The sequence below is a fragment of the Chenopodium album genome, chromosome 9 (genome assembly GCF_948465745.1).
Source record: "Chenopodium album chromosome 9, dcCheAlbu1.1, whole genome shotgun sequence".
Lineage (NCBI taxonomy): Eukaryota > Viridiplantae > Streptophyta > Magnoliopsida > Caryophyllales > Amaranthaceae > Chenopodium > Chenopodium album.
In genome coordinates this window covers 65035571-65096518 of record NC_137842.1, presented here as the reverse complement: position 1 = coordinate 65096518, position 60948 = coordinate 65035571, and the positions used below count along the sequence as shown (strand labels likewise).

The 60948-nt window shown below is 35.8% G+C and overlaps 4 protein-coding genes and 3 pseudogenes across 4 annotated transcripts; 5 read left to right on the top strand and 2 right to left on the bottom strand.

Moving 5' to 3' along the window:
• The first annotated feature begins 303 nt into the window (after positions 1-303).
• On the top strand, positions 304-1254 carry LOC145557972 (2-hydroxyisoflavanone dehydratase pseudogene; annotated as a pseudogene).
• Positions 1255-5146: 3892 nt separating this feature from the next.
• LOC145557971 (2-hydroxyisoflavanone dehydratase pseudogene) lies at positions 5147-6118 on the top strand (annotated as a pseudogene).
• A 9310-nt stretch (positions 6119-15428) lies between these two features.
• On the top strand, positions 15429-16736 carry LOC145558784 (putative carboxylesterase 2 pseudogene; annotated as a pseudogene).
• A 138-nt stretch (positions 16737-16874) lies between these two features.
• On the bottom strand, positions 16875-22487 carry LOC145558783 (sister chromatid cohesion 1 protein 3-like). The gene is made up of 14 exons (XM_081620118.1): positions 22244-22487; positions 21534-21798; positions 21394-21440; positions 21255-21304; positions 20984-21045; positions 20538-20878; positions 20335-20455; positions 20115-20254; positions 19583-20022; positions 18090-18129; positions 17950-17995; positions 17729-17861; positions 17244-17392; positions 16875-17017 (listed from the first exon to the last, which is right to left on the bottom strand). The coding sequence occupies exons 1-13, from the start codon at positions 22365-22367 to the stop codon at positions 17294-17296; spliced, it is 1908 nt and encodes a 635-aa protein (XP_081476244.1). The 5' UTR covers positions 22368-22487; the 3' UTR covers positions 16875-17017; positions 17244-17293.
• Positions 22488-29374: 6887 nt separating this feature from the next.
• LOC145558782 (presequence protease 1, chloroplastic/mitochondrial-like) lies at positions 29375-39418 on the top strand. The gene is made up of 19 exons (XM_081620116.1): positions 29375-29923; positions 30002-30185; positions 31059-31233; positions 31315-31447; positions 31598-31668; positions 33617-33700; positions 33833-33923; positions 34040-34560; positions 34684-34848; positions 34960-35178; positions 35275-35402; positions 35574-35763; positions 36747-36830; positions 36930-37027; positions 37178-37439; positions 37561-37723; positions 37811-37991; positions 38613-38684; positions 38977-39418. The coding sequence occupies exons 1-19, from the start codon at positions 29641-29643 to the stop codon at positions 39116-39118; spliced, it is 3246 nt and encodes a 1081-aa protein (XP_081476242.1). The 5' UTR covers positions 29375-29640; the 3' UTR covers positions 39119-39418.
• A 1181-nt stretch (positions 39419-40599) lies between these two features.
• Positions 40600-42613, top strand: LOC145560174 (B3 domain-containing protein At3g19184-like). The gene is made up of 6 exons (XM_081621437.1): positions 40600-40759; positions 40855-40950; positions 41056-41087; positions 41265-41433; positions 41874-42080; positions 42517-42613. Exons 1-6 carry the CDS (start codon positions 40619-40621, stop codon positions 42568-42570), a joined length of 699 nt encoding a protein of 232 aa, XP_081477563.1. The 5' UTR covers positions 40600-40618; the 3' UTR covers positions 42571-42613.
• Positions 42614-43643: 1030 nt separating this feature from the next.
• Positions 43644-58577, bottom strand: LOC145558781 (uncharacterized). The gene is made up of 18 exons (XM_081620115.1): positions 58422-58577; positions 57309-57482; positions 56972-57153; positions 55828-55933; positions 54414-54490; positions 52795-52882; positions 52490-52679; positions 52013-52139; positions 50795-50875; positions 49383-49484; positions 49186-49281; positions 48980-49054; positions 48397-48516; positions 47373-47501; positions 45422-45499; positions 45145-45231; positions 44785-44871; positions 43644-44328 (listed from the first exon to the last, which is right to left on the bottom strand). The coding sequence occupies exons 1-18, from the start codon at positions 58474-58476 to the stop codon at positions 44278-44280; spliced, it is 1905 nt and encodes a 634-aa protein (XP_081476241.1). The 5' UTR covers positions 58477-58577; the 3' UTR covers positions 43644-44277.
• Positions 58578-60948: the final 2371 nt, after the last annotated feature.

Here is a 60948-nt window from a genome sequence, read left to right as displayed (position 1 = left end):
ATTTTATTTTATTTTATTTTTTGAAACAATGTCCAAAAAAAATTATTAGTTAATTCTCAAACATAATTTCCAAAAATGACGGGAAGGGTAAAAAAAAAACAATGGTAGCAATTATTAAACCGTTACTAAAATCTCTCTCTAATTATTAAACAATATTTTAATGAATGGCCTAGAGAAAATTTTGGTGAAAAATAAGTTTTCAATGCATATAAATTTATCATCAAAGAACAAAGAAATAAAAAATGCATGTAGTAGCTTACACAATATAGACACAAACAACAATAAATATCGCTTAAATTAAGTATGGAATGCGATATTGAAGAAACTGCTCGTGATTTTTTCCCATTTTTTAGGGTTTGTAAAGATGGTCACATTGATAGGTACATCCTTACAACCCAAGTCCCCGCGGGTGTTGACCCATTTACCGGGGTTCATACCAAAGACATTGTAATATCAAAAGACCCGAAAATATCGGGCCGGATGTTCCTCCCTAGGTTGGATGATACGGATAGCGAAGATGATAGTCCAAAGAATAGGAGTCTACCAAAGGATAGGAGTCTACCATTGCTTGTTCATTACCATGGTGGAGGCTTTTGTACCGGGTCAGCCTTTGGTCCAATAATTAAGCAATTCTTGAGTAACTTAGTTTCTATGACCCAAGTGGTTGCTATTACTATAGACTATAGGTTGGCACCCGAGAACCCGTTACCCATTGCATATGAAGATAGTTGGGACGCATTCAAATGGATTGCGTCCCATGTAAATAGGAACGGGCCTGAGCCTTGGTTAAATGATTATGTGAAATTTAATCGAGTTATTTTGGCCGGAGAAAGTACTGGCGCTAATCTTGCCCATGATGTTGCAATTAGAGGTAGTGTTGAACCCTTAGAGGGGTTAAAACTTGAAAGTCTATTAGCCATTCACCCGTATTTCTGCACAAAACAACAACGTGAACCTGTAGTTAATTATATATATCCGTCGAGGGATGAGGAACCAAGGTTGAACCCTAATACAGATCCAAGATTATACAAGTTGGCGTGTGATAAGGTACTAATTTGTGTCGCGGAAAAGGATAGGTACAAAGAAAGGGGATTTGATTACTATGATACCTTAGAAACAAGATGGGAAGGCAAGGTTGAACTTGTGGAGACATTGGGGGAAGGCCATTGCTTTCATTTGCTTGATGCTGGCTCCCCAAATATTGACCCTTTGATGGCTAAGCTTGTTTCTTTTATAAATGAGGATTCTTATTAGATGATTTATTACTTCCTTATTTATATTTGTAAATATATATATATGTATATCATACGTCTTAAATTCCTTTTTGTTCTTTTAAGTTCTTCCTACAATTTTGAGTTTTTTCTCGCAAAAAAATTTCAAAGCGGAAGAACAAAAAAAGATTGAGGAATGGACACTGTACGTATCTCATCTATACCTTTTTTGAATTGAATATCCCAATAAAATGTCCAATTTTTCTTATAGTAGTGGCTTGTGATCGATTTTACCATTATATATATGAGTATGATAATCAGCATATTATAATAGTTTTCTATCATAAAAAATATGTTGTGATTTCTACAAATTAATTAAAGACATCAATCATTTCTGTTTGTATGAAAAAAAAATTAAAATATCCTTGTTGACTTCGATCTAAATTTCGAGTAATATTTTCTCCATGTGTTTTATATGGGTATTTTACTATAGATTTCTAAACTTATACAAGTATCATTTTAGCGAATGCATTTTATAATAACACTTATTTACAACCATTAAGACTTATATAACATTACTCTTAATTTATTAGACTAATTATGAATTGGTTTTTTAATCGTCGTATAGTATATTCTTCTTTAGAACAAATAAATAACTAATATACCTTTGATTTGTGGTCTTGCTTTTTTTTTTTTTTTTTTTGAAGACAATTTGTGTTCTTACTTATATAAAAGAAAATATGGCAAATAGATACAAATTATTTTACTAGATGATGATCTTTGATTCAAATAGTTAAATTTCGAGGGCCAATAATCTCTTGCAGACAAAAGATAGATAATTAAATTGCACATCTAGCTAATAGAAGTTGAGGAAACTTTTAACGATATTATATTGTTATATTGCCATAATAAAAAGGGTAAAGGGTCAAAAAATAATTATAATTCTATGCATAGTATAGTATTTACAAAGTATTAATAAATAAATAACCTAAAAATTGAAACCCTGGAAAGAATATAGGAAGAGGAGATCGTCGGATCGGAGATTTAGAGTTATCTGTTTAATTATTTTGAGTTGTATTTGATTAAATTAATTGTTCTAGACAATAAAAATTTCAGATTGTCAACTTATATTTCTAGGAAAAAAAAATTATATGGTTTTTATCATAGCTTTTTTGGTGCAGCAGGCCACACGGTATGGCCTGCTGCCAAGTCAGTAAAAATAACGGATTACGGAGTATGACGCGTGCATAACGGGGTTACTATTCAAGCGCATAACGAGGTTATTGGTTTGTCAGGGTTACTTGTATTTTTCAGGGGTTACTTGTATTTTTTTTTTTTCAGGAGTTACTTGTATTTTTTTTTTTCAGGGGTTACTTTTTTTTTTTTTTCAGGAGTTAGTTGTATTTTTTTTCCTCCAAAGGTTACTTGTATGGATTACTTATTTAAGGGTTACTTGTATGGATTACTTATTTAAGGGTTACTTGTATTTTTTTTTTTTCAGGGGTTACTTGTATGGATTAATTCAAGGGTTACTTGTATGAGTTACTTATTCAAGGGTTACTTATATGAGTTACTTCAAAGGTTACTTGTATGAATTATTTATTCTATGGTTACTTACTTACTTGTATGAATTACTTATTCAATGGTTACTTGTTACTTGTATGAATTACTTATTCAATGGTTACTTGTTACTTATTCAAGGGTTGCTTGTAGGCCCCATACCAAACCAGTAACACCCTACAATTAACCCTTGACCAAAACCGGTAACACCCTACAAGTAACCCATGACCAAACCAGTAACACCCTACAAGTAACCCCCGACCAAAACCAGTAACACCCTACAAGTAACCCCCGACCAAAACCAGTAACACCCTACAAGTAACCCCCGACTAAACCAGTAACACCCTACAAGTAACCCCCGACCAAAACCAGTGACACTCTACAAGTAACCCCCGACCAAACCAGTAACACCCTACAAGTAACCCCCGACCAAAACCAGTAACACCTTACAAGTAACCCCCCACCAAACCAGTAACACCCTACAAATAACCCCCGACCAAAACCAGTAACACCCTACAAGTAACCCCTGACCAAAACCAGTAACACCCTACATGTAACCCATGACCAAACCAGTAACACCCTACAAGTAACCCCTGAACAAACTAGTAATACCCTACAATTTTTGACGTAGAATGTTCGATCTAAGATTCCACAAAGAAAACGAGCTGAAATTCCTTTGGTTCTCATCGATTTCACTACTTCAAATGTTGTTGATGAACTTAAGGATAATTAATCACAATTTTTTCACAACAATTTACACCCAATTTCTACAATTTCGGGCTTTAATTGTAGCAGTTTAGCAAAGAGGAGAGAGAAAATGGGTAGAGTAGAGATATAGTTGTTGGTGATGTGTGGTTTGACTTAAAGAAGAAGCTAAGAAAAGAAGAAAGAGAAAATGGGTGGAGTAGAGATATCCTTGTTGGTGATGTGTGGTTTGGCTTAGAGAAAAAGCTAAGAAAAAAAGGAGATAGAAGAGTTGTGGTATTTAAAAAAAAAATAAAAAATAAAAATTGTGGTTGCCACACCATGTGGCCAGCCACATACAAAAATTTGTGGGTTTTTATTGTATTTTGTAATCTCGTGATAGTTAAGATTTACCAAAATCACAATAATAAGCAAGGAAATATGTTAAAACTTATGAAATTATAACTTTGACGTAATTAAAAATAGTTAGAAATAAAGGTGATTTTGAGAATATGGAAACGTTAATTGAGAGTGTATAAAACATTTTTCTGGACCTTAGGGTTCGTTTGGCATTGCTGTGGTTTTCTGTTTTTTGGTTTTTTGTTTTTTAAAAGTATAGGATATAGTCCCATAATGAATAAAAAATTATTTAAACATATTAAAATTATAATAATTTTGAAAACTGACAACAGAAAAGTGGAAACACCTTTTTCTTGTTTCTTGTTTTTGATTTTAAAAAAAACAGGAAACTGAAAACCAAAAATGATGCCAAACAAGCCCTTAATTATTACCTTAAGTTTTTTTTTTTTTTTTTTTTGTAGAGTTAGCCCTTAACATGATATCAGAGCCAGCGTGATACAAAGATCACAAGTTCAAATCTCATACACCGTACCCCCCACTTTCAAGTGGAATATTTCGCGGTAGGTGTAGCAAGGGCCTATGATGCATTCACATTTCAAACCCAACAAACTCTTGTGTGAAAGGACATAATAGAGTATAAAATTTATTCTTAGGCCTTAACCATTACCTTTATATTTTGATTGAGTTAGTCCTCTAACAATAACCAAAATTTGTTAAGACCTTATATATTTTTTTTGACGGCTGTTAAGACCTTATATAAATAAAACTTAATTTTTCTTAATTGTTGTTGTATAATTGTAGATACTTTTTCTACTTTTGACTTCTACTCATTTTGTTGTAAATTTTCCAATTAACATCACTAAGTTGTAACTATGCTAATAATTTCTAAAATTGATCATTAAAGGATCATAGAATATTAGAATTGAATTTGTTTTTCATACCTATTTTCTCTGTTTAATTGAAGGGTAAAAAGGAGAATCTTAAAGTTTAAAACCAACTTGAGAGTCCATGCAATAATAACATAGAAACATATTGCACATCTAAATTTATTAGTTACTTGTATTTGTTACCTACCAAACAAAATTTCCAAGAATAGCGATTAGAAAATGACAATAATAAAGTTGTCAAAAAGAAAAAAGAAAATGACAATGACAGTAAAGAAAGAGAGGGAAAAGAAATGAATAAGACCATCTAAAAACGAATGGCCTAGAGAAAATGTTGGTGAAGATTAGGTGTAATTATAAAATTATACAAAATATACATATTAAGATTTTCTCATCCAACTTAAGAAATTTAAAATAAAAGGGTGATAAAGTAGTAAATTACACAAAATGGCCACCAATATCAAGAGGGAATTAAGTGTGGAATTAGATTTAGAAGAATTTACTCTAGATTTTTTCCCTTTTTTTAGAGTTTGTAAAGATGGTCACGTTGATAGGTACATCCTCACAGTTGAAGAAAAGCCAGGTATTGATCCGATTACCGGAGTTCAAACCAAAGACATAGTAATATCAAATGATCCTGAAATAACGGGTCGAATATTTCTCCCTAAAATGGATGAAACCGGTGATGATACGGGTGACCCGAAAAGCAAGAAGGGTTTACAATTGTTTGTTCATTTTCATGGAGGGAGTTTTTGTACCGGATCAGCCTTTAGCCCAATTACCAAGGAATTCTTGACCCATTTCGTTTATAGAGCCCAAGTGGTTGCCATAACAGTGAACTTTAGGCTAGCCCCCGAGTACCCCTTACCCATTGCATACGACGATTGTTGGGCCGCATTTAAATGGATAGCGTCGCATACAAATGGGAATGGGTCGGAGCCTTGGCTAAATGATTATGTGGATTTTAATCGGGTGTTCGTGGGTGGGGAAAGTAGTGGAGCTAACCTTGCCCATGATGTGGCAATTAGGGCTAGTGTTGAACCCATTGGTGATGGATTAAAACTAGTTGGGTTACTAGCCATTCAACCTTATTTCGCCACAAGAGAAATCACAAGATTAATCCAATATTTGTATCCGTCGAGTAGAGAATTGATTAATGAACCAAAGTTGAATCTAAATATTGATCCAAGATTGTGCAAGTTGGCGTGTGATAAGGTATTGATTTGTGTTGCGGAAAATGATAAGTTCAAGGAAAGAGGATTAACATATTATTACAGCTTAAAATCAAGGTGGGAAGGGAATGTTGAATTAGTGGAGACATTGGGGGAAGGCCACTGCTTTCATTTGCTAAATACTAAATCTCCCAATATAGAACATTTGATGGCTAAACTTGTTTCTTTTGTTAGAAAGGATGATTAGATTAGATTAGATTAGATTAGATTAATAATTACCTCTTCATTTGTTTTATTATATATAATAAGCACTCCATAATACTATAACGTATTTTATTACTCGTAGTATGTATATGTATACTATTTTAAAATGTTCAAAAAACTGCCTGCAATTTTTATTATAGCATGGGAAATTAGGTATGTTCCTGTTTTCATCATTATCCTTTTGTTTCCTTTTGTTTTACACACTTATCTTACATTCACAAAGCCACAGAAAGTGAGTGTGTGTGTGTGTTTTTTTTTTAAAAAAGTTCTTTTACAAAAAATGGGTGTATGTATGAAAAAGGTGCATTAAAATACGAATTGAGTAAAAAAAAATATTAGGATTGAAAAGTAAGGTGGTAAAAAATAATATTCCCTTCGTCCTTTTATTAAAGTCCCATTTCTAACATTTATTAATCACATAATAATGAAAAATAGGACTCCAATAAAAGAACAGAGGAATTACTTGTATTTAAAATAGAATAAAGTTTAATTTGGACAATGTTTAAAAAAATTAAAAAGAATAATTTCACTCTTGGACACCAAATTAAACCTCATTAAATGAAAACCGTATGTATTAACATCTTAGCTAGAAATAAATCATGTTTAATTTATATATATATATATATATATATATATATATATATATATATATATATATATATATATATATATATATATATATATATATATATATATATATATATATTAAAAAATACTCCATAACAAGTAAGCATCTAATTTTAAAAAAAAATAAATCAAAGTATGTTATGTTAATGGAGAGTTCATCAACCTACCCAATGCTGGGATGGTTCAAATGGGGTAATTCTACGCTTTGTTGACGTTGAAAAGTACCATAAAACAAAAGAGTAAATTAAACAACAACATAAAAATCTTGAACGTCTATTTTTTTTTTTCCCTTAATGCCTAACATTAATCCATGAAGTAATAAATACTCCGTAGATTGCTAAAAAAAATTCTCTATTAATAAGTGTATATCTCAGGTGAGGTATTAAATATCAACTAGTCTTCTGATCCGTGGAATGCACGGTTTATTTATAGGAATACTATACAAATAATTATTTTTTAATATATTTATACTGGCAAATGAATAGTTTATAGAGGAGATCGAAGAAGAGGTAAAAATTGAATGCAATTGTAGTAGAAACTAAACTGAAGGAAAGTGAACCAAACAACATTCAATAATTTATACATGTATAGAATTAAAGTTTTTTTTTTCATATGAGAAAAGGGAATAAAAAAAAATATTAAATGAAGTGACATGTGGCATTGGAGAAAAAAAAAACGAAATGTACATGTAGGCATGTGGCATTATAGGGATGATGGTTTTTGTTTTTAAATACTAATAAAGTATAGATTCGTCTATTTTTGTGTTATGCATGGGTTATCTAATTATCTTTATAGTAGAGATCTTGCTAACAAGTGTCTCATAGTCGTCACATAACTACTTACGCACTCCGTTTCACACCGATCTTCCCACTTTAACGATACACATTTGTCAACGCATTATTTTGACCATAAAGGCTTAAACTACTCATTGAGAATTTGAGACCGAATACATTAAGAGCAAACATGACTATGTTATGTTTTACATAGTATATAAGTATTAAGATTAATTTTGAAGACTTTCTCATCTTATAATATCAATATTTCACATAGGAAGATTTTATTTTAATGGAGGGACTAAATTATGCATGTCAAAATCACGCGTTAATTAGTGTAATCAATGTTTTTTTAAAATTTAATACCTCCATTTTATAGTCATATTAGGTTAGTGCTCATGCGATGCACAAATTTAACCAAAAAAAATATTGCGCAATAATAATTGTAGACATTGTCATTTTTTGGATGGATTTAGTTGGAAGAAAATTGGCAATATATATAATTTTTAATGATATTTAATGTATGGTAAAGAATAAGGTATAAAGACTAGGAAATTTTGTTTTTTACCACCTTACAAAAGCACTAAAATCTCTTTTACCACCTCCCAAAAAAAAAGTATTACTTTACCACCTTATAAAAAAAATAAATATAGGTTTTACCACCTCCACCTGACTCCGGTGACGGAAAGTTGCTGTGGGTCCCACCATTTCTCATTTCCCTCCACATTTATGACAAAAAATACGATTTCCCTCTCTTTCTTCCTTTTCTCACCTTCCCCTCTGAATTATCATCAATTCTCACCTCTCTCCATCAATTTCTCATCAATTTCTCCCTTACATTCAACCTTGTCACTCTCTCTCCTCTCATTTTCTGATATTTGTCAAAAAGCAAACCCTAAGTCGCACAGTTCTTCCCTCAGCAAGAGTAGTTGGGACCACAATAGCGAAGCTACTGAGCGAGGTATCTGTCATCTTCAACGCGTAAAGGTCCAAAAGCTTGAGTCTTTGCTGACAAAGAATCTCGAATTCTGACGAAAGAGGTATTTTTTAGCTCCTTACTGTACTTTGTGTGGGTAATTGGGAGTAATTTGGGGTAAAATTTGCTGTTTTTGGGAATATGTGAATTAAACAATTATAAACCCTAATTATGCGAATCTTTGACTTGGTTGAACTGTGTTATTGTTAATTAATTAGTTGATTAGGGTTTTATTTATATTTTAATTGTTAATTAAGTGCAAAGTGTAGCCTAATTGGTCTTGCATGTTGTAATTTGTGAGTAGTTGTAAACTGGATTGAATGATTAATTGTTCAATTAAATACTGAGATTGTGCATTGTTGTGTTTGTTTTGTTGTTGTTGGACCTGTTACAGCTAGGATGGATAAAGTGAACCTTAAAATGACATTGGGGGGTGCATTTATACCCTCATTAGTTGGTAAAAATAGAAGGGTGTTAAATTGGGATGGTGGTTGGGTTTATGTGAGGAAAAATGTTCCTGTTTCTAGCATAGATGTACACTACTTGAGGGAGTCAGCTATACATGGTTTTGTGTATGCTACTGTTAGGGTGCCTAAGGGATTTAGTTGTTGGTATAAACAGAAAGGGAAGTCTTGGGTAACTGGTAAAAGGGAGTTGAATAGTGATGATGAGGTAAAGGGGTTCCTTGAGACAGTGAATAAAGATGGGGAAATAGAGATGTATGTGACTAGCCATGAGCAAATTCAAGCAACTGATAAAACACCATTTAATCTTATAGATGGTAATGAGTTGACTTCAAAAGAGAGGAGCAGACTTAAAAAGAAATTTGGTGGGCCTAGAATACTTAAGACAGGCCCAAAGGATACTAGCTTAGAAGTAAGGAGAAGCCCAAGGTTAAAAGGGATTGAGATTCATGACAAAGAAGCTGAGGACAGGGGTGAAAGAGTGCATGCAGCTACAGATAGAGTGACAGCAAAAGATAAGGGAAAGGGAAAGTTAGGTGAGGGAGCTTCTGGGAAGTTTACTGCAGCTGAAAAGGGTAAGGGAAAGGTTCTTGAGGGAGCTATTGGTGCTAGATCTGGGGGTGAAGAACCTAGGAAGCAAGGTGCAGGCAAGAAGAAGCAAGGAGCAGGGAAGAAGTTGGTGTTTGAAGATGAGTACAGTGATAGGGAGGGAGGAACTGAGTCTTCTGATTCTGAGCACAGTGATCTAGGACTGGACTGGGAGGAGGGAGAAGAGGATGTGTATGATGATGAATCTGATGAAGAGTGGTTGAGGCAAAACTTAGATCTGCTTAGAAGTGAGGTGAAGGGCAGCTTGGAAGGTGTAGGTGAAGATCCAGAGGAGCCTAAGGATCCTAGGGTTGACATTGATAGACATCTGAACTCACTTGACATCAGGGTTGAAGAAGAAGCTGATGATGAATCTGAGGAACTTAGGAGCTTAGATGGTGAGTCTGATGATGACAATGGTGGTTGTACTTGGTTTAATGCTGAAACAGATTTCTCCAAGCCTATCCAATTTGAAGTGGGTTTAAAGTTCAGCAATGTTCAAGTGGTGAGGAAAGCTTTGAGGCAACATGCAATTGAGAATAGGTATGAGTACTACCTATTACATAATGACAGCAAAAGGATAACAGCTTACTGTAGAAGAAGGTGTAGTTGTCAGTACAACAAGAAAAGTTGTAGATTGGTTCAGTGTACTTGTGTGAAAGGGAGGAAGTGCAGATTCAAGTTCTATGCTTCCAGGTTACTGAAATCAGATGCTTTCCAGATTAAGTCTTTAGTGTTGAAGCATAGGTGTGTAAGGACAAAGATGAACAAGAAGGTGACAGCTGAATTTCTGGCAGACAGGTACTTAGAGGAATTTAGGAGTAACCCAGGGTGGAAGTTAAGACAGATTCAAGAGAGGGCATTGAATGATTTGGGGATTAAAGTTGGGTATTACAAAGCCTGGTTGGCAAGAAGCAGGGCCAAATTGGTTATTTATGGGAGTGCAGCTGAGCAATATGCTAGGGTATGGGACTATGGGAAAGCTATCCTAAAGTACAACCCAGGCAGCAGTTGCAATGTGGTTGTGGATACAATGGATCAGATACAGAGGCCAATCTTCATGAGAATGTACATTTGCCTTGCTCCACTGAGTTTTGGGTTTGTCTCTGGTTGCAGACCCATTATTGGGGTAGATGGTTGCCACCTTAAAGGAGCATATCCTGGGCAAATCTTGGTGGCTGTAAGTAAAGATGGAAATAACAACATATTTCCAATAGCCTGGGCAACATGTGAGATTGAAAATAAGGAGACATGGGTTTGGTTTCTTCAAAGTCTGATGGAGTCACTAGGGTGCTTTGACAAAGGACATGGCTTGACTTTCATGTCTGATAGGCAGAAAGTAAGTGCCTTGACTCTGTTTTTTTTTAATTTTTTTTTATACATGTATATGGTTTAACTTTTGTGTATGTTGTCATATGCTAGGGATTGATTGAAGCATTTGCTGAAGTTGTCCCAAAGGCAGAGCTGAGGTTCTGTGTCAGACACATTTGGGCAAATTTCAAATTGCAATTTCATGGGGCCACTTTCAAGGAGCTTTTTTGGGCAGCAGCTAGGGCAAGCACAGTGGTATATACAAGAACTTTGACTTTATCTTTGCATTTGTTTTGAATATTTTGTGTATAATTGTGTTTGCATGTGATATCTTGTGTGTGAATGTATAATTTGGATTGTTGAATTTGGGATAGCTGTATATCCTTTGTTTGGCATTGCTGTACAAACTGAGTAATTTTTGTATGCTGTGTGTCTTTGTGTGTGTGTGTGTGTTAGTTTGAATTTGAGGTGGCTATGGAGTCAATTCAGTTCCTCAATGACGAAGCATATGAGTACCTTGCAAACATCCCCCCCCACCACTGGTCTAGGCATGCTTTCTCAACTACATGCAAGTCTAACATGTTGTTAAACAACATGTGTGAGACTTTTAATGCTGTGATTAGGGAAGCTAGGGATAAGCCCATTCTTACCCAAATGGAATGGTTAAGAAGGTACATGATGAAGAGAAGTAATGATAAGTGGGAGGCTGCCTCTAGCTGGGAGGGTTTATTAACACCATATGTCAACAAGTTGTTTGATGGCATTGAGAAGTATGCTAGGGCATGTACTGTTGTGGCTTCTAGGGGAGAGACCTATGAGGTTCAATACAAAGATGACCAGTGCATTGTTGACTTGTCAAATAGGACCTGCACTTGCTATAGATGGGAGTTGACAGGGATACCCTGTACCCATGCTTATGCTTGCATTTTAGACAAGAGGGAGGACCCTGAGTTGTATGTGCATCCACACTATTATAGGGTCACTTACCTAGATGCATATGAGTCTCCTATAGCTGCAATGCCTGGTTCAAAGCATTGGGAAAGGGTCCAGCTTAGAGAGCCTTTGCCACCTGTGATAAAGGTTCAGCCAGGCAGACCAAAAGGGAAAAAAAGGAAGCTTGAACAAGGTGAAGGGTCTGATGCTGCTACTTCTCAGGGGAAAAAACAAAAGATCAAAAAGCAATGTAGCAACTGTGGTGGGTTTGGACATTATGCCAAGACCTGTAAGCAAGGTCCTGCACCAGAAAAACCACAGCAGCCTGCACAAAATCCCAAAGGGGGAAGGCCACAGCTGCAGACAGCTTGGATGAAAGAGCAAAGGAAGAAAAGTGAGGCTAAAGCTGCAAAACAGGTATATACATGAAATGTTGCATTCATTGTATGTGTTTTAGGTTGATGACTTATGTTTTTTTTTTTTTTTTTTTTTTTTTTGAAATGCAGGCTGCATTGACAATGCCAAAACCACAGGCTACTACTGCAGCAACATCTTCCCAGCCTACAGCAACTGCCCCTGCATCATCAGCACCCTATCAATCTCTGAGTCAACCCACTCCTAGAGGCAGAAAAAAGAGCTCAACTCAACCCCAACCAAATGAGTCTTCATCTCAGCCAGCCCAAGCAACACAACCAAGGCCCAAGCTGCCAGTTACCAGAAGCAGGACAAAGAATTTGAACAGCTTGTAATAGTTTAGAGAATCTGTACTTCATGAACAACTTAGTTTTTTAAGTAATTTCATGTGTGTAGTTGGACAACTTAGTTTTTTAAGGTCAACATATGTAGTGCTCTTTTGCTGCAACACTTTCTCAACATTTTGTATGCATATGTAAATATGCCTTTTGCTACTACAATGAATGGGAATGACTAAATTAAGCACTACAAGTTAGAGCAACCTTTTCAAAATATTTCATTTCATTTCATTACGCAAAATATTCAAATACATAACATGATACCTTAACAAAAGCCATAAAACATTGCCTAAATTGACTAATGTCCACACTAATCCTAAGTTCTAGCAAAATACAAGGACATAACCAAACCTAGGAAACAAAACACAACAACACCCATAAACATAGTCAAATTCTTTGATGATCCATCATTTCCTTGACTCTCCATGCTCATCTTCTTCCTGTCAGAATTCAGTGCCTTACACTTGATCTTCAAGGAATCAATTTCATTCAACAAGCATCTCCTCTGCCCACTCACATCATCTACTTCCCTCTTCAAGTCATTTATCTCACCCTTCATCAATTTCTTGTCAAGTATTAAGTTGTTAATCACCTCTGTTTGCCATGGTGTTCCATCTGGCTGATCCACCCACTCAAAGGCTTTACAACCCCTTGTCTCTGTCACAGGGTCATAGAACTTGCACGACCTGAACTTGCGTCCCGGATTCTCCCTAGTCCAGGAAGTAAGCCTCGCCATGGGTACTCCGCATTGACATTTTTTTTCTTTTGATGGTGAATAGCTTACGGAAGACATTTCCTTCAACAATTGGCAAGCACCATCATCAACATTACTCCCAGTTGAACAAAATTACCATTGCCATACCCTAATTATAATAATCAATTCAAATTTAAAAAACCCCAATTCAATTGAAACTAACAAAAACCCTAATGTTAAAAGTACGAAATTGGGGTTCAATTCTTAAGTCATATCCACAATTACAATCAAACATCACATTTGCGACATAATTCAGACAACAATTTGCAAAAATTTGCTACAAAATCATCTAATTCGAGATTTAATTGAACATCGTACCTCCTTCCAATTTCTGTCTCAGTGAACTTTGTTAATTCAGCACAAATATCAAACAAGTCGATGCTGGGAATGCTAGGGCACACTTAAATTGAGTTTTTTGGAACCAAATCGAAAAAAAAAACAAAAATCTGTTGATTTTTTGGAACAAATTGGTTAAAAGGGGTATTTATAACGGAAAATCGAGGAACAAAGGGGTAAATTTCAAAAAGTAGCCGTTAGAATGGGACCCACATCAACTTTCCGTCACCGGAGTCAGGTGGAGGTGGTAAAACCTATATTTATTTTTTTTATAAGGTGGTAAAGTAATACTTTTTTTTTGGGAGGTGGTAAAAGAGATTTTAGTGCTTTTGTAAGGTGGTAAAAAACAAAATTTCCTAAAGACTAATCACTAATGAATACTCAAAATTCAGGTGAACTTTTTAATACGGAGTATTAAATTTATCAAAAAATCTTGTCAATTTATTATTATGAAATACGATTCTATTGTTTAACAGCTTCTTTTCTAATTTTCACTAATTCAGACCACAAAAATATTGGAAACAACATTACTTGAAAAACGTAAATGTCTAGATGAGTGATACTATAACAACTTTAGTACACCAAAAGGTGACCTTATTTCATTAACCAACTGCAGCAAACAACCTTGAGTAGGCTATCAATATTGGTGTGATTGTACCAAGGGTCCACATTATGCAAGAAATTAGGTCATATCAGAAAGTTGGCGTGAAAAGAATTGTCTATGAAACAGGAAAAAAAATTTATTGCTACAAGCCTACTAGGTTAATACTATACTTCTTCCGTTTCTTTTTAGTTGACACGTTTCTTTAGTCACGTTTGTCAATGCACTTATTCAATCATTAATATCTTTAATTATTGATAAGCAAAATTTTTAAAAGTTGATATTTTGAAAGTATATAACGTTACGAATCTAATAAGATCCCACACGACTATATTTTTCATTACGTATAATTGTATAAAGCACAAAATACGGTCAAATGGAGGTGGATGAATGGTGCTAATGTCAAAACGTGTCAACTAAAAAGAAACGGAGGTAGTACATAACTAGAAAGATTTCGATCAGATTTCAACCCTTATAGCCTTACGGGTAGGGATGGCAACGGGTCGGACTCGGAGCGGATTATGCTAAATCCGACTCCAACCGGACATGAAGTTGGAGGCTATATCCGAATCCGACATCCGACTTCAATATCCGACCTCCGACTCCGAGTTTTTTTTTCGTTGTTCAATATAGTTTGAGAAATTGGGCTATTTGGGCCTTTAAAACCCACACCCAATGTCACCATGACCCACACAAAAATCCATTATCTATTGGAGACGGAGTCGGATAATCCATCAAAGTCGAACATTTGTCGGAGTCAGATTTTTTCTTGGATTTTTTGTAGGATCCGACTTCGACCCTCCTCCGACTCGGAGTCAGATTATTTTAACGGAGTCGAACTCGAATTACTTTTTTTCTCGGACTCAGAGCTGATTTTTTTACCTCGGATCGGGACGGAGTAGGATTGGATCCGAACAGGATTGCCATCCCTACTTACGGGTTTTTTTTATCCGATATTTACGAGTCATGTACTTGAAAAATAAAGGGGAAAGATAAGAGAAACTCCACCTCCTCAAACATCCTCATCTTTCAAATGAGTCACATTTTACTTGATATAGGAAAGAAAATAAAAATGATAGAAAATCCTGAAATTCTGGTTTCTGTTAAAAAAATCCAGGAAATTCTTGCTCAAGTTAACACCACACGTTGAATATAAAAGAGGACAAAGGCAATCAAATTATTGACACTCCAAAATAAGCAGTTAAAACAACCATTTAAAAAATATAGGATAGGAAAAAAAAATGGAAGAAGCAATGAAAGCAATGGCTACTGTAAATGTACAAGATGTAACCCATGATCTTCGTCCATTTCTAGTGGTCTACAAAGATGGAAGGGTGCAGAGGTTCACTGGCACCCAACATGTTCCGGCCTCGACCGACACGGTCACGGGGGTGGAGTCCCTAGACGTGGCTGTGCTCCCGGAGGAAGAAGGCGGTGTATCCGTGCGGCTATACAAGCCTGCAGGAGGAGACGTTGGACGGCTACCCGTGTTGATTTACATTCATGGAGGAGGATTTTGTATTGAATCAGCTGCATCACCTATGTACCATAATTATCTGAATGGCTTATGTTCTAAGGCCAATGTGTTGATTGTGTCTGTTGATTATAGGTTGGCTCCTGAGCACCCTCTTCCTGCTGCCTACGATGATTCGTGGGTGGCGATTAATTGGGTTGGTAAGGGAGATGGGCAGGATGTTCACCCTTGGATTAAGGATCGCGCTGATCTGTCTCGAGTTTTCTTGGCAGGGGACAGTGCTGGTGCTAATATAGCACATCATATGGTCAAGCGCCTAGGAAAAGAAAAGATTGAGAACTTGGGGTTGAAAGGTGTTATACTAGTCCACCCATATTTCTGGGGTAAGGATAAAATTGGGTCTGAGCTTCAGAAGATCAAGGCTTCTGGAGGGAACCTGGCAGATGAGCTGTGGGGATTTGTATGCCCTGGAACGAGTGGGTTGGATGATCCGCTTATAAACCCGGCCACAGACCCGGAGTTGGCGGATTTGGCTGTAGAGAAGGTGATGGTGTGCGTGGCGGAGTTGGATACACTGAGGGACAGGGGTTTCCAGTACAAGGAGGTCCTGCTGAAGAGTGGCTGCAAGGCTAATGTTGAAGTGGTGGAGACATTAGGTGAGAGCCATGTGTTCCATTTGCTCACCCCTGGCTCACCCAATGCTGCCCCTTTTATGGACCAGGTTGTTGCCTTCCTCAACTCATCTTAAACTGATGCAGTAGAAGCTGAGTTTTCTGAATTTTAGACTATCATAATAAATGACACTATTGTACTATGCCTTGTTAATTATTATAATTAATGCAATGCTATGCTTTCGGTACATGTGCTGAGTTAAGGCATTTCCAATGTGTTTTGTTTTTGTTGATGTTGCAATTGTTTTGTATCTAATTGGTTTGAATTTAGCCATTTTCGCGTAGATTATTGAATTCATAATGCAAGAATTGCAATTGTGGCTTAACAATTAACAAGCGAATCATCAAGCATTGTGAATAGCAAATAACAGCTAACAAGCTTAAGTTATCAGTAACATTAACCTACAAGTTACACCTGATATGGTAGCACTATAAAAAGAGTCCTTCTAGGGTTCTAAACATCGAGAACACTACAGACTACAAGAAACATTTCCTAGTACAGGAAAGAGCTGTGTTCAATACTTAAGCAATCAGCATCATGTCATGGTATCAACTATTATGTGCAACGATCCCTCCCTATTTATGATTGAACAAAAGTTTTTACTCGAACTGCTGTACACTTCTGCAAATTTAATAACACACCTTATTAGTCTCACCAAAAGTTTAGCATATGAATACACAGTTTGATGACCATAAGTAGATGAACTGATGTGAAAAACTAAAATGAAAGAAATCAGAACACATGAACAGAACAAACTAACTCGAACTTCTATGCATAAATAAATCAATAGCTGAATCTACCTACAAGCTCATTTAAGGTGGTACTAGTAAATCCATACAGATCATACCTGTATATATGGTTTTATCAGGGATGAACACCAATTAATCTGATGCAGCCTCATAGTTGGGCTTTAGACATAGTTGGAGTCAGCTTCAATATAATATCCCCATAGGGCTCATCCTGTTGAACGTCAATCAGTCCACAATCCTTCAAAACCTGAAGTCAACAGAAACCATCAGAAATGTGATTAATGAAAATACTAAATCATTTTAAGTTAAATCTTGAATATTTTAGTGTATATTAATCAACTGATTTGATGAAAAATATTATTCCTCATAGTTATAACTGTCCATCTTTAGAATTTAGGCAGCTGATACTAGGGGAAAGCTTAGAAATGAGAACAGGCCAATAAGAGACAAATCCCTGTCACGGTGTAGCACAAAAAATAAAAGTTCAATCAAATAGTCAGTGAGGGCTTTCATGAACCAGAGAGGTACTCCTAAAGTCCTAATCCAATTTAAGAAAACCTTGAAATAGCATTTTAAGACTTACCAAAGTTTCATAAAACATCCGTGCACATAACTTCCTTTGTCTTCCTTCCAATATGGTACTTAGACTTAAATTAACAGAACCATCTGTGAAGTTGGATACAGGAGAATGATTTTTCAGAAATTGAGCCACTGCCCTGCAACCCAAAAACACAAGTTTAATCTCACAGCATTGAGCCTAAAATGCTAATGAAGCCTAAAATGTTTAGGAAACATAATGGTGACCTTGTCCTCGCAGACATGGTACCTCCCGTTTGAGCCCCTTGAGAATCTGATACAGGAAGCTAATGTTAACCACAATTCTTGAATTGCATATAACTAACCAGATATGAACAACTATTAATACAGTAGTACATGCAGCTTACCAGTGGGGCTGTTGTTATCTAGTTCCAAAAAAGAGAGCTCCTGCAATCGAAATAGGCAGGTATCTCAGCAATGATAGGCAAAAATACTAACAGTGTGCTAAAGGCAGCTTAATAACTTAAAGATGTCACAGCCAAGAATCAAAGACATCATTTGGACATGTCAAAGGTGAAAAGACATCATTTGGACATGTCAAAGGTGAAAACTTTTAGAAAGGTTCAGAAATGCAATCACGGCAGTGAAGATTATTTCAGAACTTGAACTTAATATATCTAAATCCTAAAAAGAATGACCCATAAGATACAATTCCAACGCTACATCAAAGATTAAATAACAAAATGGTAGATGAATATCAAAATAACCCTCCGACTAAAAGTATAACATTGGCAGTTATATTGATCTTTGTCAGCATGTTGTCTTCCAGACTAACAAATGAAGCCAACTACTATAATGACACCATGTAGCTAGACACCAATGTGCAATGGGACTCAAGTATAGGCAAGCTAATTGTGTTTAGCACTTGTTGAGAACAGGCCTCTGCAAAACTTTAAAGCTTGCCAGGAAATCCTTAAGCACTGTGGAAATAGGTACATCCCTACTAGGAGTCCTAGGTGTGCGATAAAAGTTGATCAAAAGTATTCCTAATAATAGCATTCAATAGAATTCGGCGGCTTCTGCCAAGGATATATTGATTGCTTACATTCTCCTGCTATATTCATTGGGTTGATCATGTTAGTTGTTGGCTATGAGACGGGATGAGCTTTCTTGGCCTTGGTGCCTAGGAGCTTGGCTAAGTTCTAGCCCATTTACAGCTGATTAGGTTGGTACTTAAAAGCAAATTAGGAAGAATATGCTAAATATTTGGAAATGGAGAAGTCTAAAGGCTAATCTAAGTTTCCTTGCTTGCCTTTCAAGAACCAGGGTCCAGAGGTGCCCAACTCTTGTAAGAGATGACAGATGATCAGTGGTTAATTGAGTTCAAGCTTATTGAAAGGTAGTGGCAGGAAATAATTAATAGGGGGGCTGCACTAGGTCTGTGCTAAGAGAGTGCAACTAGTCAACTGTGTCCTAAGTCACTAGTCTGGTAATTCCATACAAATGGTTGGCACAAATTGTAGTTATATGAAACAATAAGGTTGATTAACTGAAAAGTGCACTGAGGAGACTGCGAAAGTGTGTTAAGCCACTAGTCCTAAATTTTGCTGGGTGTCTGTGTTGTTGAGTAGCAGAGAACTACAAGATGTGTTCATTCTTGAATGTGTTGCACAAAAATGAGCTAGACTGTGTAACCCTTCCTTAAAAGTACAGTTGCATTGCTATTCTCTCATAATCTATAACTTATTCCGTCCCCTGTCTCAGAAATAGAAAAGAACAAATGTTTCTCCTTCTTTTGTCATTGTGGCTTCCTTTGTGCTCCAAATTATCTCCTTTCCCTTCTAAGGCCTTTCTCTATCAATGCCAAAAAAAAAAAAAAAAAGTAGTTCAGAATACTTACATCTGCTTTCATAGAAGCTCTTGACTCGGGAATGTCTGATGGAGCAGTACCTCCATCATCATCCCTATCCTCGAAATTCAAGATTGGTGTTTCTATCTCCGTGGCAGCAGACCGGGTATACATACCCATATCTGATTGCGTATCAGTAGTTCCAAATCTAGGCTCTGAAACTGAACTTGGAACCATTGTGGACGAGGAAGTCGCTGCAGTTTGGGGCTGTGGAGACATTAATAGTGGAGAGGAAGGAAGGAATTGCTCAATGTTGTGTCCAGGCTCACGATCTGCTGATCGAAGACGCTCAATTTCATCACCAACATTGGGAGTATGTGCAGGAGATTCTGCTACCCTAGACTCCAACTGAGCTTCTTCTGTCACAGGCAATTTCAGGTGCGAAATTTTTAAGTCTTTGCTTAAAAGATTCTGGAGATTGGCACCCATTCCTGCAACATAACAAAGTTTTTTCATCCATTACAGATTGTTGAGGCAGAGAGAAAATCATCATGCTATTAACTGTATTTGTGAGACTACCTACCAGATATCAGTGGCTCTGAGAAAACCTCTTCATTCTTTTTCTTTTTCTCACTAAACCTCCATAATTCCAAAGCAGAACAAGGCAACTTCTTTTTCTTCTTTACCAAATCAGAGCAATCATTGAGTGCATTTTTCAAAGCCCTGCAATACAAACTCATAAGAATCCAACTGCAATAAATAAGGGGGAAGAAAAGGTAGCCTAATGGAACAGGTAATCATACTCATTAGTCAAGACCAGAGACTCATCAAACAGCTGCTTTCTCTTTCTGTTTCTCTGGCGAGGTTGAGGCTGCTCAGGAGGTGGACTTGGACGGAGTGCCAACGCAGTTGATGGAACATTTGCTGTACAAAAATCAAAGTGTTTAGTTTTGAGTAGTTCATACACCTCTTTGTACATAAATTTCAATAGGATGAATGTGCTCACCATGAGAATCGGTATCTACATGAACTTCAGTAGGGGGAGATGAAGGACCACTATACTGCAGTGGTTCATGAGAAGGCATTGGAATTGATGGCGGAGTATCAATTTCCTTCTCAGTCGTGTCCTTTGGGGGAGATATGTTAATATTAGGGTCAACATTCTCCTTATGTGGCCGTAGAATCGGGCTGTGCACATGGACATCATAGTCAGTAGCATCACGCATGACCTCAAATGGTGGAACAATTTCACCTTCAGGCCTCCCATGTTCTTCACTTTGGTTGGGACCTTCGCCATTTTGATTATCAGGACTGGGGATAGGTGGAGCAGGAGCTTCAGGAGGAATGCTGCAATCATGAGGGGATAAGTAATGTTAAATTTTTAGTTTCACAATGAGCATAACAATAGGATACTCCTATACACCAATATAGAGACATCAGTAAACAGCTTACTCTATCTGCATTGGATCACTCTCCTCCCTGTGCTCAGTGTCCATTGTGCCTGGAATGATATCCTACAGAAATCAATTTCGACATGTTAATTTCTTCCAAGAGAGGGAAAAGAATAGAAACAAAGAAAGACACAACAACAGCAAGTCTTTGCCAAGTTTATAACCGTGACATGCTTATAACATAGATAATACAAGAGCACTCTTAGGTTCAAAAGTAGCATATCATTGTTACAAACCCGGAGTTAAAAGGAAAAGAGAAGGAAACTCATTACATCGTCAAATGTAATCCTGACATAAAGCTCTCTTTCGGAATGATACTGTTCTGTAACACATTCAGAAAGCTGATATCAATACATTAGAAGTTAGAACAATTATGAAAATGACAAAACACTGACAGTACCAAAATGCTACCTTGAAGTGTTATATCCTCTTGGCTTTTATGGTGATCATCCTGGGATCTGAGCAAGCAAAATCACAGTTAATTTACATAAATTCAAAGGTGAAACTCCATTGCACATAAAATGAGCCCGAAAACGAAATACCAAGCTCACCCATCAATAAGATACATATCATCATGCAAGTCTATAGCATCAAGTGCATAAGTCTCCGGCAACGTGACGGCATTAAACTGAGCCTGGTTAGCGTTTTCAGGCAGATTAACATCGACATGGCGAAAGGCATTCCTCAAACTCACACAAAGAACATTGCAATCATGATGAAGGTACTCAACTTTCTTTGAATATATCCGAACAACACCCAATAGAAGATGTCCTGACATTCTGAGTGCAATTGGAACTTCTGGATAGATAATCCTCTCTATAAAACAGTAAAAAACGCCATTAACATAATCACTATCAACTAATTCTCAACAATTACTAAATAAAACGTTCATAAAAATTGAATCTTTATATGCATTAAACCCAAATATTTCGCCAGTCCTTTTTTAAAATGAAGATTCAAGAACCCTCAAATTTGTACTTCTTTGTTTTTTTTTGTTTTTTTTTTTTAAGCAATTTGTAATTAATAAATCAAAAACCCTCAAATTAATAACTCGGCCTCATACCGTACAATTATGAACATAATTATAGAAAAGGAAGTATTATTGGTTCCAATACAATTCATTATTACATTTATAATGACAAAAAACATTCAAGTTACTTACTTTATAACCCAAAAAAAAAAAAAAAAAAAAAAGATTGAATTTTTATTTTTCTGCAAACAACAAAAAGATAAATCAAAATCAAAGAAACATAAAACTAACCAACAGTGGAGGGAATATCAGTGGAAGCATAATGAGATTTCTTGAGTTTATGTTGAAGATGAGCAGCACACCAAACAGTACCAAGCGGGCCTTTCCGGGCCAAGAAAGTATGCGAATAAAACATCCTTAAATACCCTTTTCTTGCCGGAAAATGGTATTCCGGTGACCGGAGTACGGCGGCTCAACGGTGGTTTTAGGGTTTTAGAGAGAGAGAGAAAGAGGGGATTGTGATTGTTTGAGCGGTTTATTTTTTTCCTGGGTTTTTTTTGTGGGTATTTTAATTGAGTATTTATTGGTACTGTTTATGGGAGGAGGGAAAGTGTGTCTGGGAATTTTCATTTTCCCGCGCTTTGCCTTTGCTGAATTAAGGAAATACCTTCTTTAAAAAAATAATAATAAATAAATAAATAAAATTAAGGAAACACTAATTAAAGTTTTTGAATGAAATCCGACCCATTTTAATGAATTATCTAATGATTCCTTTTAGAAAGGTTGTATGGTTGATTTGATTCTTAAATGAGTTTGGATCTTTTGGGTTGGATGCGTAATTGCGGATTACAAATTTTTCTTACGTGTATGATATTTTACGGATTTTTAATCTAGGGTATTTGTTTATTCTTGCTTGATAAGTTGATTAGTGGAATTTTTTTTGGTAAAAAAAAAAAAAAAAAAGTTTAATTATTAATGATCTGTCATATAAAGATAGCTAAAAGTACAAGGAAAAAAAAAATACTCGTACATTAAAAATACATAAGAGAAAAACAAGGCTTCTACAGGAAGTAGTCGAAAACAAAGGGCTTATTTGGTTGACATGGGAATTAAATTATCATAGGAAGTTATTTCCCTCATAAAATTCTATGTGGGAATTTCCTAAATTTGTTTGGTTGACAATGTGGGATAAGTAATTTAATTCCCTTGTTTTGTTCGCATGAATTTCTACTTTCCCATTTTTGTTTTTTGTGTCAACCAAACAACTCTTCAACTTCTCAATCCCATGAATTTCCACTTCCCTCGTTTTATGTTATCAACCAAACAACTCCGAAGTTTCTCAAGGAAGCTAGGAGACCAGATGAGGAAGAGGCATAAGGCATGTATCTTTTTTTTTTTTTTGCTAATGAGGTACAAGACCAAGAAAATAAAGAAATAAACAACAAAAACGGAAAAATAAAAAACAACCAGCAACCTATCAAGGAGGCACAAAGCGGGGAAAAGCCACGCCTTGAACATCCTCGCTCAAAATCCTACGAAGCTCTGAAGGAGCACTACTAAGAATAAGAAGATTGTCTGATTGAGCCACTCCACGGTTAGCAAGCCAGTCAGCCGCACGGTTACCTTCACGGAAAACATGAACCACCAAGACTTCCCAACCGTCCCTATGAATAAGATTGTGGCAATGATTAATCAAGTGAGCACACTCACCGCTTCCAATTGCATTCGAATTCATTGCTTGAACACATGATAGATTGTCTAGCTGGACTTGAAGTTTGCTTATTTGGAGGTTTCTTGCAAGCTCAAGGCCTCGAACAAGCGCCATTACGGCATTTCAAATTTAATCAACAAAATGATTAAAATTCCCACATTATTAAAAGTAGGAGATTGCACTTATGAATAATGCACATACCAGAATGCCCTTCAAAATGATTGTGTACGTTCTTACCCCCCATATATAATTTCTTGCATTTATGTCCTTCCACGCATACAAATGTAATAATGAGTGTTGAGCTTTTTCTCTTTTTACATTTATGCTCTTTTACACTCCGTATTATTTATTTATATTATATGTAAATTTAAAGTTCACCTATCATGATCGAAATTAATAATAAGATGACTCTATTAGATTGATGAATTAGAAAGATCTTTCTACTTAATTAATTATATTAAATGGAAAATGAAATAATGAAATTTAAAATGTTTAATGAAGGTTATAGTTTAATTGCATGACAACTTTATCAACTAGACAAGCAAAAGTTGTTTCTTTGTGAAGGTAAAAATTAAAGACTTACCTATAATTGTGTTTAAATGACATTAAGACCAATGAAATGAATATGATGATTTTGCCGAACTAGATGTCCTAGAAAGAAAGGAAACCAAATTGACTATAGTGAAAAGGGGAAAAAATCTTCGGAAAACTTTTTCGTTATTATATGCATATGCAATGTTAAATTACTTTTGTTAGTATATAATACGTGCTCTATAATTTTTTAATTATATTCAATTTATTCCTAGTTAAGTTTGTTGATATTTTTGCTATATTGCACTGTTGAGTAATTGCATAGATGTTTCCTAAGGAAAAGTTGTACACAACTTGTGCAAGTAAAACGAAAAGTTTAAACACAACCCAATATACACATTCCATTGATTTATCAAACTATTTTCTCTAAAAACCCAATGTCGCGAGGAGTTAAACACAACCCGATATAAACACGAAGAAAGGGCAAGTCACTCCGCGACTACCCTAGTATTAGGAAATGTGAATTCAAAATAATTTGTGTATGATCTTCTCCCTTCCTCAACTACAGATAAGTTAAAATGAAACTAATGTAATTTTAAACAAAGGTGTCCGCAACAAAATAAATTTAGATCAAACCAAATATTATACATTCAAGTAGAGGCACTTGTAGGGGTGTAAATGAACCAAGCCATCAATAAACTACTTGGATTCGAGCTCGGTTGAAGCTAGGAATGGCAACGGATCGGATTCGGGTCGAATGTGGCTAAATCCGAATACGGTCCGTTTAGTAAACGGACCTTGGACTCGGATCCGAATCCGAAAAATTCGAGTCCGAATCCGATCCGACTCGTAATTTTCAGATCCGAATCCGTTCCGTTTATACGGACCTCCGAAATGATCCGAATATTTTTTTTTTTTTTTGTAATGTCATATACCTATAATTGTTTGTATTGTCATACCAATTAAAGTATAAACATAACATATTTAAATTATAAACTAAGTTACTGTAGGGAATAATTTCAAGTCTTAAATCCCACTAGCTCGAACCCCACTGTGATCATACACTAAAGTACGGTGGCGTCCAAAAGGGAAGAAGATAGAGCAAAAGAGTCGCCAACAAGTTTTTAAGGAACTTGTAAACCATTCATAGGATGAAGGTTACACCCCTTAACGATCCAAGAGATCGTCAACTCCATAAGGTCATGAACCAAATAAGGGTCCGGGGATGAAGGTACAAATCCAACCTAAAAGATATTGAACCTGCCCTAATAATAGGCCTCTACTTTATTCTGCTCGTATTCATGTGCGCTTTCTGACTAACATGCAATCAATAGGATTAACCCTAAACCTGTTTAATCTATGTTGGTTGAATATTAATGCACAAATAAACTATTATTGGCGATCACTTGAATTATAATCACAATTAACCTTAACAAGATTATTAATATCTTATTAAGCATGATTACAAGTACCAGTTCCCTTTAAACATGCATAAAAGGTGATCAAGCAATAAAGAATAAATAAATATCAAGCAACATAATAAATAATCAATATCATGAATAATAATTATAATCATCAATTGTAACGATTATAATCATAATCATGTTCATGTTAATATTAAAGCATAATAATTGCAAGATCCTAGGCATGATACTAACAAGATTAATAACAAACCCTAGCATGTCACTAAGCGATAAAAATCAAAGCTTTAACCCTAACATGATACTAACAATCATAAATATTAGGAAGAATATAGGAAGCATCACAACAATCATATTAAATGTTAAAATTACCCTAGACATGATATTAGGAATCATAATAACAATATAAACATGATTTCTATATCATAATATCAATAAATCAATAAAGTACTTACTTTGATGCCTCGTGCATCTTTCTAATAACAAAATACACACGTTAGTAACTTCAAGGAAAAATAATAATCAAACAATTAAATTAAATAATTGAAAGAGAGAGATTTGGGACCAAACCCTCAGAAATTAAAACCTTTCACGTTTAGGGCGAAGGCAACTTCGAATATGGCTAGGTGTTTCTAGATCTTGTGAATGCGGAATTTTGTATGAAAAAACAAGAAAGAATTTAAGAAAGAAAAGAATGCTAAAGAACTAATGTTTGAGAATTGATGAATGAGAGATGTAGATGATGAATGATTGTAGATGAATAAATTGTGAATGAAAGCTTGTGAATGAAGAGAATTCCTGAAAATTGGTGAATGAAAACGGAGTTTTTGATACGATATTTATAGAGAAAATCAGCCAAAAAAGATAATTTAACAAAACAGAGTCTGACGCACGCAAAACAAGGTTGGCGCCAACCCTGGCTAGCTGGCGCCAGGCACCGGTGGCTAGCGCCTGGCGCCAAGGCCTGGGGTTGGACGCCAAACTGGATTTCAACGCGTTTTCAAAAATCTGATACATTTCCCGTACTGGAAGATAAAATAATATAATTTCTTCGAAATTGCTATTTGATCTTGATTAAAACTCTAAAAAGTCAACAAAGTCAACTTATCAATGCTAATTGAATTAGGATTGAAAAGAACCTTCTAGAAGATTCTAGAAGACTAAAACCATTCCTAATTGCATTAGGAATAATAAATCATATTAGGCCCTCCCCTAGATCATTGGGCCGTACATAAAGCTCAAACCAGGCCCAGTTTAGTAAATTGGCCATAACTTCCTCAATATTCATCGGAATTGGGCTTATAATATATCGTTGGAAAGGTCTTTGCAAGCCCCATCGAACTACACCACTACTGGACTCATATCATGGACCAACCAAGCTGGATTGACTGTTTTCTTAAAAATAAAGTTTTCAAAAACAGGGAGAAGAGAAAAGAAATAAAACTTTCCCGCTACACTAGACCTTTCCACACTTCGTTTCATTCGATTCGACGTGAAAGGTACTCATCACCGGGTTTGGTTTTGGGGAGACACAAATGGGTGTCTGCAGTTACATAACAAAATTTTGCTACAAAACAAGCAAATAATTGTCCCAAATTATAGAGCATATGCTTATACTCTCGGACTCGGACTCGGACTCGGATCGGACTCCGTCGGACTTTGCGTAGGGTCCAAGTCCGATCCACCTCCTAATCGGTTTCGGATCTTTTTTTTTTTTTATCGGATTTGGACTAATTTTAAATGGATTCGAATAGGATTTTTCCCTTCGGATCGGATCGGATTTGGATCGAACTCGGATTAAATTGCCATCCCTAGTTGAAGCTCGTTCATGTTTGTTTATTTAATAAATGAGCCGAGCTGGAACAAATATTAAAGCTCGTTTAATAAATGAACTTGAACACAAACATAGGTATGCTCATTTAGATAAGTTCTCGAACAACTCGTTTATATATGTTTGCGAACTACTCATTTATTTATATTCATGAATAACTTATTTATTCATAATTGTTAATTCAATCTTAAGTTTTTTTTTTTATAATAATTAAGATTTAATCCTTAGGTTTATAATTTGGATTTAATTACTATGCTATTTTAAAGATTTTTTCAAATGTCCAAAGTACAAAGCACAATTATTAGAGAAGCTCGTTTATTACAAAGCTCATTCAATATGAAACGTTCGTTTATCAACTCATTTAATAAACGAGTCGTTCATGAACCGGTTGCGAACATACAATGTATTAAATGAGCCGAGCTTGAACAGAGTTTTTGAGCTCGCTTAAAAGCTCAGGATCGTGCTCGAACTCGCCTAAGTTAAATGAACTTGAACATGAACAAGGTAGTGCTCGGCTCAGCTCATTTACACCCATATGCACTCCCTCTCCTATTTTCTCATATCTCGATCTCTACCATGGTTTCCAATTCCACCTTGTGGTAGTTTCAATCACTTTTTTAAAACAACACCCATTATCACCACACCTAACACACTACCTTGTTAGCACCAACCACCACAAAAACCATACAAGCATCTTCTCTACGTCCATGGACACCATCACACGACCACCCATAACAATTTAACCCGCCATGAAATTATACAACCCAACTAATTTTCACATCATGTGACCACACCCCCCCAAACACTCGAAAGCTAACACCCTCACAATGCATCTTTACCTTATCTTTGAACCACCTCCACTGCCTCCTCCATCCACACGGGCACACCAAAAAAGCCTTTCACCAAAAAAAAAAAAAAACCACCAACAACCATCCGAATTACAATGAAAAGAAAGATTTAAAAAATAGGAAATAACCTTTTTAAATAATCAATTGTGGCTTTATACCCTGAGATTCAATCATGAAAATTCTATATATTGTTCGAATTTGACAATCAAAATCTTAATAGTGGGGATGAATCGAAGTGAGAAGTACTCCATCCGTCCCCCATTGATAGTCACTTTTGGTAGAAAATCACGGAAATTAATAAACATAGATAAGAAGTAGCAAAAGTACATTAAAAAAGTAAATTTACATTGGGTATGGAAAAAAGTAGAGAGAGAATGTAATTAAAGTAAATTAGAAAGTAAAATTTGCACAAATATTTTTGCAAATGGGAGAGAATTTTGGAAAAAAAAAAATAATATTAATGGTACTTGAAAAAAACAAATGTGGCTAACATTTTGGGTCACCAAAAATGGCAAAATTGACTATCAATGGGGGATGGAGGGAGTAAGAAAGATAAGGGGGTGCCGGGGATGGAGTCCCGACAAAGGTTTGAGCAAGGTGGTAACAACGACAAAGAGTGACAACATCAACATAAGAATAGGGAAGAGAGTTGTGGTGCAATGGTGAAGGCAGAAAAAGGAGGTGAATGTCTGAACACTATAAAAAACACACATTACTTGTATATTAAAGAGTTTTTTTTTTTTTTTTTTTTTTTTTTTTTTTTTTTTTTTCATTTCCCTCCCCATCTCTCTTAAATTCACTTCCTTTACCCCATGCAAATCATCCTTTCATTATAAAATGCATAATCAATATAGACTTATAGAGTTGTGATACTCTAGAATTCTTGGCACTTTATTTTAAATAGAAGTAGATTTTTTTAACAAAACACTATCAATGAATTTTGTGACTAATTTTTGTAATTAATTGTAAAGACCAAAATTATCGAATGAAAAGACAAAATAGAAAAGTAGAAAGCAAAAAAAAATGGGAAAAGAAAATCTCAAATTCTCACAAATATTAGGAGCCAAAAAACGTGGTCTCCAAATATCCACAACACCACAAACAGCTTCATACCTCCAAACCAAGCAAATCATCAATCAAAAAAACTCAAAAACCAAATTTACAACTCTTTTATATTCAATCAAAAAATATACTCGTACATAGTATTATCATCTACTATAATTTGTTTCACTGGTTTTCTTGCAGAAAACTCCTCCCTCCCAAAAAAATTAAAATTAAAATAAATTCATTTCATTTCATAAAAACATATAATTGTGGATTCATTATCACAACCTCAGTGTTTACCAATGGAGAGAGCAATGCTACTCCGTTCTCTCTCCTCTTCAACACCAACTCGCCTCTTCACCGCCGCCACTCGCCGCCTCCTAACTCGCCGGAACTTCCATAGCCAAAACCCTAACTCCTCCAAACCAGTCTATCTCCTCCGCCACCACTCCATTCTCCGCCCTATCTCCTCCTTATCTCTTCCTCTCCCTCCGCCGCCGTCGCCGTTCTCCGGCGGCCGTCGCAATACTTTCTCGACTCTCTCTCCTCCAGCTGTCGCGACTTCCGACTCCGCCGCTACTTCAGGTTTGTAATGATTGAATTGTTTTCAGTAACTAATTGATTGATTAAATGATTGATTGGTGGTTGTTTTTGGTGGTGTAGAGTCTGGAAAGCATGATTTTGAGTTTGCAGAGAAGCTTGGGTTTGAGAAGGTTGCGGAGCAGTTTATCGATGAGTGTAAATCGAAAGCTGTGTTGTTTAAGCATAAGAAAACTGGTGCTCAGGTTATGTCGGTTTCGAATGATGATGAGAATAAGGTTTTTGGAATCGTTTTTCGAACTCCTCCGTAAGTTGAAAACTTCTCCATATTTGTCTTATATTATCAATTTAGCTTTATGCAATGCCGAGTATATGTTTAGGGGCGTAGCTTGTGTATTTACTATTGTTATTGGCTTACTTTGTGTTGTGTCTGTTTCATTGCTGGTCAAGATAATGGTGTTTGATACTTCGATGTTTAATAGGTTTTTGACATCCGCATTTTAGCTACGTATTTTAACATTTGAATTTTATGATGAATTATACTCGCAATTTTATATCTAGAGTTGAGGAGCGAAGTTTAGCATTTATAAGCTGGAGTTGTATTTTTCGATATGAGCTTGATTGGTTTACAGTATTCTTCTACCCTGCTGTTATGGTAATAAGAGATTATGGCGAAATATTGAGTGGGGAACCTGAAATCTATCAAGAAGTACTCTAGATTATTACGCGATGAATATAGATGGCAAACCTGTACAAGGTTGGGGATTTTCTGGATTTCTAAATTCTAACATAATTTGAAAGTCCAGATAAAGGTTAGAAAACGATCCCTCGGAAATTAGGAGAGGACCCTAGGCTTTGAATGTATGTCCTTGTTAGCTTTGGCTGATTCCTGTTGCTGACTACTGTAATAAAAATCAACTTAAGCTGCTTCATGCCCAATTATCAAGGATAGTATTCTGGTGCTATTTAGCTTAATTATGATGTCAATTATTCAAGTGGTCCTTGAAACTTTCTACTTTTTTTCCTTGTTGAAATTGTTTCCTCTCATTGCTGCTGCCTACTTGGGTATGCTATTGTATTAACATAAACCCTTGGCTGCAATAAAAGTCAACTTAATCTGGGGTACTTATTGCCGTTATCTTGTCCCAGTCTCCTTATAATTTTTTGTCTGTCATTGCAGGAGTGATTCGACTGGGATTCCTCACATATTAGAGCATAGTGTGTTGTGTGGTTCCAGGAAGTACCCTCTCAAAGAACCTTTTGTTGAACTTTTGAAAGGGAGCTTGAATACCTTTTTGAATGCTTTTACATATCCTGATAGAACTTGCTATCCTGTTGCATCTACTAATACCAAGGTTTGTGCTTTTCCTGAAATTATTTTTGATGTCATCCTTAGACTCATGTGTTTAATTCATATTGAATTGCTTGTCAAACAGGACTTCTATAATCTGGTAGATGTTTACTTGGATGCGGTGTTCTTTCCCAAATGTGTGGAGGACAAATGGACTTTCCAACAAGAAGGCTGGCATTATGAGCTTAATGATCCTTCAGAACCAATATCTTATAAAGGTTTCAGCTGTTTATTGGTTTATATCACTTTTGATGCCAATAATTTTATGAAAAATCCATAATCCATGTCATGGTGTTGGTGATGTCATGAATAATGCCTTTTGACTTCTAATTCTCTTTATGTTGATTAATTTAAAATGCATGTTTCAGGTGTTGTCTTTAATGAGATGAAGGGTGTTTATTCCCAGCCAGATAATGTTTTAGGTCGCACTGCTCAACAGGCATGTCTTTCACCGATTTTACTTTCCCCAATTACATTTAGCTACCTTGTTATTACAAAAGAAAAAGTTGGTTTCCTTGATTTTTGAGGTGTCTTATGAATTATGAGTAGTAATATTGACTTCACATGGTGAACTGTTTTGCTTCTATGCGTCCATGCCAAATAAGATTTGGTATTGTCTGCATTATATTTTGACACTAAGATGTCCATTAATTAAACAAGATAGAATGCTTGACTCTAACTTGTTTTTTTTTTTTTTTTCTTTTATCGGAAATTTTAGATTTTAACACCAGGAAAAAAAACCCCGACAATGGTTTTTAACACCAAAAAAAAAATAAAAAAAATAAATTTAACATCAAAAAAAATTAAAAATTTGATTTTACCCTCACTTAACAAATTCCGTCCAAGCATTTGTTAAGTAGGGTCTACACTGCCACGTGTCGTTTTTTTGTTTGGTAAAAAAAACAAAAAAAAAACCCTAACACTACCCAGGCACCCCGTGCCACCACCGCCTCCATGTTCTCCACCCTCACCCAGCACAACTACCGACCCGCACCTCATCACCGACACACCTCCTCCCCCAGCTCACCGAAACCCTAAATTCTAAAACTGCCAGTTATGGCCGAAATTGGCCGGTTTTGGGGCTGAGTGGACTAAACCGGCCGATTTTGGTCATAACTAGCCGTTTTCGTGGCCGTTTTAGAATTTAGGGTTTCGGTTAGGACGGTTTGTGGGTGCGGAATGGGAAGGGGATGGGCTCCAGTGTCGGGGGGCTGGAAGGGGGACGGGTTTTGCTTGTTGGGGCAGAGGAGGAGGGTGGGTTTCGGTGCCGACTGGTTGAAGCTACGCGTGTGGTGTGGGGATGTGGTGGTGGGGGTTGTTGGGTGGCTGTAGGATTGTTAAGTTTTTTTTATTTTTTATTTTTTTACCAAACAAAAAGCGACACGTGGCAATGTGGACCCCACTTAACGGATTCTTGGACGGAATATGTTAGGGCCTGTTCTCTTCAGATTTTTTTCGGTTCACTTCGGTTACTAATTTCCTTCTCTCATAAAATATTTAGTTCAGCTAGTTCAGTCATAAAAATTTCCTTCTCTCAGCTAGTTTAGTCAATCACAACAGACCCTAAGTGGTGGTAAAATCATATTTCAGAAAAAAAAATTGGTGTAAATTATTTTTTTTTGGGTGTTAAAAACAGTTTTCGGGTTTGCTTTTGGTGTTAAAATCTAAAATTTCTCTTTTTTTTTTTTTCTCTTAATTATTATGTTAGTTGTGCTGAGCTATTGACCCATTTAATATGTTCTACTACGTATTATTTATATAAAGTGATTCAACAATAAGTGACTTTTCTTGTTCAATTTTTTGTTATGCTATTGTACATTATTTGTACTAATGACAATCGCTGTTTAGTTTCACCCCCTACCCATTATTGTTTTTACTATAGGATTAACACACATAGTAAGTTTTAAAGGTGTGGTCTGGCATTTGAAAAAACAAAAATTGAAAGAAAGATACTGAAACTAGTGACATTCTTAGGGAAAGAAAGGTAATGATTCATTGATATTTGTGGTTGTAAGGGTATCTGAGGAACAGACTAGATGTTTATGAACCCAAAAGAGTATTGTGAAATATAATTTGGGATATCTTTACAAAGCTAGTGTGAAATATATATAGGGACAAAGGACTATATTGATACTTTGAAAAGCTAATTATAAAACGTTGTACTTCCTCTGTTCCCGTATTTTGCCCTGGTTCATTTTTGGTTTGCCCCTAACTTCTATACCATGCTTTCTCTTTGGTATTGTTCAAGTAATATTTTGGGAAAATTTTCTTTTGTTGATGTGGATTTTAAGGACTGGTTGTTGTATAGCAATGCTTAAAGTATATTATTATTGCTTTACAAAGACATCTTTGTCGAAGAATGCTTATTTGGTGTCAATGACTTTTAGGCACTCTTTCCAGACAACACCTATGGTGTAGATAGTGGTGGAGACCCAAATGTTATTCCCAAGCTCACGTTTGAGAAATTTAAGGTATGTGACATTCAAATGTGATTTAATTGAGCCTCAAATGACAAATCACTCCTATTTTTGCTGGTTCTTTTCAGAGCAGCCCTGTCATGAGCTTAATTTGATGCATTTTGCTAATGTGATACATATGAACAGGAATTTCACCAAAGATTTTACCACCCTAGCAATGCAAGGATATGGTTTTATGGAGATGATGATCCAAATGAGCGTCTGCGCCTCTTGAGTGGTATGCCATGCTTGTCTTTGCAGTCAGTGTTGAGCTTTATTTCTGATGGAGCCCTTTGTCCATCAGTTCCACTTAATTTGTTTATCTGACATTCGTCTGGTGAATGTTCATTGCAGAATATCTAGATAAGTTTGATGAGAGCTCAGCTCCCAATGACTCACAAATTCAACCGCAAAAACTATTCTCTGAACCTGTCAGGATTACAGAGAAATATCCTGCTGGTGATGGTGAGGATTTGAAGAAAAGGCACATGGTTTGTCTTAATTGGTTGCTGTCTGAAAAGCCTCTAGATTTGGAGACCGAGCTTGCAATTGCGTTTTTGGATCACCTTTTGTTGGGAACACCAGCCTCTCCTTTAAGGAAAATCTTGCTGGAGAGTGGCCTTGGAGAAGCTATCATTGGAGGTGGCATTGATGATGATCTTTTGCAGCCTCAGTTTAGTATTGGATTGAAGGGTGTTCAAGAGGAGGACATTCAAAAAGTAGAAGAACTAGTGGTAACAACTCTTAAAAATCTGGTGGAAGAAGGTTTCAATTCAGATGCTATAGAGGCGTCCATGAATACTATTGAGTTCTCTCTAAGGGAAAATAACACTGGCTCCTTCCCACGTGGACTCTCCTTAATGCTTCGGTCTATTGTAAGACATATGGATCTATTCTGAAAGTTTTTAAATTATGACTGCCCCTAACCGTCTGAAAATAAATTGTGTTTTAATATTTATGACTCACTATTATAACTTCCATTTTTTTGGTTGGTGTAGGGGAAATGGATTTATGATATGGATCCCTTTGAGCCATTGAGGTGGGAGAAACCACTGATGAAGCTTAAGGAAAGAGTAGCAGCAGAAGGCTCTAAAGCTGTATTCTCTCCCTTAATTGAAAAGTATATTCTGAAAAACCCTCACCGTGTAACAGTTGAAATGCAGGTGAGTATTGCAATTTACATCTCCTTTATTCTGAATTTATAACACAAATCAATAAATCATAAACAGGTTGCTCTATCAGCTTTCATATGATTCTAACACTGTTGCTGCCAGCCTGATCCAGAGAAGGCTGCTCACGATGAGGCTGTTGAACAAGAATCTTTGGAGAAGCTCAAGGCAAGTATGACAGAGGAAGATCTAGCAGAATTGGTTCGTGCTACTCAAGAGTTGCGCTTAAAGCAGGAAACTCCAGATCCACCTGAAGCTTTGCGGAGTGTTCCATGTCTATCTTTGCATGACATCCCGAAAAAACCCATTCATATCCCCACTGAGGTTGGACTCCCTTTTTTCATTTATATTGTGTCTGGGGGGTAATTTTCTGTCATATCGTTTTATTTGAAAATCTTATCTAAGCGTTTTCTCTTGCAGATTGGGAATATCAATGGTGTGACGGTTCTGCAGCATGACTTATTCACAAACGATGTCATTTACAGTGAAGTTGTATTTGATATGAGTACCCTGAAACATGAGCTTCTCCAATATATACCGTTATTTTGGTAAGACTGCTTACATTGTGAAAACTTGTTAATCATGGTGAACTTGTTTGCTGTCTCTTCTTTTTGAATTCTTTGTTCAACTTAAATTTTAATTAATGATGCATTCCATTTGCACATGATATATTTTTTTTCTTCGGTTCCGAGCTTTAATTCTTTCCAAACTGTATGCAGTCAATCGTTGTTGGAGATGGGTACCAAAGACATGGATTTTGTGCAACTTAATCAATTAATTGGAAGGAGAACTGGAGGAATATCTGTTTACCCTTTTTCATCATCTGTAAGGGATAGTAAGGACCCATGTGCTAAGCTGATTGTCAGAGGGAAAGCAATGGCTGAACGCGCTGAAGACCTTTTCAATCTGGTACGCTACACTTTTATGAACCCTAGTCACCCAGAACCCAGAACTGGAGGGGCAAATCCTTAAATTAGCTCCATAAATTGCAAAATATCCCAGTTTCTTTAATATTCACCGACTGTTAAAGACTCCCACTGACTTACTCCACAAAGATGCTAGATAAATTCTCCCTCTTTTTGAATGTTTGCAACAGTGTGACTGACATGTTTGTCAATGCATAAATTTGACTGATCAAATATGTACTTTTAAATCAGTAAAGCTTATCTAAAAATTGGCATTTGAAAAAATATATATTGAAAAAAATTAGCCATGTAAGGAGACCAAGTGACGCTCCGGTAAGGACGCTTGAAGAATTGCAAAGTATTGGGATTGCGAGAGGTAGGGGAAGAAGAAAACTTGGAAGAGGGTGACTGAGAGTGACATGAGTGCTTTGGGGATAGAGGAACATATGGTGTTGGATAGGGTGGTGTGGAGGGAGAAAATTCACGTCAATTACGTGTTATGATTACATATATATATTTTAAATTTATCTTACTTTTTTAATTTTTATTTTTTTTGTTTTATCCCTTTAGTGTTTCATGAACTGTACTGAATACTGATTTCCTTTACCAAACATTTTAACCACTCTTTTAAAACTTTCTTGAATTCTATTCTTGGTTCTCTATCAACACTCCCTTCATTTTTCTTGGATGTCCTTTATTTTTTTGGTTCTCTATCAACCCCATGTTGCAATATTCAAAAGAATGAAGAATTACAAACAATATTTAATTTTTATATATTAGTAAAAATGTAAGCTCAGCGCTAATGTATAGTATATTCAGGTGGTTATTCAGTTATTGAGAAAAACATGTGCATTCCCTTCTAACCACAAACGCCACTGAATATCCATGAAAGCAATACACCACAACATTAACTTCTCCTTTGCCAATCCAAGCCAACTGTTGCCTTTGTTCCAAACTTATACTAATTTGGTTTCTTGTATATTCTAGATGAATCTTGTCCTTCAGGAGGTTCAGTTCAATGATCAACAGCGCTTCAAGCAATTTGTTTCTCAGAGTAAAGCAAGAATGGAGGTATCTATTACTACAATTCATTTTTAAGACTTTGTTGATAAACTGGTCATGAAGCAATAGCTTTTGTACTTATACCATATCCAAAAAACTTGTCTTCAGAATCGACTGAGGGGCAGTGGTCATGGGATTGCAGCTGCAAGGATGGATGCAAAGTTGAATGCTGCTGGTTGGATTTCTGAGCAAATGGGTGGTGTCAGGTGAGACCATGTCTTCTTTCACATCAGTATTGTAATTATTCAACTGTACATTTTATCCTCCTTTGCAAAATTAATACTGTAAATTGGATTGCAGCTTACGATAAATTTATGTTTTGATACGAAAGTAATCTTTTTGTGGTGTGCCTCTAGTTACCTTGAGTTCCTGAGAGACCTGGAAGAGAAAGTTGATAAGGATTGGGAAGGAATTTCTCTCTCTCTGGAAGAGATTCGCAAAACTTTACTTACAAAGAAGCATTGCTTGGTAAATTTGACTGCTGATGGGAAAAATATTACAAACTCAGAAAAGTATATTGGCAAATTTCTCGACTCACTTCCAGACTTCTCCTCTGAACCAAATAAGTGGAATACTCAACTCTCTTCTCATAATGAAGCCATTGTGATACCCACTCAAGTAATTTCCATTGTTTTTATTTTTTATTTTATTTTTAATCCATCATTTCTGTGCTTGTACATATATTTTTGGTTTTATGTTTTATTGCAAGTGATGAATGATTCCTTTTGATCCTCCTTAGGTCAATTATGTTGGAAAAGCTGCGAATGTATATGGAGATGGTTATAAGCTCAATGGAAGTGCCTATGTCATTTCGAAATATATCAGTAATACATGGCTGTGGGACCGTGTACGAGTGAGTGGCGGTGCTTATGGAGGCTTTTGTGACTTTGATACTCATTCAGGTGACTAGTATATGCTGTGAGCTTTAGTAATATCTATAAGTTGTAAGTTCTTGCTGTTTTCACTTCTTACATCTGTCATGTTTCCAGGGGTTTTCACATATTTGTCCTATCGAGATCCAAATTTGTTAAAAACACTTGAAGTTTATGATGGAACGGGTGATTTCCTCCGTGGGTTGGAATTAGATAATGAAGCTCTCGCCAAGGCAATTATTGGGACCATTGGTGATGTTGACTCATATCAACTACCTGATGCCAAAGGTTATAGCAGGTAATGTGCAATTCTTGTTATGGAGAGGTAGATGGTTCCTTGTTTATCGAGATGAGTTTGCATGCTCTTTTTTTTTTGACATATATTTAACTGTAAAATGAGGAGGCCAGTTGCCAGTACCATGGCTGCGCTTAAAGTCTGGATAAGTCAGTTCGAAGTTAAATGCCTCTTAGAAGCTCCTTGCTCCAAAAAAACTAATATTCTTGTTTTGAACATGAAAAGAGGAGGGGGATAAAAGGAAATAGAAGTTATCCAGTTGGAACACACAGATGTATTCTTGAGGAATACAAATATACTCTAAACTACTGGCTCCATATCTTTTTCATTTATTTATTTATTTCTTTCTTCTTCTGGTTTTTATGGCTCCTTAAAATTTATTGTGGCATCTATGCTGATTGTTGGGCAGTTTGGGGATAGGTTTACTTGTTGTCACTGCTTAATTTGTCACTTGAAGAGTATGAAGTCAAATATTAGTTTTTTGTTTGGTAAGTTGTAATTCTGGTAGACTTTGAGAAAAATAATTTTAGGTATGACTTGTTTTTTTGTGAGATGCTTTATCTTATTGAAAGGGATTCAGTAATCAATAGTTCAATACTGATTAGTTTCCAATTACTTTTTCAGTATGTTACGGCACTTGTTGGGAGTCACAGAAGAAGAACGAGAAAAAAGACGTGAGGAGATACTTTCAACAAGGTAATATTGGATATGCTACTAACATTCTATACAAAATTTTAATTAGTAGAAGACTGCTTTCATCTACTGCGGATTGCAGAATGGGGTTCAAGATGCATATGGCGCTACCCTTGAATATCAAAACCAGCAGAAAAGCTTTTTCAATCACTTTGCAGTAGAAATAATCACATTGACGCAAATACTATTTAGTTGTGCTAGACTTTCCCTGAACTCTTTTCGTTGCAGTTGATGGGGTAGGTCCTAATCTCTACAGTGATGGTGGAATCTTATGAAAGTTATTTATGTTGTGCAGTGTAAAGGACTTCAAGGAATTTGCAGATGCAGTTGATGTAGTCAAAGATAAAGGAGTTGTGGTTGCAGTGGCATCTCTGGAAGATGTTGAAGCTGCAAAGAAGCTAAAGCCTGACTTCTTACAAGTGAAGAAAGTGCTTTAAGGTATTGCTCGTGTTCATGGAGTTCAAAATAGACTGGAAGCAGTTGACAAGATCGCAACTAGTTCTTATGCCTTGATTTTTCGTGTGGGATGAAATTATTTTATAGCTACAAAGTACAAATCCCATGATAGTTGATCATAGAATAGCATTTTTCTTGATTAGTCTATATGAACACAGTGTTGAGAGTATTCGAGATGTTGATGTGAGTCTCAATTATTGTACAGCTACACAGTTCACCTCGCTTCGTTGTTACACGTGCAGAGGGAAAAACTATTAATAAAGAACATTTTTGTCATGAAAGTTTGTGGGGTTCCTTTTGATAACTTGGTTATTGATGCAGCTCTATTTATTTGACATTTGAAATGTGCCAATTTACACATTTGTGTTTAGATGATTGAGAATATGTCCTGGAATTGGACTGCTAAGTGGAATGCAAGCTATATCAGTGAGGGGCTTTTAATCTGTGTACGATTGCATTTATATGTGCAACCGCGCAATGCCAATGCTATTTAGAGGTGCCAAATCTGGATAGTTAACTGGTTTGAACTTGGGTTGGAAGTTGGATTACACCAAGTATGTCTCTCTCATTTTGTCCAACCGCGCTTCAATCAAACTTCCATTGTAAACTTAGTGTTTTTTGATCTATATATATTTTTTTTTTAATTTTGATTTTTATTATTGATGAATGCAAATGATGGAGTTAAAGATGTTATAATTCATAAAAATATAAAATGTTACTTATTCAAACTAACCGTTTTTTTTCTTAAAGAGCAAACCAACAAATAACTAAATAATAAACTTTGAGAAAATTTCATGTAAAGGATGATTAATTTTTCTTCCATAGCCTTACAATTTTCCTATCACACATTCACACACTCTTAATCGAACTCATTTGCACTCTACTACGAGCGTATTTATGTTCCATAAGGGAATTAATTGCATGGTTTGGGTCTTTTCATATTTGAACAAAAGAACCGAATTGAGCGACGCTATGCCTTTAAACCCTAAGCGTTTGTAATAATTTTTTTTTCCTCTTCGTATCAGATTCATGTTTTTATCCTATGAAAAAACGACGACTACCAGTCTACCGCCACGGAAACTTGGGCAAAAGGGGTGATAATTTCTTGAAGACCAACTTAGGAAACTTGTGACTAAATGTGAGCCAAAATTGCTAATAAGCCTAAATGGACCATATAACCCACAACCCAAATGGCTAATAAGCCTACTTTTTATCCAAACACCATAATAAAATACAGTAATAAAAAAGGAAGATTCAAATTCAAAAAATGTAAGAAAGTGGCGCTCAAAAAGACACAAAATGCCTTAAAATAGAAAGTTTACTCCAATTAAATACTGAAATTGTCTATTCACAATTTGAGAATTAGAAAGTCACTCCAAAAGTTCCATCAATTTTTGAAGGAAGAACTCATCAATCAGAAAGGCCTTTCCCTTTCTCTTTCCCTTTCGGGTTTCGGTTTCGGGTTCGCGTTCGGATTGAAAATGGTGACAACAACAGCAAGCTATGAAGACAAAAGGAAGCAGAGATTGGAGGAAAACAAGAAGAGAATGGAGCAGCTTAATCTCCATAAACTTGCTCAAGCTCTCAAACCTTCTCCCAGAAAAACCCATCATTCTTCCCCTGTAATGTTAATTAAATAATTTAGTAATTAATAAAGTTTATACCTTTTTTTTAGTATTTCAATTTTCAATTCTCATGTAATCACTCTATGATTCAGGCCAAGAAGGTGAAGGCAAGATCAACCGATTTCGGTGTCTCGTCTGTTCGTCGTTCGTCTCGAACGGCTGATAAACCTCCTCCCAATTACAAAGAGGTTTAATTTTCAATTTGTTTACAATGTACAATTTATAATACCCTTTGATTTATTTCTAAAAACCCTATTTTCATTCTTTTATTTTAATTGATTTTGTCTTCACAGTATGCAATGGAGCCTATGTCGGAAGGTAGAAGGTGAGTTTAGTTCATCTCTACTTTCTCCGCTTTTCGGGTTTTTATTTGGCGTAGAGAAAGCCATAAAGAGCAAATGATATAGACGAGATTTGATATTAGATGTCGTGTATCATCTAGCACTTTAAATGAACTAAACTAGTTCTTTCTATGTTTTGATGGATGCTAAAATGCTGCTAGGATATACAAGTACAAGAGAAGGGATATTCTGAATCGAGTTTACGCCTCGGATAAGGATAGGGTTTATGCTATTGAGAGAGCTGAAGAACTTGAACAACAATTAGGCTCGGAATTTCCTGCCTTTATCAAACCAATGCTTCAATCTCATGTTACTGGAGGGTTTTGGTTGGTCAGTTTTTAAACCCTTTCTTCTGTATTGTTAAAATATTGGTTCACAACCTCTAAAAGAAATACTAGGGTTTTGGAGGATTTGGAATTAATGAAGAAAAGTCTAAATTTACACGGGTTGAAATGTTAATGTTATGCCACATAGAATATACAACGGTTGCATTGGATATATTTTTTTGATGAAAAAGTAATAAAGTTATCTACTTTTTGCTCGAATTATTAGTTGTAAGATTGTCACTTGTACTCTAAGGTCTAACTTTTTTAGCTAAATTTGAATGTCACGTTTAGCTTAAGAAAAATGTGAAAAACAAGCACTTTTTTGATTCAGAAAAATAGCTACTAAAAAAGACAACCAACTTTCCTATGCCCTTGAACAACTTCAGTTCAAGAAGAAATCTTGAGAAATCTCACATACTTAAGTAAATCTCTGTTGCCATACAGAGTTTTCCTATCCCATTTTGCAAGGTCCACCTTCCAGACGAGGACGATATGGTCACTTTAGTTGATGAAGATGGTGATGAATGGAAGGCCAAGTACCTTGCTAGAAAGAATGGACTTAGTGGTGGATGGAGAGGATTTTCTATTGATCATGAATTAGTTGATGGAGATGCCCTTGTTTTCCAGCTCATTGAACCAACTACCTTTAAGGTAACCTCAGTCTCTTTCTGCTCTTCTTACTACTACTGCACTACAGTCTGAATTTCACTGCCTAACATAACACCTGAATCATGTTGTAAGTCTTGTAACCAAGTAAACATTTTCATACAGATGTAGTATACTACTTTGTATACCACACGACACACTTACATGAGAGACAACGCCTTTTAATTCAATAGCATTTAAGTACATTTACCAAATCAAATTAGTATAGAAGTATAGATATAGATGATGATCAGAATTTCGTAAGGTTTGAAAAGTTTCATCTGTTTGGTCTATGGATAAGCTCGGTTTGATTGTCTATTTCTTGAGGTCTTTTAGCCCATGTTTGGTCTTTCTACTTACAGAACTACATAATAATGAACCAGTTTTGCTTTGATTGTCAAAATATTTATCGTAACACTAGTAACTTCACTTATTTTCTTAGGTCTACATCATTCGGGTGAATTCCACTGAAGAAGAAGACGAAGAGCAGGAATAGCGAGGGGAAAGAAAGGCTTCCAAAAAAAAAAAAAAAAAAAAAATAGAGCAGGTAATTCTTACTCTGATGATTGAGAACAATTGCTTCATTAAAAGAAAAAAATCCCCAGAATGAAGTTTATTCCAGATCCTGTCTGGTGGATTACTTGAGGCTGTTCTGGCTTCTATTTTGATGGTTTTCCTGTGTTATCTGAGAACCACAGTTTATGCTAATTGCGAGTAATAATTGCTTCATATGTTACCATGTCTTAATCTAAATGGTCTGACCCTGAGCAGAGAATAAGTTGAACAATTAATCTGGTCCTAATGCTCACATTTTACTATATCAGCAAACAACTCGATTAGCCTCCTTATGTGGTTACAACCTAAGAATGTGAGCATTAGGACCAGTCGACCAGATTGATTGTTATGGTTAAAATGATAATAATTCATTAGGAGACCCTCCTTACGTGGCTACAACCTAAGAATGTAAAATCATACTACCACCGTTTCATATTATTTGCAATGATTAGACATTTTTCCTCTCTATTTTATGTCGAATCGTTGCAAATAATATGAAACGGAGGTAGTACTACATTAAGATATAAAATATTACAATACTTGATTACACTGTAACTTGAAAGAAAGGAGCTAAATGACCAACATTAGGGGATTAGCCTGCGAATGAATTTGTATTGAGGATATGCCTATTTCATGCCCACTATGTTGTCTCTAAAGTTTCGTCATTTTGGCAGGTAAAGGTTGCTGATGATGCTGAGGCTACTTCCAGGTTCATTTTGCTGAAAACAATGGCCATAGGCTCATTACTTGTTTGCGTTTGAAGACTATCTATCTTCCATTTTGACTGCGGATACGCTATGGCTCGTGTATGCAGTTGACTCAATGAAGAAATATATTTTGACTGTAGAAGAACCCAAGTAATTATATAATGTGAATATGGTACCTTTTAAACATATACAAGCTTATAGTTTGTGAGTACATGCAGGTTCGTGCTAGGCATAAACCCTAGCTATTTCAAGCTTATAGTTTTAGCACTTGATTTACCACTATGATAGCTTAAAAAAATGTCTTAACTCCTATAATATGAAATCATATTATTCTAGAAACCATATTACAAAGTTAAGAGATTATAGTAAAGAGAGAAATAATGTAGGCAATATATTACTATTTTTGACAACAAAAATAAGGACATTACATGGAATTAGAGAAAGCAATTATACTTGTACAACAATGAATTGCAATTTGATGTGGTTCACTTCATCTTGAACATCCTTTATAATTGAGGATTGTTGAAAGCCCGTCACATCTTTCTGATACCAGTCCTTTTTAGAAGAGACACAATTGAAGTATAGTGTAGAGAGAGATCACCTATACCAGTCCTTTTTAGAAGAGACACAATTGAAGCCGTGTCAATCCAATACCCTTGCCCTTGTGGCCTAGAAGCCTTTTGGCTTGTATTTTATGTCAAACAGTCAGGTCTCATACACAGATAAGGCCACAACTAGGTAAGGGTAGGCAGGCAGTAACAGAACAGTCTTCCCAAGTAAATCTGTGTGTCATACTCATACACCATCTCCTGTCTTCCTCGTTAAACTCCATGAGAGCACACTAATGTTTTCAAATACGAAAAACTATACACCAATATTCAAGAGCAACATACAATAAAACTGTGTAATGCGCCACACATTGTGAATGAGGCTACCAATTCTCACATTTTTGAAATAGCTTTACTGAAGGTTGGATCAATACAAACCACCACCTAAAATTTCAAAACCAGACACAAATTCAGCTACAGGGCTTTAAGGGAGCAAACAATACTAAACACAGAAACAGTACATGACTACCGTATGCCAAGGTTTTACTTTCAATTATGAGGTTTCATAATAATGATTAATGATATATTTGTATATATATGAGGTTTCCAGATATAATATTAATGATATTCTTGTATATGAAGTATACAGCAAAATACCTACACCTGCCCTGCTGGCACCTAAGAATTATTGACATACAATACAACTCTTCAGCCACAAAGGATGACCAAATTTGTCTGAGATGACCAAGAGGACATTCATATGTGAACTACTTGTTTGGCTTAAATTACCTCAATTAGAAAGAAAAACATGAAGGTATTGGTTGATAACGCCAAACACAAAGGTACAATGGTGAGGGTCCCTAAACTAAATAAAACAAGAGAGAATGAGAAGGTGCACACCTTGCCAATGCTTTTACCAGAATGGAGATATTCAACAGCATCCGCAACGGATTGAAGTCCCACAAACCTTCTTGGATCCATGTTAACCTGCATCAATATAACAATCCATAAGGCATCTTATGCATCTTGAAATAAGATTCAATATCTACACTACTGTGAGAAATCTAGATAAAGACAGCGTATGAAATTATAGATGACCAGTGACCACTATTCTAAAATTGACTGGATAAGGAGATAAAACGTAAAATGTACTGTTAAGAAAAGTAAATCTAAAATATAGCGGAGAAGATTGTTTCTGGACACATAAATTGCAAAGAGAGAGAGAAAAAAAAACCCTTGCAAGCTTTATGACAGATATACCTCAAGTTTTCCTGAGGAGTAAAGGTTAAATAATTTGTCCAGATGTTGTTGCCACAGTCGACTATATTGCACAAGGAAGAAACCGGCCTAAAAGAAAGGTAAAGAAAAAATTACAATTACTTGATATAACAGGTAATCATGTCAAAAGTTTGATTCAATCATAAAAGCAGAGTAACCACATATGCATACTGGTGAAAAGAAAAGAACAAACAAAGATAACTTTCCAAGATTTAAAACAACCAAAAAAAAAAACAATCAAAAACAAAAGCAAACGTACCACAGTTTGACTTTTTGCTAAAAGCTTCTCGCACAGTCCAGGATAATTTGAAGGCTTCCATCCATGCTCTCCTTGATACTAAACAAAGCATGACAGTTTAACATCAGCTTGTGTATCTATCACATCAAATTTGACAGCAATTAAGTTCAGCAAGCACATGCAAAACATGGATTCTGGATAGGGATGGCAACGGGTCGGACTCGGAGCGGATTATGCTAAATCCGACTCCGACCCGACAGGAAGTCGGAGGTTAAATCCGACATCCGACTCCGACTCCGACATCCGACTTCGACATCCGACTCCGACTCCGACTTCAATATCCGACCTCCGACTCCGACTCCGATCCGACCCAACTCCGAGTTTTTTTTCATTATTCAATATACTTTGAGATGTTGGGCTATTTGGGCCTTTACAACCCACACCCAATGCCACCATGACCCACGCAAAAATCCACTATCTATTGGAGTCGGAGTCGGATAATCCGTTAAAGTCGAACATTTGTCGGAGTCGGATTTTTTTCTCGGATTTTTTATAGGATCCGACTCCGACCCTCCTCCGACTCGGAGTCGGATTATTTTAACGGAGTCGAACTCGGATTACTTTTTTCTTGGACTCGAAGTGGATATTTTACCTCGGATCGGGGCGGAGTAGGGTCGGATCTGGACTAGATTGCCATCCCTAATTCTGGATCTAAGTCTCAGTAATAAAGAATTGCTAATTTGCTATATTATAGGTCTAGGCTGCTTCACACTTATTTTCTTCCATCTATGCAAATTATTTCATTTGCCTTGAAAGAATCGATGTGCTCTTCTTGGGTCAGGGCCGTTAGCTTGGGCTAGGTGATGAACGTAAGTGTTCTCTTAGTTCCTATTTCACAATATCAAATTACTAACTATCCTGGCACTGAAGATTCAGGTGAATTTTCTAATGGTTAAGACTTATAGAAATCACTCTAAATCAGCCTGGGATATTAGTGATTAGTTGGTCTTGTATGGACCCGGTCTACAATAAATTATTGTAGACCCAAAATTTGATACTTTCAAATAATATAATCACATTTTGAATGATATAATCACTCTTTTTAGATGATATAATTATCTTTTTGTGAGTCATATTTTGAATTATATAATCTCATATTAAAATATTTAATGAGATTATATAATTATCTTTAGGATGATAAAATTTAAAAATCATGTTTTGAATTATGTAATTTACTATTTGATACTTTTTATAATGATAAATTCATTTTTTAGTTATACATTTACATAACAGTTTCAAAATGATATAATCACTTTTGTAGTAATATAATCACATCTCGTATGATATAATCACATTCGTATGGTATACAAGAAGGTTGGGTCTACAATAAGTTATTGTAGACCGGGTCACTTATTTGGAGATTTTCATCATGTTGACAAGTCTCTTTTGATTGGGAGGATAGACTAATGTTAACTATCTCCTTGAACTCCAAAAAATGGAGGATTTTAGATCATTATCCTAAACAAAGTGATCAGAAAACGGAGGATTTTAGACCATTATCTTAAACAAAGTGATCACTAAGTAGCTGCATTGTGTCGCTTATGCATAATTTTTTCCAAAGAGAGATTCATCCAAGATAATATTCTGTGAGATTTTTAATATATATATATATATATATATATTGAGACCTATATTCTCAAAAATTATGGCAGTATATAATTCTAAAAGAAGTCACGTGAAGAAAAATAAGAAAGAGCTGCACAAAATTAAAGAGGTTCAACATTTACAATTATCACTCCCTCCATTCTGTAATGTCTGTTTAACTTAATTGTCACTTAAAATGTCAACAAACTATTACAGGGTTTTAAATTGTCAAATACATTGCAAGCATGAAGCATCCAATAGCAAAGTGGCAAATGGGAAACAAAATACTGTATAGAATTTGAAGCAAGCCTTTCAAGTGAAAGCATACCTGAGATATCATTCCAATTACCACAAGCCGACCGTAAATTGCTAGGGCATTTAAGCACATATCAAACATTTCACCACCAACGGACTCATAAATAATATCAATTCCTTTGGGAAATTCCTTTTTCAAAACCTGCGATAAGGAACATTTTCCCTTCATGATAAACACAAAGCACCACAGGATAAACTAAGCAGTCCTATTTAAAGCACCATATCTTGACTATTGAGTTACAAGAAAAATACATAAATTAGGGTGTGTTGGAGGGAGGATCTTATGCACACTGACAAGTCATTGATATATTTTGCAGCCACACTTTATGACAAAAAATTATATCCAGCACCGAAGGAATATGCTGTAGATTTTACTAATATATTAGGCCACGTATTTAAATTAACATATACTTCTATGTGAATGCATAAAACCTTTGCTGGTTTAAATTAAGTTCATTACTAATTTAAGAGTGATTTTACATTTATGAATGCACAGAAAGTTGGAATTCATCAGCTTGGGAAATTGAAACACATAGATAAATAATTACAAGAGAAGGAAAAATATGGAAAGGAAGAAACAAAATGGAAAGAAGCAGTACAGATAAGTTTCATATAATATAAGCTAATTACATGGGGGTGTCGTGCATGGCCTGTTGCACAGATAAGTTTCACGCAGCATACATGCAAAATAAACTCTTCTTTACATCGGAATTCAATAGTATGGATACACTTAACGTTTTAACAGTGGCATATCAGGTCTGATGCAGTGTCATACCAGATGTCACTTATATGATTTTCAAGCACATATTAACAAAGCACGTGCAGAATGTCAAGTTAAAAATCCATTGCGGAACAGTCAGAAAGATGTCATCCACAACCCATTAGTAGATGCTTGCATTGAATCCATATGCAAACAGTTAATAATTAAACTCATGAAAAGAAACATAGAAAGAAATTGAGGAAATGATATCTATAATCAAATTATATGCTTGAATCCATATGCATACATTCAAAGAAAAAAAAAAACTAGAACTTACTGTTTTTATGTCTTCTTCTTTATAATTTATTACTCGATCAACTCCAAGTTTTTTCAAAAGCATGGCCTTATCAGAACCTCCGCAAGTCGCAATAACTTTGTTTCCAGCCAATTTCGCCAGCTGCATTACATAGTTGACGGTGATAAAATATCAATCTCCAAATGAAATTTTAAAATAATTAATATTCAATATTTTGAAGCTTTGATCACCAAAGAACAATGCAAACATCAATAAAATAATAAACTTGAAATAAATGCTAACTTTACTCCTCCTGTCTAGATTAATTATACTGCAAAACATCTTCAATTTTGCAATCTCGTTATTCTCAAACAGCATCAAATAGCTGATCAAATATTTGAAAACATATAATTTGCATAGATTGGAAAGCAAATGAAAGGCAAGAAAATTGTCCATCCAGGATTCTAGGCAAAAAAGAAAAGGGGATTTTTCATCATGAACTTCATACTGATCTACTTAGATATCCAGGAAATTACTGGATCAATCAAAATTGGCACTACAAAGAGTCTGCAAAATTACAACTCTGAAGACCTGAAAAAAAATAAAATAAGAATAAAAAAATTACCTGTACCGCAAACTGTCCTGTTCCCCCTGCAGCAGCAGTAACCAGAACTGTTTTTCCTGAACCCATTTGTGCTGCCTAAAATTTCACTAAAAGAATTACAAAGAGTGACATTGCACAACAAAATGCAAATTCTATATCAAAGGACTATATTCCATTTAAAGATGATAGATAACAGTTTAGAAAAAAGATAAAAATTGAATGTTAACCTTCTCCAGAGCAATTGAAGCAGTAAGTCCAGAAGTAAGCATAGCCACAACTTCTGGATCAGGACTAGCCACAGGAAGTATAAATTTGGAAGGAACCTACATCATAGAAGAGACCACAGCAATAAAATAAGCAAGCTACTGAAAAGTAGTATTAAGGAAATTTTCAGGGGGAAAAAAACACTAATACAGCAGCATACAATCATGAATTCAGCATAACTTCCAAAAGTCATCACTGCAGCAGCAGTGCCTATTTTCAAGGCACCCACGGAGTCACCAACTGCAGCAATTATACCGACAGCCTGCATAATATCAATTGAATTTATTATTACTTAGTCTCACAGATAACCTGATGAATATGTAGCGCAACAGCATAAACAAGAGCTAATCTCATAGAGCTGCTTTCACTCTCTTATAATGTGTTTGGATGAGGGAGGGAGGGGAGGGGAGGGGGGGTGGGAATGGAGGGAAAGTGAGATCAGTTATGTTACATGGAAATTAAATAGGTAAGGGGAAAGGAATAAGATTGAAGGGATCCATCTTCCTTCCCCTTTCAATAAACCATTTTCTAAGTATTAGGAAATATGGAAGCTAATCCATTCCCCTTCCCTTTCTTTTCTTCCCCTTCTCTCCATGATTACTAATGAAATTCACTGTGTAAATCAAGTCAGAACAACTAACTAAATTATTGTGGCTTAACAGTGAGAGTAAATTCACAGAAAAAAGTTCATGAAAAACTATTTAAAGTTTAGGACTGCTATTTTTAGAGCAAGAAATAATTGCATTTCCTTGTCTTTTTCAAGTTGCATAAGTGATCATTTCGCTGATTACTAGGAGATCAATTCGAAGAACTACAATTGAACTAAGTCCCTAGCTAATAACAAATGGAGTAACTCATTCACTTCTCATTTATACGGTCATCTTTTCTTCATAGCTGGGCGTATTATGAGTGAATCCAATAAGAAAATAGGAGGGGAAGTTAAAAATCCTCTTTCAAAAGTTCAACACTACTAAAAAAATATTAAATTTTTAACCAGCAATAGAGTTGAACCATAATCAAATCTAAAGTCAAACACAGATTATGACCATTATGTTTAATTCTAAACATTATTAAAATCCAAATTTGAGAGTCACCTTGTATAACAATTAGTCCATAAGAAACAAGGTAGGTGTCTCCTGTAGGTCAGAAATGTGAGGCAAGGGTTTAGACAATAAGAAAAGTATATAGATGGTGTTAAATGTGAGAACATATATAGGAGGAGAAGATTTAGGCACAAAGTGAAGAAATATTACATGATTAATCATAATTCATCCCATTTAGAGCATACTAAAGACCTGATAGGCTGACCATGGACATATTTTCTTCAGCAATAAGAGCCCACTTATTTACCAATAAGAGCTAGGTGTCATCTTGTATTATTTGTTTGGTGTACCAGCAGAGGGGGGAAGGGAAAAGGAGGGGGGGGGGGGGGGGGGGGAGAGAGCAGGCAAGCAAGGGGCGGAAATACAAGCACTACAAGGTGTCCAAGTAGACAACATTATGTCAGATTGATTATATATATTTTAAGCAAATGAAAAGGTGTTTCAACTAAATTCAAGCGTTATTACACACCTCAAAACCAGCATCGAAGGGGAGGTTCCCAGCAAGATCCCGACTGTTGCCACTAAAATAGCGGCCTGAACTGAAATTCACCTATTCATATCATGCTAGTATTAGAAACACAGCAATGTAGGAAAGAATCCAACTATTCAACGTAGCATATTGTTTATAAAATCCCATTGATGATACAATAATACACTTTTCACTGTACTAAATTCAATTCAATTAAGGCTGACAACCTCCGTAAAACAACAAAAAAAAAGACATAAAAAAGCTAATAAAATCTATAATAACATCATGTGTGTGTGTGTGAGAGAGAGAGAGAGAGAGAAAGAGAGAGAGAGAGAGAGAGAGAGAGAGAGAGAGAGTGAAGATTTTATATACATGTCAGCTGAAACAAGTATAAGCCAACCTTCTTTCTTTGATATTCAGCTCGTGGGGAAAAAAAGTAAAAGATTTGAGGACAAGTTGCCTTAAGCAGGAAACCAAATCAAAAATTAAAATGACTTTTGAAAGTTTCAGCTACTAGAACCTAACCCATAATGATGCTAAGAAAGTTACTTTATACCAACAACAAATCATAGAAAGGGCCAAAACAAAAGCTTAGTCATAGAAAGGCATCTAAAGCTCATTAAACACATTAGTCTTCCAGGTGCCAAAACCTTACAATTCACCATTCAGAAGTATCCCTCACCCAACAACCCCAAAGGAAGTATTTTACCAGCAGTCTTGTTTTCCTGAAGAACAACAACCATTCATCAAGTACTCTTCAAACACTTTTCACAAAGTTGATCAAGCCAACATTACAAACTTTTGAGGACAATTTAGTTCCTACCCCCTTAACAAATAGCAGTAACTATCTGATCGCAAAAATTTATAAGTACACTAATTTTACTATGTGCACCCATTGTTGCTCCCTGAATCAAGGAAATGTCCAGCTCAAAGATGCTACACTGAGTAAAATAGAAAATATATAAATAGGCAAGTACTGAAAAGGAAAGTAAAACAGGAAATGAAGATGAGTCCATAACTTGAATTCCGAAAAAATCCTAGATCTATGAATTTTTTAATACCAAGGGTTCTTGGGAGGAGTGGGAGACAGTCTCTTGCCATTAGTTGCCATGATGATTGGCATTATTCCCAACTCAATGAGTTGTAGACCAAAAAAAAAAAAAAGCAAAGGTGGGTTTCATATGCTTCCACATATGATCTTATAAAAATGAAACTTACATCACTAGCATTAACACCAGCATACAATATTTTCACCAGAACATGGTGTTGTTTGATAGGCAGGCCCAAAGGGGTACGTTGTATCCTCGTAGCAGCACGGAAATTGTGATTTAAGGAGTGAACAACTCTGAAAACAGGAAACATTCAGAAGATTTTAGAGCAATATTTGCCAAGCCAATGAGAAAAAGTGAAATAGCGAAGAAAACAGTAGCTAGGATTTATTAAAGTATCAGATGAGGTTTTAAGAGCACCAATAGGTGTTGGAAGTTAGAAAAGTTAAAACATCTCAGATATGACCAAATGGCCCCTGCCAAACATTACTACACTAAAACACTGTAGCACAAGTTGATTAATGTCACAAAAAATAGCAGTTACAAGAATTAAATTAAACAGGAGAGAACATAAAAGGAAAAAGAGATACTGATGACCTATGAGACAAATTTAGAACTAACATTAGAGTGATTAGACAATTCTCACATTTTCTCAAAGCTCTGAGGTAATTTGAGCTCCAACGGATAATTAAGCATTGACTGGCTCTTTAATTTTGAAGAAGAGACTCGGTATTTTGCTTCTTCCTCAGGAGTTGGCCAATATTCAAGCCCTCTACGATTTGTTATCCATAAACAAGATCCAGCTTTAGTCTCATCTGTGATGAGCTCTATAGCACCTAAAAGGTATACAATGAAAACAAGTCAACATGCATACGTACATAACGCACAATGACCAAAAGAGAAATCTAATATCCAAAGACAAAAAAGGGAGATATGTTAAATAATAACTACCTTTAATTACCAAGTCCATAGGTATGAAGCCACCCAGCAAGGTTAGAAATTTAGCTTCTATGTGGGATCCTATTTCAGTTTCAACAAACTGCAGATAAAAGGCAAATGTAAGAAGCTTTAGCTGAATGCAACAAGATGTGCACAGCCCAACCATGTAGAAGCTATAAGTTGTATTGTGTGACCACTCACAAAACACAACAAAACAAACTTGGACTACTTGTGATTTATCCCCATTCCTAGGCGTCCTAGCTTTACTTTTTTCTCTTCCCCCATTCAATGTTTCTATTGATTCCCTTAAATTCTATTAAGATGACATTTATTGACAAATAGATGCAAAATATCTGCAGAATCAAGGATAAGACGTTTGAGCAGCTTAAACTACAATGTCAGATTGTCAGGTAGAGTATACCTTAGAATGGTGGTTGCTGTTGTGACCATAAGGTCATTTAGATGCCTTGGAATTTGGTTTAAATTCTATTGGCAAGTCTGCAAATGTATCTTGCGACACTTGAGTTGAAGATAGGTACCTTGACTAATTACTAATCCTTTATTGCTTTAGCAGTAACTGATGTGGGTTTCCCACAACTATTGGACAGTGGATTTTACATACGGACCAAGCATGTTATTTAAATAGAGGATTTGGTTATTATTTATACCGACTAAGAAAATTAGTTATTGATAAGAAAATTACCATTTTATTAACATAATACGTAGTAGAATAATAAAGGAGGACAAGTTATCCTCAAAAATAGAAACTCTTAAAGATACATATTAGCCCGATTCCTTTTATACCCGTAGACAACAATTAAGAAAAACACTTAAAGAAGCTAGAGAACTTAATTTATCCCAAAGAAAATGTCATGGGATGGTAACATCCTTACAAGTTAACAAATTTCTTTCTAGCTAATCACTCCACAAAATTGCCATCACTGCATTTTGCCAAATGAATTGGACACACATTCCAGCATAACCTGTTTTTAGTCTATACATAAAGCAACGACCGAACTTGTAAATTGGATGGTGTTGAATAACCTTGTAGGTTTAGTTTTAAGCTGAGACCCCCAATTCAGGAGTGAATTCAAAGTTAACAGTTATATCTCTCCTTCATTGGAGAGTTCCCTAATAAATCTCTTAAAACCTATCCACCATTAAATCAGATTTCAAGTTCCTAAATTCGAATTTCAGAACACAAATAGAGTTACATAAAATTTCCAGACCTAATTTTCTCACCAAGATTATTGAATTTCTGTAAAACTTTACTCAAAGGTCACCTACATCTTAATTAATATCCCTCTCCGACTAAGGTTCAACTTAAATCCTCTTCTCATTCAAGGAGGATCTTTGAGATTTTAAGTCCTCTCATTTAAAGAGGATCGTTGAGCTTTTATCTTAGAGAAGCTCAACTCCATTTTTAAAAAGCATCAACTCCTCCCCCCCCCCCCCCCCCCCTCCCCTCACAAATTAGAAAATATAAATATACAAGGCCTTGATGCATATTTTAAAACCCAAATTTGTTGGTATTAAGACCTAAAATTGTAGGCCACAGTAGTTTTCGAAGAAAGAATATAATATAAATATAAAGCATTGTAAAGCATTAGCATCAAATACAAGCATCTTACTTCTGGGCAGAGTACATTCACACGAATCCCTTGATGCCTGTAAGGACGAAGGGCTCTGGTAAATAGAGCTACACCACCTATTAACATTTAGAAATGAAAATTCAAAGACTTAGTCCTTTAGGTTTGACACAAACCTTGAAACACTACAATGTAAACAAATAGTTACCAAGATTAGTCGCCCATGGCCATTTACTGCCACAAAAAAAAAAAAAAAAAAAAAAAAAAAGGTTGAAGGATGAATTATTGCTTCTCTTTTATGTTTGAATTCAGCTTCAAAGCAAAGTTATATCAAAATATTCTTTTGTGCCCTTACATTAAATTTACTTTACGACTTGTGCGCTTGTATTATAGCCTTCAATTTTGGACCATCTTTTACTTTTCCAGACAAGAGGTCGGGATTCTTCCCACGGACCCCACACACCTCGGGAGGCCATTTGGGTGGTTGAAACTATCCACTTTGCCTTTAAACCGTCAATTTAGCCGCTTAGTTACATGCCTCTCATAATAAACTGAAGGTCACCATGCACCTTTATGTGATTGACTATATGGTTCCAAACAACATTATGACCAGGACCCAAAATTTCTGAAGCGGTCAAAAAACGTGGATTATAACCTTTAGTTTTGGATATTTTTTTTACTTTTTCAGACAAGAAACAAGTCGAGGTCCTTTCCATGGATCCCACATCATTTTGGGAGGCCATTTGGGTGGATGGAACCGTCCAGGCGTCCATTATGCATTTATGCCTTTAAAGTGTTAATGCATCATTTCATTGACTAAGGCCACCACAACCCTTTATCATTTCATTTTATTAAAAAAATAATAATTCTGCAATACAGGCTACACAACAACTTTGAACCCTCTATATCCTATATACAATAGCCAAGTTAACATTATGGATCACCATTATATTAATGTAATTTTAAGACTATTGTACAACATAGATGCATCTTACAATAAAATTTAACCAAATTATTAATGTGTATAAAATATAAAAAACAAAATTGACTTACATTTTGGATAAGAGACGGTATATCTTTTGTTTTAAATTTAATTCATCACAATGAAAGTCGTTTGCCAAAGGAGGCAAGTATTGCTGTCCAGAACGAAAGCAGCAGCCAAAATAATTTAAAAAATTTGCAAAGCATGACTGCACAGTTATTTTTTCTTCCAAAGATCCCCCTTATTCCAAATAACAAAATAAAAATTTAACTCCTGAACGCAATTAATAGCCAAATCCATGAAATGCCCTTTCACACGTGGAAATTCCTAAGTTGCATCTTTGAAAAGCAGGGGAAACAAAAAGAAATAACCAACAACCTGCCTTAATAAAAGTCAAATCTTGGGAGGGATATTCAATAGTTTATGCAGTGGCAGACAGAAGCAATCTTAAACATGAAAAGTTGAAAATCAAACCTTTGGCGGCAGAGTATACTGGATCTCCTACTAATGGATAAAGCCCAGCAGAAGATCCCATATTGATGACCACACCAGTTCTCTTGGAAGCTTGCATAGCTTTGATCTGAACAGAATTTAAATGCATACAAGAACTCAACATATAGTTAGTAAAGAATGAGGGTTTCTGCAAAGAATGACAATAGTTTACATAGATTTTTTTTTTGTAAAAAAAAAAAAAAGAGTCTAGATTTTTCATGCAAGCCCCAGGAGTCAGGCACCCATCTAATTAGATTATTAGAAACTAGATCACAGGTCAGCAGCAAACACAGGCATTTCATTTACACAGCACCTGACATCTTTGGCAAGTTCCAATAGCAATTTTCAGACATCGCACATCCAACAACGTTCCAACAACGTGTGGATAAGTTAGATTTCCACCAACAATTCAACAAACACAGAATTAAAAAGGATGGGCAGAAATTGTGCATCCTAGATATATCAATAGTACATTCGAAATTCACCAAGCAACAAGAACCTAAATTCTGCATGTGAACAGACCTCAAGATTTATTTAATCAGTTAAAGGTTATGAGCTCCAATTATCTTTCCAACTAGAAGATAATGACCTCCCCTAAAAGTTATATTCCAATATAATTTACCCAATTATCAAATCCCTAGTTGAGCCGTTATACACATTGTCCCAATATGGCGAGTGAGATGCAATCTTCTGACTTTGGATTCTACAGATTGAACAGGGAGGCTTCTCTTGTATTGTTGTTTCATATTCCTCCATAAACACAAGCAAAATTTTCTTCATTCTCTTTACATTTTAATCTAAATTATTTAGATATCCAAAGTCTAAAGTCCCAAAAAGGAGAAAGGTTTTGTTAGGTCAGCTTCTGTAGAGTGACACAAAACTACTGTAATAAAGGCTATAGCAGTAGATTTTATTTTATTTTTTTATTTATTTTTTAATCTTTTCATCAATAAAACTCATACTCCTTTACATTGAAAGATGACAAACAATATCAATCTAAATCATGGTTCATAAAGATAACACCCGACAAAATAGATAATAATAAACATTATCAGCAAGAAGTCATTGAAATTCATCAATTTAAACCATAAAATCAGCAAAGGATGCATTAAATATAAAAGCATACCGCTAAAAGAGTACATTGAATAACAGCAGTTAGGTTCACGTTAATAGCATGTTTCCATGTACCAGAGCCATCAGTTTGGTCCTTGTGCAATGGTACTGGAGTGACGATTCCAGCATTATTGATGCAGATGTCTAACCCACCATAAGTTGCTAAATGCTTTGCAAAAGCAGAAGACAGCTCTCCTGACCAGAGATAAATATTTTATGGGAATTTATATGAGGAACATTAATGACAATGCATCAGCAAATTATTTGCATCTCACACCACCACAATAGGGGGGCGGCTCAAGATAGTAGAAAGAAGCTTTATAATGGGCAGAGAGAATACTGAAAGTTACCAGTGTTAGTGACATCACATCTTGTGAATGTTGCCGATGGAAATTTCAGATTTTTATGAAACTTGGCAAGCTGCTTTTCAATAAGAGCTGTCACTTTTTTACCCTCTTCCTCAGAGTAGTCAACCACTGTGATGAATACACCTCTATCCGCAAGAGCTAAGCACAGAGCCTTACCTAAATGGCAACATCCCAAAGTATTGAAACCAAATTTGTTGAGACTCAAAATAATAGGCCACATTTGAAATTTACAGTTATAACTTGTTAACTATTACTTTCGCAGACCACATAGTTTTACTACACAAACACGTTCTTACTAGATTCATTTCCAAAAAATACTTCACATGAAAATTGAAAACCCTTTTACACTTTTGCTTATAATTGAAGGTAATAATTTAAGAACCCAAACTTGCCAAAGTTTTCCCACAAAACTTACACAAGGCTTAATAAATTACACTTTTACAACAAGATAATATCAAACCAAGGAACAAATGATGTGATTATGTGAAGCTTGTTTCATGATTACTCAGGTCCTAATTCTAACACTATAAAAACTCATCTTATTAGCACTTTCTAAAGCAAAAACATTGTGCACATTACATATCTTCCAAACTTCATCGTTGATCGAATCGTTAAATTCAAAAAGATGACTACCTTGTCCCTAATTAGTTCAAATCATGTTTCCAATTTTTCAATATTGCAACTGTATACTCCATGATCCACCTCACCCCATCCTTCTAGTCTTTTTTCGTCAAATTTAACCAAAAACCCAACAGCTGATTCCCCAAAATTAAACGACCTGATAAATTACAAAGCTATTACTATTAAAATATGAGGAAACACAACAATTCTCAACCTAACCAAAAAATTAACTAAAAATCCTCAAATTCTTCAAATCAAATTAGATTATGAGAACACTCCACTCACCGGATAGCATCAATATATCTAAAATTACTTTATGAAACACGAATAATAAGGTAGAAATCACAATCTACAAAATTTGATGATTATTTCAACTAAGAGGAAAAATGGCTAAAAACTATAAACAAAACTGCAGAATTTAGAGTTAAATTGTAATTATAGAAATCAACAACGAGAAATTTTAAAGATGATTACCGATTCCGGAAGCTCCGCCGGTGATTAGCGCCGAGAGTCCAGGTTTGAGCTCCATTGTTTACCGGCGAAATTGATCGCTTTCTCTCTCCTCCGCAGTTTGCTGGACTTCGCCGTGTACTATTTTGCTTGTTGATAATAACCACGTGTTAAGTCTATCAGTGTATGGTGTCCTGTGATCAACACGGGTTAAACGTGTAACCAAATTAATGAACACGGGGTAGTAATAACGGGTATACAATTTGCTACGTATTGTGTTTTATTGTTTAAGCAAGATTAATAAGGATAAGAATATCTTTCATTGTGGCCAAGGTGGGTTATTAAGTGATGATGGATCCAGTTATTAAAGTGTACATCATTGACTTGGCTATGCACATTATTCCATCCTTTGGTTTCTGCTAAAACACTACTTTCTCTGTCAATAAGGCGGAAGAGAGTAGTGTTTTTCGATGACCTCTTGCTTGTCAATAATATTACACTTTTTTTTTTTCTCTGTTTTTAAAAGATGCAGAACCTATCACTTTTATATAAATTAAAATTTTAATTTAGATGCAATACTTTTCATTTAGTTAACAACTTATTTCTGTATCATCCTTATTTTTTTTTCTCTCTATCTCTTTCAACTGTATGAATTGCTTGGCATTTCGCAAGTATAAAAGTAATACATCTAAAAAAAAACAAAGAAAATATAAACCTTAACTAGTTCTGGAAAAATGTTTAAAAAAAAACAAACTAGTTCTGGAAAAAAAAAATGAAAACAAACACTATATTATAAGGATGGCCATGGGGAGTATCATATTAATTTTTCCTTTGTATCACAGGAGAAAATCAAAGTTGTAAACTTGAAATGAAAATTATGTGGCAAGTTTTGTTAGTGACATTAAATGGTTAAACGTTTAGTCTTGAAATTATTAGACTGTGTTTATATTTGTACATTTCCTAGGTTCTCTCACCTAACTATGTTCACTCCCCCTAACCATTATTGTATTTATGAGGTTAACTCCTCTTTTCCCTAGATTAGTTTGTAATTTGTATATTTATACTCTTTCCAATAATGAGAAGCTCAGGGGATTATTTCCTATATGGTATCAGGCTAGTTTCTTCTCTCTCTAGCTTCTCTCTCCTCTTCTCTCTCTCTAGCCGCCCACTGCTCACCATGGGAGACTCACCGCAAGCTCCAAAAACTACCCCTCTTCATCCCGCTTTCACCGTTAATAACATCAAGAGTGTTATCCCTATTACTCTGCAGATGGATCGTGCCCAATACATATCTTGGGTCGAACTTTTCAAGATCAATGCCCGTGCTCACCTTGTTCTCGAGCATATCCTTCCCTCCCCTGACGATCCTCCTTCTCTTGCAACCACCGACCCTGAGCTGTGGAGCCGCCTCGACGCCATTGTTCTTCAATGGATATATAGTACAATCTCCAATGACCTCCTCAACACTATCCTTGAACCCGACTCTTCCGCTGCGGAGGCGTGGAAAAGATTGAAAGATGTCTTTCAAGACAATCAAACTAATCGAGTCGTTCAACTCGAATCTGAATTTGCCCAAGTCGATTTGAACAATTTCCCCAATGTTTCTGCCTATTGTCAACATGTTAAAATGCTCGCGGATCAACTCGTGAACGTTGGTGCCAAAGTCTCTGACCCTCGAATGGTTATTACTCTTGTTCGTGGGCTTCCTAAAGCCTATGATAATGTTGCCACTCTGCTTCAACAAGCCGACCCCCCCGTCTCCTTCCAAAAAGCTCGCTCGATGCTCACTCTAGAAGAATCCCGCCAAGCCACTCAAGCCTCGAACGAAGCACAAGCCTCCGGCGCCGCTCTTATTGCTTCGGGAAACTCCTCCCAAAATCATGACCATCATTCTCACCATGAAAATCGAAATCCTCAAAAACAGGGCACTACCCGCGGCGGTGGTCGCGGTGGCCACGGGAAGGGCCGTACTGGCGGCGGCGGGCGCGGCGGCAAAGGCCGTGGTGGTCGCGGGTCCCGTCAGCAACACCACCAGCAGCAATTCTCTCCCTCCCCGCCATGGAACAATGCTCAAGCAAATTGGCAGTATGCTCCATGGGCTGCTTGGGCTCCTCCACCTTGGGCCGTACCTCCTTGCCCCTATCCAACCAATTCATGGGCTAGACCTCCAACTGGGCAGCGGGCTAATCAGAATGGGATTCTTGGGCCAAGACCTCAACACACTCAACACGCTTTCACTGCCAATGCTCCTCCTTCCGTGGGTTATGCTCCAACCAATGTGGAATCCGCACTTCACACTCTTTCTTTGCATCAACCCGACGATAATTGGTACATGGATACCGGAGCGACTTCTCACATGACCTCCAATCAAGGTACTCTCTCGTCTTATTTTAATTTGAGCAATCATCATAATATTATCGTTGGTAATGGTAGTGGCATTCCAATTCATGGTCATGGTCAAGCCTCCCTCCCTCCATTCACTCTAAATAATGTCTTGCATGCTCCCAACCTAATTAAAAATCTGATTTCTGTCCGAAAATTCACTAGTGAT

What these genes read in the sequence shown, in the direction of transcription:
- LOC145558781 (XM_081620115.1), bottom strand. Translation starts at nt 58,476, where the DNA reads ATGGAGCTCAAACCTGGACTCTCGGCGCTAATCACCGGCGGAGCTTCC. An exon ending in ATGTGATGTCACTAACACTG is followed by an intron (nt 57,154 to 57,308) that starts GTAACTTTCAGT and finishes ATCTCTGGTCAG; the next exon opens with GAGAGCTGTCTTCTGCTTTT. An exon ending in CAGGACAGTTTGCGGTACAG is followed by an intron (nt 48,517 to 48,979) that starts GTAATTTTTTTA and finishes TATGTAATGCAG; the next exon opens with CTGGCGAAATTGGCTGGAAA.
- LOC145558783 (XM_081620118.1), bottom strand. Translation starts at nt 22,367, where the DNA reads ATGTTTTATTCGCATACTTTCTTGGCCCGGAAAGGCCCGCTTGGTACT. An exon ending in TCAGGATTACATTTGACGAT is followed by an intron (nt 21,046 to 21,254) that starts GTAATGAGTTTC and finishes TGATTTCTGTAG; the next exon opens with GATATCATTCCAGGCACAAT. An exon ending in ACCATGTCTGCGAGGACAAG is followed by an intron (nt 17,862 to 17,949) that starts GTCACCATTATG and finishes TTTGGGTTGCAG; the next exon opens with GGCAGTGGCTCAATTTCTGA.
- LOC145560174 (XM_081621437.1), top strand. Translation starts at nt 40,619, where the DNA reads ATGGTGACAACAACAGCAAGCTATGAAGACAAAAGGAAGCAGAGATTG. An exon ending in AAACCCATCATTCTTCCCCT is followed by an intron (nt 40,760 to 40,854) that starts GTAATGTTAATT and finishes TCTATGATTCAG; the next exon opens with GCCAAGAAGGTGAAGGCAAG. An exon ending in TTGAACCAACTACCTTTAAG is followed by an intron (nt 42,081 to 42,516) that starts GTAACCTCAGTC and finishes TTATTTTCTTAG; the next exon opens with GTCTACATCATTCGGGTGAA.
- LOC145558782 (XM_081620116.1), top strand. Translation starts at nt 29,641, where the DNA reads ATGGAGAGAGCAATGCTACTCCGTTCTCTCTCCTCTTCAACACCAACT. An exon ending in ATCGTTTTTCGAACTCCTCC is followed by an intron (nt 30,186 to 31,058) that starts GTAAGTTGAAAA and finishes CTGTCATTGCAG; the next exon opens with GAGTGATTCGACTGGGATTC. An exon ending in GCGTCTGCGCCTCTTGAGTG is followed by an intron (nt 33,924 to 34,039) that starts GTATGCCATGCT and finishes TGTTCATTGCAG; the next exon opens with AATATCTAGATAAGTTTGAT.